Raw genomic sequence first — 72,089 nt, 5'->3', positions numbered from 1 at the left:
CCTCGTTCAATGCACAACTTAAAGAAATGACCAACATGCGGCAGAACAATCAGAATAATATTGTGATCAAACTATTTGAACTATTTTTGTTTTTGCTGAATTAGGTTGATTTAATATTGCCACGACATGGTGGTTTTAAATGAGTATTAACTACTATATGAATCCCCTCTGCTCGCATTTGATTTGAAGATTAATAATTGTTTCATAAGACTTTCTTTTTATTTCTTTATCAGTGTATAATATTGATTTATATCAATATTATAAACGATAAGTTGCCTATTCTTTGAGTCAACAAACATACAGTAAATCATTTCAAACACAACATATCACTTTCGTTACAGCAGGAATATGAAATTTAAATAGAGTGTTTTGAGCGGTACCTGAACTATAAAGCAAAAGTTACTTTTGAACGACAAAAATGAAAGGCGAAACTATCTGTTGAAGTTTAAACGCATTGAACAAAATCCCTATAATCAAGACACAACTCCTAGCCTCGTACGTAGACCTTTTTGTTTGAGGTATTGACCTTTATCTAGTGTTTAGCTCTTTCCTCAGTTTCGTTGCGTTCATTATGTCTACCTTTCACATGTATATAGTGGGTGGTATTTGGAAAAGAGAAACCATTTGTTCCAGTTTGATAAACATTTAATGAAAGAAGAGCTGCTTTCAGGCAGAGCTTGACATTAGAATGCATGCGATGATTTTATTCCAAAATGGCAAAGGCAAAAATAAAGAAAATATGCCCATAAAATGTCAGTCTTACTTTTAATCTATCACAAGCGCACCTGAAACATTCACTTACCAAACCATGGCGTCTAAGAGGCTGCAGTTCTTGGATTTAAACTTGCACTTCAACAACGATCACGCATGCTGGAAGTACCAGCCACGCTGGAAGAAAGGGCTTTTGACTTTTTCGTCTGCCCATTCCAAATTAGTGAAACGAGGCGCTGTGTCGTCGTTGATGAAAGCTTTAATAGATAAGTCGTGCAAGCAAACTATGGCCGATGGCTTCTTTGATTCGGTGGGTCGCCTTAATTTCGCGGACTATCCAAAACGTTTTTTGGAACAAGTTGCCGACATCTTTGTTTCAAAATATGAAGAAAGAAACGGAGAAGAAACAGCCGCCCAGAGGAAAAATACCAGATCGGTGGTAAACCCATACGCCCATAGGCTGTCCTGCAGCTTCAAGAGAGTTGCCGCACACTTTGAAGCGCCTATAGTGTTCTCTGCCCCGTCAAAATTCTCTCGCCTGTGCTCAAAAGTAAAAAAAAAAAAAGCATGAAAAAACAACTCCGAGGCATGTGCTAACAAATACGGAGCGCAGTACGTTCATTGTACAACGTCAGTTGTCTACGAAATACCCATGACTTGCGGTAGGGTGTACCTAGGGCAAACGGGGAGGTGTATAAACGACAGGGCACGTGAGCATACCCTATCTGTCAGAAGCTCCCCATCGGGCAATCTCGCCAAAGGTGCGCCTAATCTCGAAGATACTAAAATGGTATAGATACAAAATGGTATAAAAACTTACAAATAAAACAGAGAGAGAATTGAGGCCTATTGCATAAGAGTGAAAAGCGATGATAGGTGAGTAAGCGCACCGTCGGTGCACATAACTGAGGAAGAGTTTTTTTGTTTTTGTTTTGGGAGCCTGAATGCGTGTACAAACAGTGAGTGTTTTCAATAAAGGTTAAATTGTAAGTAGTGCTTGGTCCTGTCCCTTCTTTCTCCTGACTACGTATGTTTGAGGCGCTCTTCCAAACTCATCGGAGTAGAACGCACAACCTCGCAGCGCCCCACTCCTACGTGGTTGAACCTTCAAGCACAACCTAAGCCTGGAAGCAGAGCCGGTAGTGGGCTCGAAGCTCCGTCATTGCTCGCGTTTCATTCGAACCCAATGGTACCAAGTAGTCCACTTGGCCATTTTACGGAAATTTCCTATAAGCCCTTTTCTTAGGCGGTGCTTCAGCCTTTGACATTCCAGCGAACTTCCGGTTCATCAAAACAATGAACAAAGGCCACCTTAACGCCGCTGCCTGAAACGTTGATTAAACATTTAACCATCAATTCTCTAAGTAAAAGCTAAAAAAAACAAAAAAAAAAAAAACAAGAAGCGCGAGATTTGTTTAAATTTTTTGAATATTCTTGTAAACCAACTTGTCTCCTCCAAGACGTAAAAATCGCACAGCCAAGGCCCTCGCTATGTTTCCCGTGTAGCATTTATGCTTTCTAGCACTTGTGACATAAGCAGGATTGTCAGGCTTCCAAAGACAAAGCGACCGAAAGTCGCTTGGGACGCAAGCAGCGGTTCATGTTTGCAAACAGTAAGCGGGTCTATAGCTTCCATACCTTTGTCACACCTTCCAGATACCCCAATCAAAACCAAGTCAGTAGACGCTTAACTCGACGTGAGGTAAGGCAGCTTCTTCCAGGATTCGGGCATCTTGAGTCCCGCGAGACGCAGCTTATCCTCCAACTTGTCTCGTATCCTCTTAATCTTCTGGTCATCGAGCGTCTCCGCAGACTTTCCGACGGCTCCTCGGCGCACCAGGCTCAGCGAGTCGGCATCGCCTTCGGCGAAGCCCTCCCGTATGTTCTTGATGCTCTTCACCCATGTGGGATGGTTGAGGACGTCCTCGCGCTTCATCTTAAAGAACTCCCGCATCGTGTCGTTGGTGTGAACCTTCATGTACTCGATGCTGGAGCAGCGCAGGATCTCTTGGAAGACCTTCTCGTCTTCGCGCAGCATGTCGGCGTACTCTTCGCCCATGAACTCCGCGACGCGTAAGATGGACGATCGGACATCAGCGTGCATCTCTTCGTAAGATATCGCGAAGATGTTCTGGTCGTTTCTTCGAGCGTACCATCCTACTAGATGGTCGAAGTAGTCACCGTCCTCGCAATGGCCTTCCATGAACGCCTCGAAGAGGTCGTCCAAGGTACCTTGGAAGCGGTACAGCGGGATCGTCTTTACGTGGTGGTAGTAAGAAACGACGCAGTCCCACGGGTTACGATAGACGTAGATATACTTTGCCTTGGCGTCGTAGGGAACTCTGTCGACCGGGAGGTGGGTCTTGATGGCGCGTGGTCCCGGAAGGCTGCCGACGACGTCGGAGCCCAGGAGTTCGATGTAAGTGCTTGACCGGAAGAAGTCGTGGACCGAGCTAGGGGGCTCGCCTCTGTGCTGAAGGAGGAAGACGATGTGTTGCATCCAGGTGGTTCCGCACTTGGCGTAGGTAGCTACGAAGACGTCGTCCTCGCGTGGTTTGTACGCCATGCCCGACCGCGCCGTGTCAGGGTCGAAGAAGAGAGGCAGAAGGATGCCTTCGACCATCTGGAGTGCAGGCGTTGGACGTTTGGAATGGCTGCTTGCGCCTTGATCACTTGTATCTGCGGAAAAGAGAATTGTTCCGCTATCTGTAGTCTTCACCTGATATGCACGTTTTGAGAAAATACAGAAAGTGATAAAAACTAAGTTTCTATGTGGAAATTTACAGGGCTTCGATTCAGCCAAAAATACGTGGAATAGACATAATAACTTGTGAATGTAGTTTTTTTTAGTTTTTTTTTCAATTTATATTCATTGTGCACCCAATTGGATAGATTACAGGAGTGGAGCATTATTAAGTACAAACATAAGCCATAAAGTACAACCGCACAGGCTCACATCATGCCACACAAACAACAAATGATGTTTTTTTTTATAACAGTTACATCAACAGAACCAAAAATGTAATACAATTTCATTAGACATTATTCAAAAGATTTTATTCTATTACAATTGGCAACATTTTCAAAAAGGCTGCTCCAAGTTTCTAACGATCAAACAAAAACAGAGTACTTCTAGGTGTCAGTACTAACTTGCGAAGCAAACGAATGTAGCACTTTGGAAATCTTTCACAATACACAGCATCACACGCTAAATAAATTCTTAAATTTTTTTCACATTTGCACGCAGAGGTTACATTGCTGTTTAAAAATTACGACCAAATCAAATATAAGAACTAATGTCTTACCTGTCTCATTTTCTTTGACGGGTGCCATTGAAAATTGTCGGGAGACCTGAGCTGAAGATGTGAAAATAGAGATGCTGTTAAGAAAGAAAGTGGAAAACAGGCAAGAATAACGATAAAAAAATGAAATAATACAAAAAGTGAATTATGTAGACATTTAGTTAGTCACTTATACTCTTAGGCGGTACAGGCAACTGAATAAGCCGCCTCACAACTCCCAAGTCACATTGTTTTGCAGAACATATTATTTTATCCCTGAAATGTCCGACTGTGCGTGTGTTGTGCTAGAGGAAGCAATTCGGTTATAGTATTTCCCGATTAGTTTAGCGCATTCAATAAATCGCAAATTTTGCATGCAAATTGCCACTCACAAGCGGCGGCGCTTTCGAAACAGATATTTGAACGACCACGCTCCTAGAAATAACAAAGTACTCCCAACGCTGTTTTAGTGCAATTGTTTTGGGCTTGCACTGTAAAAAGGATTTGGTCGTAAGATAACTCCTTGGGTTTCTTCGTCTTTTACATATCTTACACTCTAAAAATAAATCCTTTTAACACCCATGGTTCTTCGTGAAAAACCTATAAGGAGTCCTTTAAGCTCCTTTTTTTTATGCGAAAGAGTTCTTCATCGCCCAGTTGCCTTTCTAGTACGCGGAGGTGATAGTGCGTCGAAGAACCTTTCAAGAAAGTATTTTTTGTTAGAGTGTGGCTGTTCTGAAGAAAGTGAAAGGCACCCAGGGATTTGGTTGTACACAAACTGAAGAACATACAAAACTACGTTAAGTATTGCGGAATGTGAGAACATTAACTGGCGCGAATAACTCCGGGAGTAAAGCAATCTAGCGGAAACGAGGCAATCAGATTTCTTAGTACACTCTAAAATTGCAAAGAAGCACCTGGTCCTACTTCACTGACTGCCCTCTAAACCTTGTGAGATCAGACTTCGATCGTTGACAACTGAGACAAGCACTCTGCATAGCGATAAAGTACGCATTATCGGCACTCGTTTTTCCTTTGTATACTTTTTAATAAAAATGTGCGAGCTATGTAATTTTCGAATGAAAAATACATTTGCACTCTAAAATGTAAACTGCTGCGTCTGCGAGCTAATCACTGTGACCTAAAAAAACCCAAAAAACTCGGCAAACGAAAAAAAAAAGTATAACAAAATTAAATCTGCCGAGTGACTCTAAAAATAATGTTTTGCATGCTCACATTGTGAGCATGTAATCGCAATCACTGCGCTCCTTACTCTATTAGTAACTATAATATACTACCTGGGGCTGACACAGGGCCAAGAACTCACCCACGGAACTCAGACGAGGGTCTTATTCGCTGTAGCGTTCAGAACAGTCTGCACGTTCACCGTGACAGCCGAAACTAAGGAACGCGCAAACGAAAGAGATATCTGCGGTGAAAGGTTGAACTTTTATAAGTCCATCGACCGCATGATTATGAGCCATGTCGTTGCCTCACTGATATACGTTATCTGAATGAGTCGGTATCACCAGCTCGGCCCATGGTAACCGATCGAAATGCCCTAGCTGCGCTCTTCCGATAACCTCTTGCGTGTAAATACTGGAGAGGAATGCGAAAGATAGGCAAACAAATAATCATATGCGCGCTTAATCTTCTTCTTATTTTTTCTTGCGTTAAAGAGAGGTTTTATTCTAGTGCGGTTTTATCCCATTGCGGGAAAGTACAGGTGCGCATTAAGTGCGTTTACTTTCCCCCCGACGCACTTGAAATATCTAATCGCTGAGATCTACACAGGTAGTTCGATGAATGACGAGGCACTCTCTCAAATGGGACGACGACGAGCTCTGGTGAGACTGATCTTTGAAAGCTCTAGCTATCTTTCCAGTTTTTTTTCGCGTTGCTTAATATACTCGGCGACATCTGTATTATCCTGCAACGCGACTTAAAAATATTGCATGTCCCGGCCTCCCGGCAGGGTGGGTCGCTGGCACTGTGCTTCGAGAATACACTAAGCATGCAACGTAGCCGATGATAGAAGCCATGGACATTCCAATCCATCCCAATCCATATAACGAGCTTTCGGATGCCACCGACCAAGAACTCGCGACATGTGGCCAAAAAGATCAACTACAACCCAGGCCTCCGGGATCCTGTTAACGGAACGCCTGTCAACCAATGAACGACCAACTGGCACTGAGTCAGAGGACACGGACATGCAACATGAAGAAGACATAAAAGAAGTTACCATCATTTCAAATGACAAGTCCTTCAGCACAGTGAGGTCCCGGGAAGCCAACGACCAGGCACGAATTCTTCGAGTAACAACACTGTTATCTCGTCCACATCCGCTCTAACCTGCATTGGACATACTGTAATATTTACACCACAAGATGCCTCAAAGCAGCTAAGAACCATGAACAGCATTCGCTTGACATCTTTCTTCGAAAACATCGCCCCTTCCTGCATCCTAGAGATCAAGATAAACAAGAAACTGAACCTGATCGCAGTGGATACACGAAATCTGCACACCACGTCAACACTACTGACACTGACAGAGCTTCTTGGAATACCGGTCTACGTATATGAGCCACAAAACAAGAACCCTTCAGTCGGAGTCGTTCATGACATTGACCCAGACATCACGATACCACAGCTTCGAGAGCAACTCAATTGCAACGCAACAGTTGCACAAATACGACGTCTGGGAACGTCACACACTGTGTGTATAACATTGGTTCTCCCGTGCTACCAAGTCATGTACTTGTCGGGTGCGTTAGGCACAAAGTAGACGCCTGTGTACACAGACACGCGCAGCGCAAAAAATCTGCAAAGCTAGGTCATGTCCTTGCTGCTTGCAAGCGCAAAGAGGCCTGCACCTGATGCTCTGGGGATCACACACTAGACAAATGCAGCGCGAGAATCCCACTTTGCATTAACTGCGGAGGGGAACATGATGCTTTCTTTTCGAAATGCCCAAAACAAAAGTTTGGCGATGCCGAAGAAGTGCGTTCAAGGCCTGAAAATGTAAAAACTGCAGCTGTGCGCCACACAGATTCACTACCTCAAAACCACCCACAAAAAGTACCGCATCAACGTGAGAACCTTGCTACTACAGCAACAGCGAACAAACAAAAAGAGCCCCCAAAAGCAGACCTTGCGAAAGATCACTACGGCAAAGAGAGAGAAACTCTCAAACCGCAACCAGATGAAACAGTGAACAATATAAAATCCAAACACCGCTCGGGGCCATCGGTCCTAGTAGATGGTGAAAACGCGTCACCTGAGACAAGCAAGTATAACTACGTAGATGCCCTGAAGGCAACATACCAAAAAATTACAAACCCGCATACAGAACCTTCCCCCACTAAGCCCGAAAGAAGGTATCAAAGCCACGAGCGAAATGAAACTTCAAAGCCAGACGATTCAGCTGCACTTGATTGGAAAATGATATTTAGAACAGTAATCAAGGCTATCACAAACTTTCTTAGTCAGTTCACTTCACCAGTAATGCAAGGCATCGTACAGATACTTAAAATTACGGAGAAGATGCGAGCGAGCTGGTGAACTTTCAACATTGTAAAACCCGGATTTGTCAATGTCAAATACTTAACTTGGTATTTCCCACACTCTTAGATATCTTTTAATCAGCAACTGTTTCTGTTTTACAATGGAATGCACGAGGCCTTCAGTCAAAAGCCTCAGACCTTCGCCAATACCTTAGAACTAATTCTTGTCCCGTATTAGCTATATCAGAACATGGCGTTCGAGACCACTTCAGGATCTCAGGATACCAAATATTTCACTAAAAAAAACATACTGGAAACAGCTGAACTTTATTATCCATCAGAAATGATTTAACTTACGTTGCAGAGGATATTTACCCACATGACGAAAACGAACATGTATCTGCAACTGTCAAAAATGGAACGAACTCAATAACTTTCATCTCTGCCTTTTAACATTTGATGTTAAAAGGTTAAAAAATATTCTTCTAGCAGTACCAAAGCCATGCTGCTTCTTAGGGGATTTTAATGCTCATCATGAACTTTGGGGTAGCCTACAAAACACTCGTAGGGGACGCGAACTTCTTGAGGTTGCCATTAAGTTCGATATCGTCAACATCAATGATGGAAGACCCACATTTTTCAAGGGAACAAGGGTAAGCAGTTGTTTGGATTTGACCTTTGTGTCGAAAGACTTTATACAAAAATGCACCTGGAAGCCAGCCCTCGACACATGGGGAAGCGATCATTTACCGATTATGATATCTATAACTGGTTTCAGAGCACGTAAATCGCGGAGTAAAATAAGAAAAACGAGCTGGGAAGCATTTCAGTTTGTTACAATAAGTGCCATAACAGCTGCAACGGAGGATGAAGCTATCGGTCCAACTATTGCTTCTGCTTTAAACAAATCTACTAGATTGTTTAGTATGCCCGCTGGAAAAACAGAACTCGATGCGGAATATGATAGGTAGAAGAGCGGAACGACGGCTAAGACGAACTCACAGTACCAACGACCTCCGTGAGGCACGTAAAACACAACGTCACGTAAGACGTCATTTGAACGTGTTGGCTAAACGCAGATGGATGAGCTACTGTGAAAGATTAGACCCTCGAAGTCCCATATCACAAGTATATCGAGTTGTACGGGGACTGAGAAAAACACCGGAGCAATTACATCCCTTTCGAGCATTGGAATGCGGCCTGCATTCCACATTTTGGCAAGAAATGCAAAAGTTGCATAAAGAAATTTCTTCGGTGACAAAGCACAGCGGATAAACTCCGCCACCGTATTGGATTTTGCCCTCTATGAGAATTAATACCGAGATACCTGGAATGGGGGCAATCAAGGACACAGCGATACCCGTTCGATTTCAACAAACTATGCTTCACGTATCTATATAAATATACTGTCACCGCTTTTATCTCGCATGATTCTTTCTTTATATTGGCTTATATTTACCCTCCCTGGCCGTAACTTTACCTGCCGCTCCTACAGTATAAAGGGGTGATCAATTGGACTCCAGTGGAAAGTCCCTGCAGTCAGTTTCTGCGGGCGAAATTAGGCTTTTGTGCTTGAAGCGATACGGATTTCTCCGCCATTAGGCAGGGACGCTAGGTACTTCCTTGTCCCCATGGAGCTGGTCACGTGACAGAAAAATCCCTCTTGGTCGCAGCCGCAGCCGCGTCCGCAAGATGAGCAAACCGGCCCAGCTAGGGGCCTCTCCATTTCCAATGGAGCGCTTTACCGACTGGAGGAGTTAGACATCAGTAGAGCAAACGGGCTTTAACAGCTGCCACCAGTCTAACATCAACAAGGGTGAACGGCCTGAATTTCAGGGCTATGATTTTAATGCAATTAATGCAAAGGTGCAGCATCCATCTGTCCAGCTCGCTGCACCTTTGGATTAATTACATTAACGCACTAACGGTTGGTCGTCTGTCTTTTTTCATGACGAGAAAATAATTAACGCAACACATTCGCGAGTGAAAAGAAAACGGTCACAGAATTGCCCCGTTAGTAGTGTAATATTCCCCACATCTTCAACCCACCCCCTACCCCCCAAAACGAACAAACAAACAAACTTATTGGTGAAATTTGCTGAAAAAGACAACAGGTTCCCTCCCGCAAAACAACCAAGCATGCAGAAAAAGAACCTATAAAATCGATCATAATATGATTCCGATGGTCGCTTAATATTCTCAATAAACAAAAGAAAAAGGAGATGCAAAGGTCAGAAACCTATTAATCTCATTTGATAATAAGGTCATATTTTACTAACTGCGTACTGTTTCGTTAGGCAACAGAAAAGTAGCATGCGGGGTTAGGAAGTCATAAACGTATATTTTGTCATGAAATTAAAAAAAAAAAAGTAACAACGCCATATTTCTTTAGTTTTATCCTTATCGAAGCGTTCGCCCTTTCTACCCTTACGGATCCGACGCAGTTTCCAAACACGTCAGCCCAATTAATATAAAGTACTTTAGGGGTCGTAAAAAATGGGCCTGCACTGTTGTTTTTCATTTTAAACATTTTGACGAGTCATATTTGAGCTCATTCTGACTCACAGAAAGCAACAATAATGCCATGTTTTGTGATAACGGTTTGAACACGTGCGGCTCTACTGAGTAAGACCACCTGCTCCGGCTTGCACTGGATACGTATTCACACTTGTCTTTCTTTTTTTTCTTTTTTTTTTTCTAATAGATATAAACAGTAGATTGTAAAAGTCTCAAAGGAATGTCGTGCCGAAAAGAAAAGAAAGAAATGCTTTAGTGACAGAGAAGACGTTCAGACTAGGGGTTGGAGTGGAAATAAAAAAAAAATAGTCATTGATCCACTGCCTAAGGGGGCAACGTTGTTGAGCGTTCGCTAGATTTACCGTTTTGTCCCGTTCAGCCTCAATTTGAGCAGATCCACGGAACCTCTTCGCTCAGGAGCTCTAAGAAATGCCAAACCAGGAGCGTAAGCTGTGGTAAACACTAATGCCCCATAACATTCAAAAAAAAAAAAAAATGTTGACAATTTGCTTTTTTGTGCGAGCTAAGAAAAATAACGACTCTCTCTTCCTTTTTTTTTTTAGGCATTTTTTTTTGACCGAATTAGTTCGGTGAGTGAGATACGAAAGCCTGCTTAGATATTAGCGAGGTGTAGATCGTGCCGATGACTCCGATAACGATACCTGACACTCAGCCGCCGCCTTTGCGCGTGCATAGTATCGTTGTCGGTGGTATCGGGACGATCTACTAAAACTTTCTATTATAAACATGAATGATTGAACAATATTTTTGCGCAATACAAAAAAAAAAAAAGAAGAAAAGTTTCGTTTTTTTTTCTGTGAAAAACAGCTTGCGACTTTGTACGCAGGTATTATCATCTTCCCTTTTTTCTTTCAGTGACAATAACGATGATGCCTGTGCCATTATCACGCGTGCGTTTTTGAGCGAAATTGCTTCGGAACAAACGGCCTCCAGTCTCTCAAGCTGAAAAAAGACATGTGAGAGTTTTACCTGACATTTTACCTGCCGGCTAATTTGTGTCAAAGAGGGAGTTTGTTAAACGGGGACATCTGCTACGCTTTGTTTCATCATTGAGGTCAGAGTGGAGCCGACGCCACGGTGCCGATTCCAGCAAAGTCGAAAGCTCACCGCCACGGAATTTCGTCGTCTTCCGGTGCGTATATCTCCACCGCCGGATAACCTATTCATGGAGCGCACCGTGATGTCGTGATTTTATTGCTTGCATATTCTGTTTCTTACCTTTTGGTTGCACTCATACACACGATGAAGCACCCCTTGAATCATCGTACACCGCGCAGAATCAGAATATTATACGAAATAAGAGGGTCTGTGGCAACCTGGAAGAAGAATAAGAACTTGTAGAGAGCGGTGGAACCAATTGACAGTGCCATCAACCCGTCGAAGAAATGAGTGAATAACGGGGGCGGACTTATGAATCGGGCTTGGGGAGGGCGCTGCGCATTTCAATGGCCCAGGGAGGGGGGCTGGGGGGGGGGGGGGGGGGGCTGCAGAGAGATGACGTCGCGGACGAAGCGTTACCCACATCTATTTTGTTTACCTAATATTTGTAACGTCACATTAAACTAAATATTTCTTTCTAAAAACGACTGGTCGTTTTTTCTATTAAAAAAGTGACCTTGGAAGGGGGAGGGGGAAAGCGAGCCCCCCCCCCCCCCCCCCCCAATCCCCCGTTTTCCCCCTTCTCGAATTCGCTCATGGGGAATAGAGCAAAACATGTTCCAGAATATATCCGTTTTAGAGATCCTTCTAGAAAAGCGGATCAATTAAAAAAAAAAAAAGAAACATTAATTAAGCAATGCGTTACGTTACTTACGTTACTCGCCTCGGCCAGGATAAGTGATAATGACATCGCCTACTTCTGTGGCAGAAAACTACACCCTAGTGACCGACCGCTTCAGAAACGCAGGGCGTAGCTTCTTTTCTTCACGCTTTCTGCTTTGTAATTGGTTCTTCGGAGTGTTTTTATGCCGCAGCCTGATGAGTCACGGAGCGATAACGATATGATACTATGCTAAGTCACGCCCCGCGTTTCTTGAAGGCCGACAAGCAACCAGAAATTATTGTGGTTGCTTGTGTTCTTTCTTTCTGCATGGACTATAATAGTTCAGAGCATCTTTCAGAGACGCGCTCTTGTGGGGAGAGGAGGAGAGAAGGATATTGAGAACATTTTTTTGCCCCGCAGGAGACGATTTTGTAGGTCGGCCTTTAAGCTGTCTGTGACAACAGTAGGATGTGACTGGGTAACTTTATATTTCATACCCAAAAAAAAAAAATCAAGTTATTTCTTTTTGGGAGCACCTGGCAGCGTGATGAATATTTTTGGCCCATGCCGTCGTTCTTTATCAGAGCCAATCGGTCGGGTCGATACAACCTAAAATAACCAAAGCCTCTGAACAGCCTCCTAGGCATAACCTAAACACGCTTTCTTTTTGTCTCAAAATGCCCCGTCTGATTTTTTTTTTTCGATTTAGCTTGTTTTATTCCTGCACCGATCTTACACCTCCGAGCACCTTTGATAACATATATTTATTAATTTTTTTGGCTCATCTCAGCCATTCTGGCAAATTGTGCCAATTTCCATTGTCAGCTGTCTTTTACAAAATAACTATACATTACCCTTCTATACACAAAAAGACTGCACTTCCTGGCCACACTTTTTATATAAATGACATTAGTAAGTTGGCAGCAGCCACTTCACATTCTCTTTAATCCAGGTCAACAAGAAAGATAAACACAAATGAATGAAAATATTTCTTTTTTCTTTTTGCAGAAGCTGACCAGATGTGAACTACGCACACGACATTCGTATTGAAGTTTGTGACTTAGTTCTTGCAGCGTATTCATAAAAATTGCCACGATGCGCCCAAAGCTCCGAGCTGTGTGAACCATTCGGAACAACTTTCCAACTGAGGTGTTAAGAAATCCTCTCGAGGTTACCTTCTTTCTCACTCTAAGGCTTAGATGCCGAGGAAGGGCGATGAAGTGGTCATTCGACAAAAGCCTGCTACTGCTCAAGATTCATTACTTCTTTTGTGGCGGTGAGTGACTGCGCGTTCCAAACTTTCGAGTGTTTAGAAAGCGTGGAAAATGTGAATCTGCCTTTCTCGTGATAGCGCGTGGTGGCGCTATCACTCCCTTCCCGAAGTAACGTGAGTTTTTGCGTACGGACGCCGTCGAATTTCGTACGAAAGGGGTATCAACAGCTACCACAAAATATGTTGGAATTAAAACCAAGCACGCTTTATGTTAAGTATGGATGATGACTTTCCCCGTAGTTTTGAAGTCTAGCGTAGGCAGTTAGTTATATCTTTCAATATTTTGTCTGATAGAGATATGCTGAAGCACGGAATCATAAAAGAAAACCAATAATCTTATCAAAGTGTTTATACGGACCACAGAACGTTCTACTATTCTAGAAATATACTTAAATGACTGTTTTTGCATCCTTTACAGCCCACATCTACGTACGTGTTTACTACACATCTGTCGGTCGTCGGATCGGAATCTCGGAAGAAGCCATAGCCTACATCTTTGGGATTCTTCCCATAGTCGTTATTCTCGTTAAATTCGTGATTGCCTATATCGTTGACAAAACCGAGAGGGCCAGCGCAATGCTGATTGTCCTGCAGGCGACCTTACTCGTTTCAAACGGAGTGACGTTTTTCAGCCACTGTTTTCAAAATAAAGTAAAGCAAACCAACGTGTCAGTAAAATGCCTCGAAGGCACACCATTCTCGCCTATTGAATTATCCAGCAGTCTCATTTTTCAAAACCTGAGTGAATCATTTCTATGCAATGCGTCCTGTCGTGCGAACCAATCACACACGGAACCAATAGCGACTATCATCAACTTTCGTCCAAGAAATAGTTCTATTTTTTGCAGACTTAAGTCCTGGAAAGAGACGCCTAGCGACAAAAGTAGGTGCGAACTGAGCTGCATGAACAAAGTAGTTGCCGTGAACGCATTTAGCCTGTGGTTGTACGTCGTGTTCGTTGTAACAGCGACGGCCGTCAGCATGGCCACTATGGTTGTGACAGACTCTGCAACTTGTGAAGTGCTGGCCGAGAAAGGAAGTTTCGTGGGAAAGCTGAGGCTGTGGGCTTTCATTAGCATTGGAATGAGCAGTCTACTGATCGGAGCTTTGATTGGCGTAGATAACAGCGGGATAGAGAACAACGTTGGCTTTACTCCGTGCTTCTACGTTGTCGCCGTCTTTGCGCTGCTGGATATACTGTTCCTCTTCCGCGCACCACGGCTGAAGATGTCCAATCGGTCCACCAGCTTCTTCAAAGACACGTGGACCGTCCTCAAGAGTATAGACATGATGGTCTTTTCTTTGTTTTCTTGCTTCATCGGTGCCTTTGGTGCCTTCCACGTTTCCTACAACGTCTGGTTTCTAGAGGACATCGGTTCATCCCAACTCACAATCGGGCTTGCCAGCGCAGTCCAAAATCTGGCCGTGCAAGCTCCTCTGCTTTTTGTCTCCGGGCATATCTTCAAAGGGCTCGGGTATTTCTTAACGTGTTCCCTGATTTTCCTAGCGTTCGCTTTGAAATTCGTAGGTTTTTCGTTGATTTACAATCCGTGGTACGCGGTGGTTGTCGATGTAACATACGGTGCGGCCCACTCGCTGATGACGGGCGCAATGCCAGCGTTCGCTCAGGATCGTGCCCCTGGAGGCACTGTGACAACCCTCTTGTCTGTTCTCATCGCCTGTACAGAGGGCATCGGTGAGTATTTTCCCCAACTTATAACACCGGATATATCGGGCATTACGACATATATGACATTATCCGCCGTATGAAGAGACATATGCGACGACTTTCATCAATATATAACATATATATAAATATACTATATGTATTGTTAGGTTGACAGTTTCATAAAAAAACACAACTATTTTATAGTATTATATAGCAACATTTCCCCATGGAAGTAATTGAGAATTACCATTTGAAGTCTACACTCTAAAAAATACCTGCGCGTATACTTACCCGCAAAAAAACTCAAAGAACCAATATCTGAAATCTACGAAATCAGCTCAGCGAATGATGAGGCGGAACATCCGTTTGGACCTAAAGATAAAGTGTGCGCTGTGGCATTGCGCAATGCAAAGCGTCATGCTTGCATTGCGTAATGCCAGAGCGCAGACCGAAGCAGATGTTAAGCCTCATCATTTGCCGAGCTGATTTATGAGATCGCAGAGATTGGTTCTTCGAGTGTTTTTAGGGTGACCACTTTCCTGCTATCGAAATGCGGGACACGCGGGGCAGGGCGGGGGGGGGGGGGGGGGGGGGGGGGGGGGGGGTAGAGGAAATTTTTGAACACGCGCACCACGAACCGAGGCTCTGTTAACACATTTAATATCCTGCTGTTTATACACTTGCAAATTTTATAGAATCAATTAAGTTTAAGTAATGTTCACTCCCAGTGATATTTGTTTTTTTAATGCTAAATATGTTATTAAATGTGTCGAAGTTGATATCATGAAAATCGACTGCAGAAGAACTCAATGCCTCAAAAGGAAATAAGAGAGAGTAAATCAATTTCGGGTTATTGTTCCCAGTCAGCGCAACTTTTATCAACATTATCCTACACAAATATTTAACACTTTGTTCCTTTTCGACTGATGTGAGTTGCAGGATTTTTGCCTCCTATGACTGTATTCACTTAAAATAATTACCACAGCAACCCTTTCAGCAATTTGAAAATAATTACAATAATTAATATTTAAACTTCTGGCGAGAAATTATCTCTCACAATATTTTGTCACCAAGGGGCACAACGGCGCACGCGTGTCGGTTCTCCTGCAAGAATGACGGTCGATTCCCGCATTGCTTGTATAGAAAATGGCGTACCATAGCGATTCACACGATTATCAACAACCTCCGCGCTTCCCCGTGCCCCGTTGTTCGGCACCACCATCATGCAGTTGCAGAGTGAATTTTACGACAGTGTGAAATGCGGGACATTTTGAAGATTCGGGATTTCTCGCGGGACGCGGGACACGAGCCCTCAATGCGGGACAGTCCCGCGAGTCGCGGGACGGGTGGTCACCGTAAAGGCCCGTTCACACTCTTGCGACCGAGTACGACTGAGAGAGGCGAGATCTCTTACAACTTCTTAAATGTTTCTAGAATGAGGGAACACACTGACATTGTGGCGCCATCTATGCGGTGACCCTAGAACTGCATTTCACAAAAGCGAAGGTTTTGCGGGATTTCCGAGGTCAAATGTGCGTAATACCCATAGAAAGGCTCGTTTATAACATTGACAAGTTTTTCGAGCCAAAAAAGAAAGGATATTGCGCGAGAAATAAAAAAAAATATGCCGGACCGCCGAGTTTACACTGCTTCCCAATAGATGGCGCCAGTGTGTTCTCTGGTTTAAGAAGTTTTAAGGAACCCAGGTTTAAGAGGTCACAAGCAGTCGCAAGAGTGTGAACGGGCCTTAAGTGTTTTGCGGGCAAGTAAGTAGACGCACAGTCATTTTTAAGACAGTAGCTATTTGCGACGTGAGCGACCAGAAGTGTCGCTGTGGTCGCAATTCGCTATTCATAGCACAAGTTCGTCTGCTTCTTTTGCAGGGGTTGTGGTGACGTCAGAACGCCGAACTCTGACGTCACCTTACTTTGAGGTCTATCCACTGTCCTTCGATCAGAGCCAATCAGAGCGCGGCGTCTTTGTGACGTCACCGCCACTCCTGCGCAAGAAGCGGACGACTTGCTCTCCGTATTGTCCAAACGCTCACTGTGACGTGTTTATTGCATTAATTTTGATTTTATCGCTGGAAATCGGCGCAATGTCAGAGTGTCAGCTCTTTCCAATGTTATTTTTTAAAGACACCGAACTTGTAGTTTTCAACTGATGATATGTAGTCAGGATTATACAACTCATGACGTCACGGCGAGGCAGATTCTCATCGTGACGTCACGAACGGAAACCACAAGAGGGCGCCACCGAACCATCTCGGCGCTAATAATTACTTTTTCACGGAGTATGTTGTTGTTAAAGTCATTGGGATGCTTAAGAAACGCAGACTGTGGCCTATTATGACCATGCTTCTTGATTCGTAATTCTTTTTTTTTTTTTTTTTTTTTGCGTTGGTATACGTTGATTTTGCAATGAAAAATGCGGACAATAAAAATGCCCTGGGCCGTGCATTTCTCAAGCTGTCAGACAGCAAGTCAACTAACGCATCTAAGGCGCTTTAAACGACCCGCACAAAGCGATTGCTCAACGTATCACGCTGTACTTTAATAGAGGAGCAACCCGATGTTGGAAGCGTGGGGAGGAAATATGCACGAATAAGCTTACCTTGTGCGAAAAAGAAAACAAAAGCCTGTCTTGGGCTATCCACCGCGGTATTCGCAGACGACGCCATTAGAGCGTGCTTGCCTAGTTAAATCTGCCGCACCGTTCCAAGTTGGGCTTCCTGGGCGGCGCCATTTTAACGAGTGTAGCGCCGTCTACCCTCATCCGGGCATTTGGAAGAATCTGAACCCGTCCGAATGACCGACCGCGGTTACTGAACTGCTAAACTGATCACCGAGTCACACCGATCGCATGCAGCCGCTTCTGCCGGCTCGGCTGCCGTATTTGGCGCCCTCGACTCATCGTCTTCGTCCATGGAGGAAAGCACTATCCTAATCGGTATGTCAGGTGTGGGGAAAGTGCATCCTGCTTTCCTGGCATCTTTTTGTGGGTAATTTTTAGCGCGGTTCTGGGGCAGTCGTCGCTCCCAAACCGAACTCGGCGTTTCGATCGCAGCGAAATTGGGGATCGCTAGGGAAATTGAGGATCGCCAGTTAATTTGAGGATTGAACGAAGCAAGGAATTACGGCGTGTGAATTCGCGCTGAACTCGAGTTGTCACAGCTTGGGGGCGCCGGGAACATCAGACCTGCGCTTTGAACATGAATCGAAATATAAATACCGAGTACAAATAGCAAGTGTGACGGATCCCTGTTTTTTTTTTTTTTCTGATTTGGAATTTACTGTCACAATACTGGCACATTGATGTGCCTCTCTGTAATCGCCTCGCGTGAAAATTATTTGTGCGCAAACTGTGTTGCGGCTTATTTTTCGCGCGCTCGATATTTCGCGATTTAGGTTAAAGCTGAAGTTTTGGAATAATTCGCGGGTTCTAATTTTCGCGACGCGGTAGGATTTCAATATAGATTCCAATGTGTTTACATATTACCGGAATAGTTATATATATATATATATATATATATATATATATATATTGTCACGGGTGGTGGCCAATAAACAATAAATAAACAGAAAGAAATAAACGTTTAATGTGGCGAACTTGTGCCAAAAAACAAAAGGGTACAAAAGATAATAACGGAGCGTCGCGAGCGTCGAAATCGGCGTAGCAGCAGAGTCGAACGCTGGGCGAAAACTGACTGCAGATCAGCACGCGGAGTCCCTTATGGACGCGCGTTGGGTTCTGGAACAATCCGTCTAGATTGTTCGGCGACTGGAACATTCAGAACTCGATCTGACGAGAATGTTCTCGAACTCACGAGAACGCAATGGAAGAACAAATAAAAGAGCATTCCACTGACTGGAATCGAACCCAGACTCTTTGCACGACAGTCAAGCACGGTAACCACTCGGCCACGCGCGCGGTCGCTCGCTGACGAGCGTGGCATTACTCCCCCCCTTTAAAAAGGCATCGTCTCGATGCCACGTAAAAGGCAACAAAACAGAGCGAAACAAACAAAAAAATGGGAACCCACGGAGGCTCGCAAAACACAATCCTATCAAGCGGTGCACAAGATCACAGTTCGCAGTCTTATCGCGCGTAGTACGGCTTGAGGCGCACGACGTGGACGACTTCCGGTCGAGGAGCGCGGCGTGATGAAGTCCGTGTTCCGTCGGGCATCACCTCGTAGTTCAGATCCCCGAGTCGACGAAGTATTTTGTAGGGTCCGAAGTAGCGCTTTAGGAGTTTCTCACTGAGACCACGGCGGCGGATCGGTATCCACACCCACACCCTGTCTCCGGGCTGGAAGTGGACGTCCCGATGACGAAGGTTGTAGCGGCCAGTGTCGACACGTTGTTGGGCTTGAATACGGTGTCTGGCGAGCTGGCGGACTTCCTCTGCCCGTTGGGCAACCACCTGGGCGTCGTCGCTTCCGTCGAGAGCCGGTTCGTGGGGTAACATCGCGTCCAGCATTGTCGTTACTTTACGACCATGAACCAGTTGGAAGGGTGTCACCCCGGTGGTCTCTTGCACGGCCGTGTTGTATGCAAATGTGACGTACGGCAACACCTCGTCCCATGTCTTGTGCTCCACGTCGACGTACATGGAGATCATGTCGGCGATGGTCTTGTTGAGTCTCTCCGTCAGCCCGTTGGTCTGCGGGTGGTACGCCGTTGTGCGCCGATGGCTGGTGTGGCTGAGACGAAAGATTTCTTGCGTCAGCTGGGCCATGAACGATGATCCACGGTCAGAGATCAAAACTTCGGGAGCGCCGTGCCGGAGGACGATGGATTCGATAAAGAACTTGGCGACTTCCACAGCAGTCCCTACAGGAAGGGCTTTCGTTTCGGCATACCGTGTGAGATAATCTGTGGCGACAATAATCCATCTGTTTCCTTGCGTCGATGGTGGAAAAGGATTAAGTAGATCCATTCCGATCTGCTGGAACGGTACGGTCGGGGGGAGCGATCGGATGCAGGAGACCTGCCGGCTTCGTCGGCGGTTTCTTGCGTCGCTGGCACTCGTGGCAGGACCGTGTGTAGAAGTGAACGGTCTTCGGCAGCTTGGGCCAGTAATACCTTTCACGAATTCGGGCCAGCGTACGGCTGTAACCAAGGTGTCCGGACGTCGGGTCGTCGTGACAGGCTTGGAAGATCTCCGCTCTAAGGTCGGTGGGGATTACCAGCAGCCATGGTGTGCTGTTGTCTCCGAAGTTCTCCTTGTAAAGTACACCTTGTCGGAGGACGAAAGTCGGCAGGGCTCTCGAGAAGACACGGGGGACAGTACCCCCTCGTCCTTCGAGGTGCTCGATTAGCGCGCGCAACTCAGGATCGTCTCTTTGACGTCGTGACATGTCGTCGGTGTTCACTGCACCTAGGAAGCACTCGTCGTCTTCGTCGTTGCTGCTGCCCGAAGGTGTTTCGATGGGGGCTCTGGACAGGCAGTCGGCGTCGCTGTGCTTGCGGCCTGACTTGTAGACCACAGTCATGTTGAACTCTTGTAGTCGTAGACTCCATCGAGCGAGGCGTCCTGACGGCTCCTTTAGGTTCGCAAGCCAGCAGAGCGAGTGGTGGTCCGTGACTACACGGAACGGGCTTCCGTACAGATACGGACGAAACTTCGTGATTGCCCAGACGACAGCAAGGCATTCTTTCTCAGTCGTGGAGTAATTTTTCTCTGCCTTGGACAGTGTCCGACTTGCGTAGGCGATAACTCGCTCGGTGCCGTCTTGCACTTGAACCAGTACCGCGCCAAGTCCAGCCTTACTTGCGTCCGTGTGAATTACGGTTTCCGCATCTTGATCGAAATGTCCTAGAACAGGAGGAGTCTGCAGTCGTCGCTTCAGCTCGTCGAATGCCTGCTGCTGCTTCTCGGCCCATTCGAACTTCTCGGCGTCTTTCGTGAGATTCGTAAGTGGTGCGGAAATCCTTGCAAAGTCCCGGATGAAGGGCGCATGTAAATTCATTTCCCAAACTCCCCCTTTCAAAACATATGGCTTTACCCAAACACACGTTTGACAAACTGGACGTTACATTTTTACAATCCAATTTCAAAAGCAACCGTGATCGCGAGCAGAGAGAATCGTATCTTATTTACAAATTTAATTCAATCCGGGCCGGTATTAATGAAGATCCAGGTATAATGTCATCTATGCATGCAATCTACCTTGATCCCCTTGTAGCGGAGTGACTGTAGCTAATTCAATCCCATTCGTTCAACCCTTTAATTTTTTCGTGTACCTTTCTGTATAACCTGTCGATGAGTCAACGGGTCATGACCTTCAACAGGCATCTTCCACCTGTTGCTCCTTGTTGAATGTTCTGGGACTTTGGTTAACACTGTTATATTTACTTTTTTTTTTTTTTGTTTTTTTTTTAGTGCAGGGGATTTGTCTATGCGCGTTGGCATTGATTTACTCTGTGTGCTTATTTCACCTTATATTTCTCTATGTAGGGGTTTGTTCTATGCGTTTGGCGTTATTTACTGTGTGCGCTTATTACATTCCTCCCCCCCCCCTTTTTTTTGTTTTTGTTTTTTTTTGTTTTTTTGTTTGACTTTGCGTCTTTCCGCGGCGTGCGTTGCTGGCCATCTGGGCCGATCCAACTATGTGAACGTTACTGCGCCTTCCGCACGTGACGTTCCTGGGGTCACGAAGTCTGACGTGGCCTTTGGTTTGCTCCGATGGCTGGCGGCGTCTGCTGCGGCCGTGCGTGGAGTGGGGGGAGTACAGCAGCGTTTTTTCACTTGGGCTCTTTTACTTGGGCATTTTTACACGTGATCTGACAGGTGACGTGGCCGGGGTGGGGAAAGCGAAAACAACCATGTAACCGACTCTGGCAACCAGTCTTGAAGAAGGCCTGTCTCAGGCCGAAACGTCGACTCACTAAATGCTTTAAAACTCCAACAACGTTTCGAAGTGCGACTTTATTACTTTATAGTCTTCGGCGTCCTACGCTATATTTTCTTTGTCTATATATATATATATATATATATATTCGTGATGGAGAGCCTACCACAAAGTCTGAGCTCTGTGCCCAGTCTTGCTGTTCACAGTGGAGTCAGAACGCTTGCTGCCAAAAGATGTCGATGCTGCGTGGACGTCGCGGGTGTTGCTGTTGCTTTCCAATGTCTGCAGGTAATTGAAGCGTTCGGCCATTCGAACTAACGTATTCATGGTAAATTGACAATTTCAGAGACTCCTTAAAACGATTGAGTTACGCATACCTGACGCTTCAATTTCGGCGGCTCATTTTCGTTCTGCACCAGTCGTCGCCTGCCAATTACCACCTGAAGAAAAGTAAAGTCATTAAATGAGTGAACCAGTAGTCACGCAACTGTTTTCTTTTTTCAATGTCTAAGCCGCCCTCCACTTACCTTTCGGTCGTAGCCCAGGCGAAGGAACGCACGGGATTCTCCGCAGTTCACCGGCCGTCCAAGAAATGGTCGGAGCACACACGAGTGCTCTTCGATGGCAAGAAGTCTTTCCTGTTTAAATTCGCCAGCCACTGGCGTTGTAGGTCCGGAGCAGCGGGGAACCGGTGCAGCATAAACATGCCGCACCCACATTCATCCTGCTTGACAGCAGGATGGATGTGGTAATCGCACACTGAATCAGCGTCTATTTTACTTTTTGTTTTTTGGTTATTTGTACAACCAATTACAGCACAGTGCTGCCCGGTCGATTCTTTTCTTGCATAGGCCATGTCACGCGCAAAAACTTGCTATAATATCGAAGCGGCGCCTAACATTTTTGAAACAACTTGTACGCGTACACTGCGCATATGCTTTCTCCACCCTCTGGTAACAGTTCACAACGTGAAGCAGACGAGCTTTCCAGGGGAGGGTAAGCGGAGCGTTGGCGCAGCGCTCTGGTTCGAGTGTTTTTCTTTTTCTGCATCGTTTGGGTCAATGGGAGGAACAGGCGGTATCCCGGGTGGAGCGGCGTAAGCGTCGCCGCCGCCAGCGCCGGATATTTCCCCCGTGATGATCCTTCGAAGTAAAATGAAGCCGAGATGACCTTGAAGGAACTGCGCACCGCGGTGCAAGTATTCTTTGTTTCTGGATGCGGCCGAAAGTACATGAAAGGGTAATTGTAAAAAATTGGTGGAAACAGGGAGTTTGAAGGCTCTGAGTGCGTTTACTGAGCCAGGAAAGGTAACATTGACGAGAAACTTTTTCTGAAACATAATGCGAGACTGCGAACATGAGGTGCGAGTTGCACGCAATCGCTTTGAGTAACTGATAGTAGCACACGAAGTATTGTGAAAGTGTAGATGTAGGGCCGAGATTCAGCTCCGCCGTTTTAGGCTCATGTTCCACATGCTTCTCTTTTGCGCGAGAAGATAGCGGACCACTTGGAGAATGAAATGTGAACGCTTGGAGAGCAGGAGTTACTGCGACGATGGCGTTCCCGGTTTTTCACAGTGAGTAGAAGCAGGGTTATACAGCGCCCCACATCCGTGTTTAGGTAAATACAATGTAGCGTCTGTGTGGCCTCCGCGCCACTCAACTTGTAAATATGTAAATAAACTTTTATTTCTGCAATCAAAAGTGAGATAGAGTGCATTTTGAATGTCGCTGTGACTTAAACGTCACGTGAGTTACCCCTTCAGTTACAAAGAGTAACAAATTTCAACTCTAGCGTGCTGAAATGAAATATTTGAAAACATCCTTACCTAGAAATTGGGAGTGGAGGGTATTTGTTAAGCTCATAGCCTCCCCTAAGGGGATATTTGTGGCTAGTGGTTGGTCACAAGAGCTGTCAATCATCGTCCCCAAGAATATCAGCCATTGACGCTCCCTTAATTTCGCCCTGTTCTTACGAATTAATGACCAAACTGTCTACATATACGGCTCTGGCGCGCCGGCGCCGAGCCTAGGAGTCGATCTTCGGAAACATTTCACTATGCCGGCGTACGCCTCTCTAACGTTAAATTCTAATTGTGCGATAATTTATTATTTGAAAAACAAAATAACCAAATAATAAACAGTGATTTAAATAGCACATGGCTCCCTATATTTCGTACGAAGATGATCGGTCGAGGCGCTGCATTACGGCATTAATCTTGCGACTGACGTCACGCCATCTTTCGGCCGCACATACAACTAGACGAGCACGACCATGACGTCGTCTGCAAATGCCGTGGCAGATAGCATAATACAGGTTTTATCTTGTTTCTTTTTTTAACAAGGTAAGCTCATTCGTTGATATTTTCACTCCATGCTTCCACCACCTAGTCGCACCTCTGTAGTAAATCGCAACCCTATACGGCGAGAAACCGTTTTTTTTTTTTTTTCGGACTGTCTACAGTGCGTTAGAAGCGTTGGTTTACATGCTGTAGCAAATCTACAGAAAGTTTCAGAGAAAAGAGAGCCGTGTTTTACGGCCCGGATAATTCGGCTACGCATTGCAAAAAGCTCAACCTACGTGCGAATGTGACGCTACGGTCGGAATAAAACGAGAAATTTTGAGAACATGACGCTGCCTGGAGAAAAAAAGTAACTGAGAAAAACTAAATTTATTTATGAGGAAATGTCCACCTAGCCTATTGTCGTAAAAACAAGAGATGACAACGTGGATGCCTGTAGCACCTATTTCAACGAAAACGACTTGTCAGCAAGGAACAAAAACAACATTTCTTTTCATGTTGACAAGTGTTTTTCATTGATATAAATCCCACAAGCGTCCAATATGTCATTTCTTGTTTTGGCGATATTAGGCTTAGCAGGTGGACATCGGCTCATAGGCAAAGACATTTCGTGTTTCTCGATTATTTTTTGATACAGGTAACGTCATGTTCTCCTAAACGTCGCGCTCTATCCCAATGCCTATAGCGTTACATTCTCACGGAGTTCGAACTTTCTGTGATGCATTGCTCATTACCCGGACCGAAAAACACGGTTTTCTTTTCTCAAAACTCACTGTAATTTGAAAAACAAAAAAAACAAAACATGCCCCGTGACATTTTCCGTGATCTACTGGATGACAAAACATTCAAATCGAGTGCGGGGCGTACTATACTTTGTTTCACCTTATGTTGTACCGCAGCGAAGGCTAAAAGCGCGAGCTCTTATAGCGTTGGCAGCTGCCCTTTATGCACGGGAGCTTGTGCCGCCGGGATGTGCCCTGGAGCAAGGAGCTCGCGCTTGTAGCCTTTCCTGCGGTACATGATAAAGTGAAATAGGATATAAAAGGGAATATTTTGAAACGCAATCTTAGGCGCCGAGAATAAGAGGGAGAGGAGGAGATAAAAGCGCGCGGGGACGACAGAACGCCGAGCTCTGGTTGATATGATTAGTTGATATATGATTAGACATAAAGCTGCCTTTGTCTCCACTGCACTCGTCGAACACGTTGGAACGCGGAAGGCCGCAGTTCCGCGTTTTGCTTTCGCGTACGCACGCGTTCGAGGAGAGCAGTGGAGAAAAAGGCAGCTAGCTTTAGGCCTACCCCCTAATCAGTCCAACCAGAGCTCGGCATTCTGACGCCCCCCGCACGCTCTCATCGCCTCTTTCTTGGCGTATACGTTTGTGACAGAAGTAACTTTGAAGTTAAGGTGAAAACGTTTATACTCGTAGATAAAAAAAAAATAAAAAAAAAGTACCGGCATTTTTTAGGGGAGTATTAATTTGGGTTATCCTTGTATGAAGACGCCGGAATCTAGGTTCAAACACGATATGGCCATTGTTTTATTTCAGGTGTTTTATTGGGGAATCTCGTCGGTGGCCTGGGCTTCGGCAAATTCGGAGGGCGCCTCATGTTTCGCTACGTCGGGATCGCTGCTGCTACTTGCATGCTGCTCAGCGCCCTCTTCGCCGCTACCCAGCTGAAAAAGAGTTGCACCTTTTCTCCGAACCGCGAAGCGAAGAAAGGGGAAGGACAGCCAGGTACGTTGAGACCATAGGCCGTTTTCGTGTATATATATATATATCCAGGGTGTTTCAGAGAGCGCAGGCAAATCGCTCCTGCAAAAACTACTCATTGCAACGAAAAAAGGCTTGTAGCGTTTTGGTCCAGGGCCAGGAGCCCATATAGGAAAATTATTAAAGTCATGTATAATTAAGTTGTTAATTATTTTTGCGTAATTAACTTTTTCAATATTGTGTTTAAGGGCATGATTTAAATTAGAAAATTGCTCAGCATCATCGAAAAACACCAAATCAACAAATTGCAGAACAAGAAAAGGCCCGCGAAGCATTTTACGGCTTTCTGAAAAGCCGCACAAAATCGACGAGTTTTTAAGTTTTGATTTGCTATTGGAGCGCATCTCAGCCCCGGTGGTACCGCGCCCCGTGGAGAGATAGTGCAACCAGCCTCTGCTGCATGGCGCGATGACATCTGACACTAGACTGTCGCAGAAAGAACTCGTTATGAAACCATTTGCTAAGAATCAATAATTATGTAATCAAGTGGAAATAAATACATTTGATGCACTAACCGAATAAACATATTTCCGCTTGCCCTTACGCCTTCAGACAGAGTCTATACACCAAAAGTTGTGTTCACTGCACGCGCTGGACCTTTTGAGGACACTCGCATCTCTGACCCATCAATAGTAATTAATGTCACATACCAGAGTGGCAGACTTGTTGCATTGGGCTGCACTCGCTCCACCTCTCCTGAACGTGTGGTTCATCCGAAAACAAACTCCATTGATGTGAACATGTTATTTATTAATTTATTCCCTCGATGGGCCTTTGTAGGCCTTGCAGAGAGGATATTGTAAACTACACACATGATAATAACATCAAAGCACACTGACATTATTGAGCACCAAACGGGCCCAGCTACCAAAAGTAAGTACTAAACTCGTAAGAAATAATTATGGCTGTAACTTGTTAATTGCAAAAATAAACACACCTCTGAGCATCTAGTTTAATAGTATGTGTTGATGCACTGTTATATAACAGGACACTTCCTATACGTATGACACAATAGACCCTTTGCGAAACCCCATCAAGCCACACAACTGTCACCATTCTTTTTTCGACGTAAAGCACAACGAATGTGCCTTAGTTCACGTCGAACGTTAATGCAGCATTCGAGTCCAATAGACGCCGAGCCGAGTTCACAGTGATGGCCGACATAACATTCTTGTCGAACAAATGGCCACAGCATGAAGGCCTTGGGTAATGAGAGTAGTAGCTACTGTAATTCGTTTCATCACAATTTGGCAAACGGCGAAGGCTGCAGTCTCGGTGAGTCAATATGCACGTTGGAGAGAGGCACACGACAACATATCATCAGAGTGCTCATCTGCACAGATTTGTCACACACTTTCACTCCGTCTCTGCGACTGACTCGAGGGGGCTGTGGCAGTTGCCCTTTTCCAAGTCACAATGAAACGAAATATATATAAGGCAGCCAACACTTTTCAAAATGTCCACTGAAGAGACTGAAAGGAATGGTAGTCAACATTTTTCAACAAGACTGCTTTTCGGGCAAGGGATGAACATAAATACGAATCATCTTGTCCAGGTAATTAGAACAAGTAAATAATTGACTGGCTAATACAATGCACTCTTGATGAAAAAAAGTATTGCTGCAATAAATCCCACGAAAGAGAAAAATGTGCAGTTAATCTTCTATTTCCGAGTTGCATTACATTTAAAGGGGCGATGCAACGATTTTTGTATTTCGCGCAAATACCGCTTAGAAGGGATCCCTGACGTTAATGACCAGTGAAATACCCGCTCGTTTTTCAGCACACGCAATCGAAGTCGCAGAAAAAAATAAAGAAAAACGAGCAGAGTTCACCCACTCAACTCGTAGCCAGAACAAGCAGCCACGTGATCTGGAGCCGATTATATGCCGCCAATGTTGATCATAGCCACGCGCTGGGGTTGGCAAAGCACAGGACGCGAGCTGAGTTCCAGACATTGTTATGGTTCGGTTGTTGCCGTCATTGCAGCGATTGGACACAAGACACTACCTGAATGCTTCTCGAGCTATCGATTATCCCGAGCCCAAATCGAGTGTCCACGCCATGCTCGGGTCCAATCTATGAGCCGCATTCGAATATCGTCACTGGGCGGTACTGCTACCGCCCAGCTACGTCATCAGGTTTTGCGAAGGAGAGATTGAATGAACAATCTCGGTTTTGTCCTCGAAATTACAGCGCAACAAAGGAGTTTCTTGGTCAGTGGCGTTGCGTGAGAGTATCCTTGAGTCCCACTAGCGCCAGTAAGCTCGTGTAAAGTGAAAAACATTCCAATTGAATATCGTTGCACCGCCCCTTTAACGAATTGCTGATATACGTGGTTCTATCTCTGGACCTCTAAAGACTGAAGTTGCATTTTTTTTAAAGTTCTAGATGTTAGAATGATGGATTAGACAACCATCTAAGAGGAGTATGATCATACACATAGAGGTTACCGTAAACTATTGATACCGATCGGCAAGGTAAAGAGCCTTCTAATACTAATTTCTAAGGGACATGGGATGCAACATTTTGTGCACTGATCAATCAAGAATGTAAATACTTGCTGTGTTCTGAGTTACAAGAGGACAAATAAACTGTTTTATAAACGTAAGTAATGAAATTTGTTTCGAATGATTGGTTCGAATGCTTTGTAAGAGTTCGTGACAAACGCCAGCTTTTCACTTAAAGAAAGTATTGGGATCGAATGTAGAATCGTCTATTAGCACAAAAGGCTAAAGATCGCAGGAGCTTTCTCGCTAAAAGTTGTTGTGGTTATTCGGTGACGCAGGGCTGAAACCAATTCCCCTAGGACCTACGTCCGACACATACATTTCGCGTCGATTCTCAGACATTCCAACGTTGAAACAAAGCTAAGAAAATGCGAGAATTTTATGCTAAAACCACTCAAAGGTCTATCGGCCCTCGAACGCATCCGGGAATCCGAGCACCGGTACGGTGATTCGGCTGATGCTGTCTCACAAGCCAGATGATCCAGAGCGGTTTTGCGCAAAAAGGATATAAAGTCTCATTCCTTCATACTTTCACATTATACCTGCGTCAGCGAGCACGAGGACGTCCGAAGTGGTCAGAAAGCAGCTGCACATCACGGCAACCGCGCACCGAACAAACTCGCATCCGCCAGCTCTGGGCGCTGCCATCCTACCGATGACGTCACGGCTCTTGTGAGGTCACGTGACGAGTGGTCACTTTTGCGTACAACATGGCGGCGAGGGAGGGGGGGGGGGGGCAGAGCCGTGTATAGAGAGCGTTTGGTTAATGGGAGGCGCGGGCACAGACAGGGCGTGCACCAGACTCGGAAAGAGGGCTTGGCATGCTCTCTTGACCAACCAGAAGCCGAAAAGAATCCCCTAGCGGTGGTAGCGAGAAACAGTTCTGATCAAAGGCCTATGTTCATATATGGTTTTAATAAGCGCGTAAGAGTGAGGTGTAGCAACTCTTTGTGGTTGAAAATAGGGTGTATGTGATGTTTTGATCATGATCATGCAGAAAGGCGTAAGAAACAAATGCGCCGCTCAACTCTGTTTTGCTCGAACAGAGTGTGACCGCTCGGGCGGCAGATACCCGGCCCTCGGCGCTTGGCGTAAGAATTATATCGATCGTTCCGCTAGCCGCGAGCGTGACCATATTTTCAGTCACCGAGAGTTGCTCCGATCCACTTAGCAGGTTTGCTTCTCGCGACTACCGCCAGAGTATTATTTCCGGCTTCTGGTTGGTCACATTCGAATTTCTGAAGACGCCCTGGAACATGCCCAGTCCGCTTTCGGCCAATGGCGCCTCCTGATTTGTCTCCTATACTTCCCAACCAATGACCAAACTCTCTACATATACGGCTCTGGGGGGGGGGGGGGGGGGGGGGGGGGGGGAGTGTGTGCCGCTTCCGAACTTCCGGTTTATCACTCTAAGCCCCTCTACCTCGTTGAAGCCTATTTGCGACTCCAGCGAACTACATGGGGCATGCTGGTCAGACAAAATGGCGGACGAAAGGAGGTCGTTTTCGTCGTTCAGCACGCGGACCACTATAAATTTTTTGCCCTGCAGCGTGAAATCTAAATTACATATGAAAACAAAGCGATTTTTCGACATTTGCAACTTTCTTCTAGGCAGTGCGTATGACTGACACTCAAATAATTCCTGGAAACGGTGTTTGTTTCTATGCTGCCTACGAGAACCAAGCGGCGATGGCAGACGACAGAGTCGAAACAACCTACTCTCTGAACTTCTCGGCGTTGCCGCTACGCGGCGTCGATTTCGCTGGAGTCGCCAATACACGTTTGCAAGTCCGGCTTCAGGGCGCCGCCAGTTTGCTCGGTTGGGGTGCGCTTGGACGCGTGAGAGTCCGATTACGAGGCTTTGCTAAGGCCAGGGGTTTCCCCAGGATTCTAATCAAGGGGGGGGGGGGGGGGGGGGGGAGGCGATGCTAGATAAAATATAAAACTGTTTCTTTTTTAGTCCACTAGCTAAATTACAGACGCCTATTAACCAAATGCTCATACCCGTAACGTATGTTTCCCTTTCTCTAATATACACCTGAGAGGTTGTGTTTTCTACTTAATCTGAAAAAAATAATTTTATTTTATTTTTTCCTTTTTTTTTTTAGATTTAAGGGGGGGTGTCCAGGAAAATTAGGGGGTGTCTAGGGAAATCCCTGGCTAAGGCGTCGTAATCGGATTTAGGCCGTGCCCAAGCGCACCCCGCCTGAGCAAGATGGCGGCGCTCTGAGACCGGACTTGCAAACGTGTAAGTGACTGCCGTGACACGGCGTTGGACAGCGTCCGTCTTCCGAAATTTACCCCATCTTACTCCAGGGTAAAGGTTTCATACCTTGGCGTTCTAAACCTAGCCCCATCCAGCGTTTTTCAATCTGTGTTGTCACGTGACACGACCCGCCGGAGTAACTCGGATCCATTTGGGTGAGATTTGGAACACAGCCAGCGCCTGCTAGTCGTGAGAGCGGACGCGCGGCAGCCTTCGTCCGTCTTCTATTCCGCCCCCATCTAAAAACGTCTGCAACGCTCGCAAGACACAACCATGAAAGTGGCGTTTTAGTGTTCCATCATGCATGAGCCACGGTTCAATATAAGCGTCTGTCAGCGTCTGTCGATGTGCGGTAAAATACGACCGAGAGGACTAAAAAAAATCAATGTAATAAGTTTGCAGTCCTTTCAACTTTCCTGTTCTTTGTGGTTTTTTGTGGGTTTTTTTCGTGTGGTATTCACGAGCAGGGTGGATGAGTGTTCGCAGTGCCGAGGTGATGGCTTAGAGTCCCGTACGCAGTCTGACTTAAGAAATAAAATTTTTAAATAATTAATCTAATATTTTGGGCATGTTTTGAACTATCGTGACATGTTTTTAATTTCTGAAATGGCTAGATGATACCAGCAAACCATCCTGTCCTCCAAGCTGAATGATGGCCCTGTTCAGCTAGTTCATCGGTGGCAAAGGTGACGACATGTCGCCACCGAGACACCTCCCGAAGCGTTCGAAGTTAAAAACATATTTAGGTAACAATAATAATGGTTATAAAACTTATCTTTTCGTGTTTTCTTACTGAAGCATGGTGTGCTGAAAATGCAGCTTCCTGAGAACCAGGAATCAGCAGCCGCCATTTTGGTAAAAGACTTGGTTTCATGAGTGCATGTTTTTTCAGGCGAAAAGTCGGCTGCCATATTTAGGTTCTAGGTGGGCCCTTGGGGTCCGTTCCGAGGTCTACGCAAGAATAAATTTACTTCCATATGACGCCCTGTAAGCGACAACATGGTGGCCGCTGACAAAATCCGCCTGGTCCGTTTCACTCCCGTGACCTCTTCATGACACACGGAGCCTTCTACCGACTGAGTTAACGAGGAGCTAGCCGTCAGTAAAGCAACCAAGCGTCAACAGTTGCCCCCAAGACTGGCAGAAACTGGTAACATTGATTTGCTCAAAAGGTTTTCTTACTTGGTTTTCTTACTTTCAATAGGTTTCTTTCTTACGCTTGAAGACCAATAGATCTTCAAGCGTAGAACATCTAACGGAAGGGATACAAGTCGGAAACAATCGCACGACAAACGGTGCAGGCAAATTGGTCGTCGTCGTAGTCTGTTTCAAACGCCAAAAAAGCGGAGAAAAAAAAATGGTCGGATGCAGTCACGTGATTTCCGGCCATGAGCTTCCGTGCTCGTGTTTCGGATAATGGGAGCTTTCTCTATTATAATAACGTTTTATAATAGGGAGTTTTCGTAGATTTTTTTTCCGTACCGCAACGCTCTCCGCCATTCGCGGCGAGATCCGGGACTCTGGAGTCAAAGCCATGGCTGCGCGCATGCGTACCATCGGCGTCTTCATTGGGGAGGGCGTAGCGGAGTAGGGAAAACGATCCGCGAAAACTTTCTAATAACAGCCTGCCCAGATCACCAGCGGATTCTGTGCGAGTGTAGTAAATACAAAGAATGGAGCCACAACAAAGTTATGCTAAGTAAAAAAAAAAAAAAGTAAAAACGAAGTTTTTTGTTTGCGTTATTAGATTTCAAACTAACCCAATCTGCTCTAAAATAAGAGCGAGCTAACGAACAGTAGGAGCAAGAGAACGCATCTTCGCTAAAGGCCGCGCGCATTTGCGAAGACTCTGAGCGTATAATCCCGCGGCGCAGAAGCAACGTTGGTCCTGCTAGGCCCATAAATTACGCGAAGAAACCTATCTACAGCTCAAGAAAATGGGGAGCGCGCTTCTTCCTTCGACGCCGCCGTTCTAAATGCGCGGACACCCAACAGAAGCCGAAGAATGCTGGCGACGACAGAGGCAACGGCCGCAAAGACGATCAACAATTTTTGGAAGCCGCAGAGAGTCGCGTCGAAAATCCCGAAAAGATGATCACGTTTGTGGGACGACTAACGCGGATCATTAATCACTCGACCCGGAGCTGTTTCGAACTCGCGGTCACGGACGCTCCTTAAGCCCAGTTTCATCCTTAGCGGGGTGGCTCCTTTTGCTGGGGTCAGCGCAATTGCGTTTACAGCAGTTGTGGCTGAGCTACGCCTCTGGTGCCGCTGAAGCTGGTGAGACCTTTTAGATTAGGTGTGCTGAAAGTCAGAGAGGAGCAGGAACGTTGCGCGATAATATCTCCAAGTTGTTTGTGAAGTATAAGTTTCGTGGTCGTGTATTTACTCGTCTCAGTAAAAAGAAACTTCGAGTGTAACTCTAGTCTAAAACCGACAACTGGAAAAAAAAATATTATTTTTAATATCGACATTAACAATAAAAATTTTATATTTATTTCGATAAGAGTCGACGTGTGAAAAGGGACCCTTTATTTTCTTCAGAAAACGTCCGAATAGAATATAGTTTAAACCTTTTATGAAGGGGCTACAAAAAAAGAAAGTCAAAATATACGGAAACCTTTGCGAAATGGGTGAAATATGTACCCCTAATATCCGTAAACGTCAATCGCACGTTCGTATTTCGAGCAGATGGTTGTAGTTTTCGTTTCAAGCGTCCGATTCTAGAGAGCGGTTCGAAATCGGCCATCGAAACGTGCGATGTGTCGTGGGAACTCCGTCGCAATCGTATACCGTCAGGCTCCTCAGCACAGCCAAAGGCTGGATGACTGGATGGATGAATCCGGCTGCGCCCCTTTGATCGGGCGATAGCTTGCGCCACCTAGCCATTTTGTTTTACCATTTGAGCTTAGGTTGACGTGATTATGAGCGCCGACACGCGGTTGTCTCTCGCGTGTTACAACCTCGCGTTTCGGAGTGGCGAAGGACTGCACAGCCGCACGACGACCGTCGTGACGTGTTCATTTCGGCCCTTAAAGGGGTACTCCGGCGATTTTTGAGCAACCTCAACTAACTATATTTTCTGACTCCCCGGCCTTTACCCTTTCCCGTATGCTATTTAGTTTCGCGAAATTCAGAATAGTTATTGCGAAATCGTCAAATGAAAATCATGCGAAAACCAACATTCAAATATACCCGCACTTTTCAGTGCCGTGACGTCAGTGGCAGGCAAGCTTGCCAGTCGAGCGAGCAGTCTAAAAAATAGAATATGCCAATCATTTGTTCCGTGCTGGAGCGCGGGGACTGGAGCGAGCTTCCAAAGCATTTACTTGACACCATGAAACTGCTTCAAATCAGTTGGGAACAAATTCTACAGTCCAAAGAGTGAACCCTGCACTTCCACTGACGTCACTTTTTCGTTGTAGCCAGTAGAGACATTCAGTTTGAAAAACACGGTGAGGACCAAAATTGTAAATTCAATAACTTGGTGAAAAAAAAAATATTTTGACCTAATATTTCGTATACTATTTTGGCGATGTTGTTTGGCGAGTTTAGCAAAATTTCAAGCAAATCGGGGACCGTGAAGAAATTGCCGGAGTACCCCTTTAAAGTCCGCGGTGCGTTCCGCCATGTTATATAAACTTGAGAGGACGAGGATTTCCACTACCAAATGAACTCAGGAGATGCCAGCGAGGACTAGTATACTCTCTCTCGCATGTGGTGACGGACAGGCGATTAGGGCTAGAACCGTACGAACCATCCGACAGGCAGACCGTCCGCACGGCAAAATCTGAAGGGGGTCGGGGTCGCCAAGAAATGCCTTCCATTTAATAATGATAAACCAACTTGAAGTTATGCGGTATCAGGAGTTTTATTAACAGCGTGCTCACTTACCAGTTTGCTTCGCTTTTCATGCGGCTCGCTGAGCTCTTCTGCGTTTCTTCAAAAAAAAAAAAAAAAAGAGTCGGCACAGCTTTTGGTGGCCACCGAATATTCTTGGTATACAAAGTCTCAGACTCCTGAGGACAGTGGGTCGCCTTTCATAGTCCTCGTCGCGATATGATCACCGCCCGAGAGACGACGGACGCGCGAGACGGATCCACAGGTTTCAGAAAAAAATTTCTCATCGTTTGGAAACCCGCGGGTCTGTGTCTCGCAGTTCAGCACGCTGTTGCCGCAGCCCTCTGTCGCGCTATAGCCCGGCATCCTGCACGCAGACGTAATGAATAAACGCAGAAACGCAGAGCGATTGCGTCATTGCGTTCAAGGCTAGTGTATCTGAGTACGGTGCACTGCCGAGGGTGGCGCCACTGCGGGAGGAGCAATACGTCACGATCCCCGAACAAAGCTTCGGCCCGCCAATTACCAGGTGCAACCCATACAAAAATGGTCTATGGACGTCTATGGAAAATCCTATGGTGAGCTATCACCTTCCATGGCCCTCTATGGTCAGCCATTAGAAACCATAAAACACGCTATAGCCACCTATAGAAAAATGTATAAAGCTTTAGAATCTCGACCATTCCGATTTCTATACCTGGCTATAGAATAATTTATGACTACGCAGCTATAGACTCGCGACTATTCAATATTCTTTAGCGAGCTATAGAAATATGTATGTCCTTGATGCTATAGATTAGCGACTATTGAATGTGCTTTAGCCGGCTATAGAGTGGAGTATGTCCCTAAATCTGTAGAATCGCGACCATCGAACCTTCTTTAGCCGTCTCTATAGTGTTTCATGTCACCGAAGCTATAGGCCTCCGGCCATTCAATGTGCTTTAGCTGACTATAGAGTGGTGTATGTCCTTAAATCTATAGAATCGCGACCATTGAATTTTCTTTAGCCGACTCAATAGTGTTCTATGTCACCAAAGCTATAGCCTCCGACCTTACAATGTGCTTTAGCCGGCTATAGAGGGATGTATGTTTCCCGAGCTATAGACTCGCGACCATCCAATTTTTTTAGTCGGCACACTGGTTTGCTTAGGCTATAGGCCCGCGACCCTTTTTTTTTTTTCTTTTATTTACTGCAGATGTACGAAAGTGGAAGAGAGTCAATCATGCGCTCGATCGGGGCGAGAATTTTCTTCAGCCAGGTTAACGGGGCGTACGTCGCCGAGGCTACACGCCCGCGATCACAAAAGCGTCCTTAGCTGCCTATAGGACTATTGCAGTTTTGCCGGCTGCTTTTCCTGGGCATTGCCTTATTTCGGCGTTGACGTCATCTCAATCTTCCGTTTTTTAGCTCTAATTATCTGTCGTTTCCAGTGTATTTTGTAAGTATATGTATTTCGTAGCGCGCCTTCTACTTTATCCGTATCCCTGCCATGTTTGTATTTCTTTTCTGCCTGCTGTGTTAAATATATTTAATGTTTTTTTGTGTATGTTTCGTCGTTCTCGACGCGGCGTCAAGAACGCTGCTTACGCCACTACAGAGGTGAGCTTTACTCTTGTCACGACGCTTTATCGCGCTATAAAGCCGTCTATTGGACTCGCATAAAGTCTCGAGAGGGCGGTTTCGAATGCCGGTGCACATGTCATCGGTGTAGGTAGAGCAACGACGTAGCAATCGCGACGCGAGTGCTGACTGCGCCTCGATCTTGCCGGTCGCGCTCGCTCTGTGGAAATGTAAGCTTGGGACTCTCCAGCCCCGTTAGCTTACTGAAGATGCAAGACACTACATGGTCGTCGCGAATCCTTTGCCCTTCGAATGGCTTCAAAGCCGTTCCAGCGCCCGGCGTATACCCTACGCAGCGTCCTTCAACAACCGTTCGCACAGCATCGGAACCCTCCGTCTGCGAGCGCCGGCGGTTCGCCGTCGCGGGGATTATGTTCGCGGGAGTTCATGTTCGCGGTGTTTCATGTTCACCGCAGGAGTTCATAAAATGCTCCCATTCAAGTCGCAACGATAAATCGTCGGCGCTCGCAGACTACCAGTAGGCTCCAGAAAGGTTGCGATGCTGCGCGCGCGCGCGGTCGCTGACAGGCGCTGCTGTTTAGGGTACGCCGAGCACTGGAACGCTTTCGCCGGCGTTCGCAGGACAAAGAATCTCAACGACAAAGCAGCGCCCTGCATCATCAGCAAGTTAACGCTGCTCGAGAGTCCCACGCGCACATTTTATCAGAGTGAGGCGCAGTCGTCTCTCATTTCGCGATAGCTGCGTCGTTGCTCTGACTAAACAATTGACAGTTCTCTCGAGACTTCATGAGCGTTAAATCGACGCGTCTATAGCGCGATAGAGTGTCGTGACAACAAAAAAGCTTACCCCGGCAGGGGCGTAAGCAGCGGTGCAATGTCCGTCAACGCCCATGTCGAGAACGGCGAAATATACACAAATAACAGCCGAAAAAAAAATTAATATCATTAGGCACGCGCTACCCTAGGTGCGTCCTGTTATCTATCTGTTCTTCGAATTCAACAAATCAGCAAGCGCTGTGGCTAATTTTTTCTTCTTTTTCTTTAAATTATGAGACATTAAACTCATTGGAGATTCTTGGAGCACACATTCCCACCATGAGTCATCATGGTGCTCAGAGATTGTAATCGATGGCAGTGATATAGACTGAACTCACGGATGAAAAACGTATCACGGCACAAATTTTTTAAACCACGCAATCATAGATGGCACAACGATGCAAAGATTCCCAAAATTGACGTTTAAAAATGCGAACCTAACAGTGTACACATAATTCAAAAGTGCTTGGTAAATACATATATATATATATATATATATGAACGAATATGTGCAGATGAATGAACCGTACTTAATTTAATGAATCAAAGAATCGAAGTTTCCAGGAACCCGCCGAAAGCCAAAAATTGGCGGAGCCAGGATTTGAACTCTGGGCCTCCCAATGTCCGGTCGGGTGTGCTAACCACTACACCACTCCACCTTGGCTTTCTGGCGTTTCCTACCTGTCTTATTAATGCACAAGAAACGAAATGTATCCAATCGGAGGTGTTCTGGAAACACACGCCGCCGCGTGGAACGCGGTACGACGCTTAGTGTCACGTGGTACGTGCTCGTTTGTGCTCCAGAAATCCTCCCACTGTTTGTCTCGCCCCGTGTACATGTAGTATTCTTTGTTTATGAGCTTTTAGAGACACGGTATCATCATCATCTGCGAGAATCAAGAGCCACGTTATTGAATATACAACACGGGCACTTCACGTCATCGTACGTGGTCTCCGAGGAGGATATGAACGAATATGTGCAGATGAATGAACCGTACTTAATTTAATGAATCAAAGAATCGAAGTTTCCAGGAACCCGCCGAAAGCCAAAAATTGGCGGAGCCAGGATTTGAACTCTGGGCCTCCCAATGTCCGGTCGGGTGTGCTAACCACTACACCACTCCACCTTGGCTTTCTGGCGTTTCCTACCTGTCTTATTAATGCACAAGAAACGAAATGTATCCAATCGGAGGTGTTCTGGAAACACACGCCGCCGCGTGGAACGCGGTACGACGCTTAGTGTCACGTGGTACGTGCTCGTTTGTGCTCCAGAAATCCTCCCACTGTTTGTCTCGCCCCGTGTACATGTAGTATTCTTTGTTTATGAGCTTTTAGAGACACGGTATCATCATCATCTGCGAGAATCAAGAGCCACGTTATTGAATATACAACACGGGCACTTCACGTCATCGTACGTGGTCTCCGAGGAGGATATGAACGAATATGTGCAGATGAATGAACCGTACTTAATTTAATGAATCAAAGAATCGAAGTTTCCAGGAACCCGCCGAAAGCCAAAAATTGGCGGAGCCAGGATTTGAACTCTGGGCCTCCCAATGTCCGGTCGGGTGTGCTATATATATATATATATATATATTTGTTTGTGGACATCCTGCGCAAAGAAAAAGTATTCGCCATTAATTATTCATTTTAAAGGGGCCCTCCGGAGCGTTCTGCGATGGTCTATTTATGGCGGTAACTCAATCTACAGGCGCTAAGGATCCTAAAAATCATAAAATTACCGTCATGCGCGGCAGATTTTCCTATTAAAATTGCTATCAAAGTCCCCGGCACGCCCCCCTTTCTAAGATGACCCCGGAAAACGGGAGGGGCATCTCTTTACGCGTCAGCCAATAGCAAGCGAAGGATTCCGGCGTCACTGTGCGTCACCAACGCGGCCGACCGCCGACCCGCGGAGGAATCTCTCGAACACGCGCGGACCGTCGACAAGGAGACTGGACTTCGTGCTCGGCAGTCGTCGTTCGTCGCACCGCACCGTTGCGCTGCTACTGCAATACGCAGTTGCATTCCGCAGATGACAAGGAAAGGTTTGACTCGTTGACAGGGAAGGATCGCAAAGCTGGCATCTGAGTCGGGATCCACGGGAAGAGGGAACAGGTGTCCCGCAAACGCACGCCTGCAGACGCCCGGGGAAACAGACGAGCCGACGCGCCGACGCATCACCCCCTAGCAACAAGCTTGCGGGGAGAAAACATAGTTCGCTGGTTTTGGAGCGATAATTGCGGACTATGTTTCCCGCACCACAATCAGTTTACGTTTTTCTCAAACTTCAATTTACAACAAGCTTAAAAAGTGTTGCAATAATAACGTTCGCATTCACCGCGAGATGCAGCATTTCCATTGGTCAAGTTTTAGCGATGGGCAGGGAATGGGGATTGTCTTCCAAGAGAAAATAATCCCGATATATTTCTACTGCAATCTGCTTAATAAACGGCTTTGTAATCTAAAACTTTGTATACATATTAACATGCATCTACTACGCAATATAACAACATAAACAGACGATCGCAGAAAGCTCCGGAGGGCCCCCTTAAATTATAATGTGGGCTACACGGCGTAAAATATGATATCTTCAAACCTGCCTCGTTTTGGGTCACTTTTGGGAAGTGCAGCTTTAAGGCGCGTTCACACTCTTGCAACATGGTACGACCGAGAAAGACTTCTTGGGACCGGATGCACTGAGCGGAGCTGGTCCTAAGAGATCGCAAGATGCTTAAAAACCGGTTTGGTCTCTCTCGGTCGCACTCGGTTGCAAGAGTGTAAAGGCCCGTTCACACTCTTGCAACCGATTACGACTGAGAGAGACAGGACCGGTTTTTAATCCTCTTGCGACTTCTTAGGACCAGCTCCGCAGCAGCGCGCCTGGTCCTAAGAAGTCGCAAGAGGATTAAAAACCGGTCTGGTCTATCTCGGTCGAAGTCAGTCGCAAGAGTGTGAACGGGCCTTTAAGGTCCGTTCACACTCTTGCAACCGAGTACGACTGAGAGAGACCAGACCGGTTTTTAAGCCTCTTGCGACTTCTTAGGACGGGATGCGGTGCAGCGGAGCTGGTCCTAAGAGATCGCAAGAGGCTTAAAAACCGGCCTGGTCTCTCTCGGTCGTACTCGGTTGTAAGAGAGTGAACGGGCCTTGAACGGGCCTTTAGAAAGAAGTCCAAAAGCTGGGGGGCCTTCATGGAGCTGTCCTGTTCACTCGGTAGTGACAGCAGAGTAGACGCTATGCGTGTTTGAGGCCAATCATGTCTCCGGTTAGGGTCCCGTGACAACTGTCTCGAAGCTGGTGATAACGCTGGACACGGCACCTGCCTTAAGCCCAAGGCCACACATAGCATCCACTGCACTATCAACTTTGGCTCGAGCTCTCTCGCTGTGTTCATTGTTGGTATGCCCCTGAAGATTAGTCTTTGTGATCGCACCCCCGTTCTGGCCTTGAAGGAGCTCTGCTTTTCAATTTTTCTGTTTTCACTCTCTCCCTAAGCTAAAAGCATTGTAGAAGGTGCGGACTCGGCGGACCAATCAACCGTAGGCTTTCTATCGCTTCACTCCGCTCTCTGTGCGCATGAAACGGAAGGAGCATGATCACGTGGTTTGACGGATGACGTAATAGCCGCTGCCAATCCCGGAATGAGGCTGCTTGCGGACCTAGTTTCGCGTGTCGTGCGGCCCGCGGGGCTGCTGTGGATTTCGCTTCTATGGTAAAAGGTATCCCGATCGAAAAGTCCTACCCCTATGTCGGCAACAAGCGATTTCTTCAAAGAAGCCCAAGACATCCTTGTGATGCGTTCAGTGTTCGGTTCGGCAAATGACAGCTTGTGCTACATCGTGGTGAATCTTCACGGATCCCCTGCTTCTCGGTTTTGTGCTTGAGTGGTTGGTCTGCAGTGCCCGTGTCGACGTATATTTCGGATTACATCTTTCAAGTCCGGTATTTTGAACGTAAGTGCGCTGCAACCTACTCGGCGACAATTGACCGTTCTGTAGTGTCTATCTCCTGGCAGTGCCTATCTTCTGACAGCTGGGAGAATAATTTCCCCGTAATTCTACCGCAGTCGCCTGCCATTAACTCTCTGAAATCATGTGAAAATTGTAGTTAGAATACTGACATTCTTATTCTCTCTGCGTTTTGTGAAAAGACGTTTCATGGACACCTTTTCGTGGATAGACGCTTCATGGACACACGTTTAGTCGGCACTCGTTACGCGAATTGCACGCTGCAGGGACATTTCGTCGCGCCTGTATTCCTGAGGCGCGTGCTCACCGACTCAGCCCACCCGTTCACGCCACTTCTTGGCAAATCATTACAAAAAAACAAACAAAAAAAATAATATTTTGAGTTGTTTATAAACGTCACGTGTTGATGAAACGATCTCGATGAAACGTCTTTTGATAAACTGATTGCAGCGCCAATGAGTGGCGACTAGTTGGCATTAGAATTTCGGGGGGAAGGGGGGGGGGGGGGGGATTCGGCCGGCTGCCGGGGGACTAGACACTACCCAGGAATTGCCTTTGGTTCTTGTTTGCTTTACAATATTCTCAGTTGTATAACAGCTCAGTAGTACCTCTTCACATAGTAGAGATTGCTTAGTGTGTGCTTGTCTACAGAATGGGCTGTGTGTAATAAACTTCTAGGAGATTTGAAAACAATACCTTGTGTCTGTTTACCTGCGCTTTTGCAAACACCTGAGTGAGTGCATTTGTTTTTTGTTGTTGTTTTGTTGAAATGTTAGCTCTTTGTTTTAAATGGGGCTATGAAGTTCGGCACGTCTCACAAGGTTTTTTTTAAAGATGTCCAGTGACAACAAATGATTTGTTTCACATTTCATACGATTGCGGTAAAAAGAAAAACTACAGGCAGCTATGGCACGATGGTAAAGAGACTCATAAGACGAGCTATAAAATGAGCTATAGCGGACCATGCAAAAAGCCATAAGCGGCTAAAGAAACCATAGAAGAAGCCATAAGCAGCTATAGCACGGTGTCTAAAAAAATCCATAAAGTAAGCCATAGAGATCTCTACAGCAGACCATACAAAGAGCAATAGGCGGCTAAAGAAACCACAGGAAAAGCCATAGGCAGCTATAGGACGGTGTCTAAAGAGATCCATAAAGTAAGCCATGGAGATCTCTATAGAAGACCATACAAGAAGCTATAGACGGCCAAAGGAACCAAAAGAAAAGCCATAGGCGGCTATAGCATCTTTTCTAAAGAGACCCATAGATTAAACCATACAAAATTCGATAGACAAATTTCCATTGAAAAAGCTATAGACAACCATAGGGCAGACCATAGGAAAAGCTATAGACAGCCATAGAAACGGCTATAGCTAATTGGGCAAATTTTCTATAGCCGGCCATACAAAGGATTTTTTATAGCCGACCATAGACCATTTTTGTATGGGAAGTGAGAACTCGTTTATTTGTTTTAAAATTACTTCTTGCGTTTACAAACAAAAGACTCATGTTTCTCAGGTGCTAATGAGACGTGGTATTCACATTAAAGTTAGCCCTATAGGGTTTCGTTTCCATACCCCTATAAAACGCAGACAAAATACTGATAATTTATTATAACTATCATTATCATTATCACAATCATTATTAGCGCAAGAATAATACTAATAATCATTAGTTTATGTTATGTGCTCATGATTGCCTCGATTGTGATACTCAGAAAAAGAATTGCACATTCCGGGAGGTTAATGGTCGCTCAACGATGTCATTATACAGTATTATATGTGGGTTATCATTTATAAAATTAGCTGATATGACCTAATAACATAGGTAGTAGCAATAAAACTCTATAACAAAAAAATGTAAATGAAAAATAACGAACATTAAGCTCACAGCAGACATTTTGTTTAGGATACACAGTAAACATGCATTAATACCACAACATGTAAACATTCGAATATATGGATTGAAGATGTCGATACTGGTTCTGCTGAAGGTGTTATAAAGCAGTTTATATTAAAAAAAATGACACTGGTGCAGTTTCTGAAACCTTCGAGTTTCCCGGGCATGCGGCTCATATAAACAGATCAAACCCTCGCGTAACAAAAAATTTGCACCTTGAGCGTAACGGGTGCAGGATGATTAATTAAAAAGAGAAGGCTACATTGAAGCTATAGCTCTTTTATAGCAATTAATTATCGCGATAAATTCTATAATTTATAACTTCATTGACAACTTCACTAACATCGATCGCAGTTCGCTAGTGGGTAGTCACGTGGAATATTTTTCCCGCGAGCTTTTTTTAAAGTCCCGGAAAATTATACACTTAAAAATCATTTTTCTATGGGACTGCCGCTTCAAACGTCTCCGAGTTGTAGTTTCTCGTCCGTTTCGAGCCGGACGCGATCAGAGCAATTTGTGTCGCAGCGCCAGGGTTTAGGGAAAGCTAGGAAACGTCTCGCGATGGAACCGCCACGATTGGACAGTTTCTGGACACCCTCTAGAACCTTTGCATTGGAGAGTTGGCGCACAAGTTGATACTTAAAAAGTTAGCAAATTAACGCGTGTTAATTAGCCCGTGGTTTGAACTTGAGACACTGTGCGAGCATCAGACGACGCTCTTGTTCGCTCTGATAGGAGGAAGACAGTGGGTAGAGAGGAAGGCAACTTGCCTTCAGGGGTGGATCCAGAACTCCGTTTATTTTTTTTTTTTTTTTTGAGGGGGGGGGGGGGGGGGCGGAAAATTTGTAGGGATACCCTACGCCCGCACTCGGGGCTGCGTGTAACGGCGACGTGTCGATTGACACACAGCAGACCCCCCTTCCGCTATGCACGCTTAGCTGCGAGCTGGCTCGCGCTTCTCTCACCTAGAAGAAGAAGTTACCGAACAGCCGAGTCGCTGTCCTCTGTGGCTCTCAGATTTTCTTGCTAACGAATTGATTCCGAAGTATTTGCGACTCTGCAAAGAGGTGTAGGGGATGCTCGAGCCCCGAAAGCACCCAGAAGTTCAACAACATGGAATGTGAAGCAACCCTACATCTCGACAAAGTAGACCTCACCCTGGCAGAGCCAGCGAAGCAATACTCGAATGACGACGGCGGCAATCCAAACCCCTGGATCACCGTGCTACCGCGCCACTTCAAGAACCGAAGCTACGACACCGTAATCATCAAAATCACGGACGGCCTCAACCTCAAGGAAACATCACATCAGAAGATTGGACAAGCGATCACGCTTGCCGCCCAATTCACACCGGGTGAAAGGCTCGAGACCTTTTTTAAAGTACGAGAAGGCCCTAACCTGATAGCAGCCGACACCTACCGCCCCTCGGCGAAAAGTAAACTGCTACGACTAACCTCGATTAACATTGAAGGCGTCAGCAGACCCACATCGACCTACCTCGCCATGGGCAGAGACCAGGTCGGAGGGGTTGTTCACGGTCTGGACAATCTAGACGATGGCAGCCTACAAAACAGTATCCAAAGTCATGATCGCACCATACTATCAGCACACAGGATGGGAAGGAGCAACACCGTGCTCATCACCTTCGCAGGTCTTCACCTTCCAAGGTATATAACGGTAGATAGAGTGGTCACCAAAATCTACCCCTACCGACCAAGAAGCATTCTTTGCCTATGCTGCCAGAAAATCGGGCACAAAGCAGAAGTTTGCCCTAAGAAAAAAACCAGCATCACTTGCCAACAATGCAGCCAGGAATTTCCCCTGGGCTCTGAGCTCGCAGAGGATCATCAATGCATCCCTTACTGCCACAACTGTGGAGACGAACATTCTCCTGCAGACCCTCAATGCCCGGCCAGGCTCAAGGCAGACATAGACCTGAATCACAGCATGGAGATGAGAAGACAGATGCAATTTACTCTAAGGAAGAACAACGGACCACCACAAAGAACCACGCCAAAAAGTAGCTCATCCTGTGGCCCAAACACCTCCAATCCGTACCAACTGCTTCAAGACAATGAGTTTCCACTCCTGCCTGACAAATCCAACCAAAGGAAAGACACGGAAATGCACCTGACTTCACGTGCGCCACGAGAACCGAGGACATCCAGCAACACTAAAAAAAGCAAGATAGCTGCAGCCAAACCGAGGCCACGTGCTAGAAGTCTTAGCGTGGACCCAGCCAGAAGCGTGAGTAGGCCTTTACACTACCTCACAGCTCCAAATAACACACCAGCACGCATAGCACGCATATCACAAATGTATAAAGAAGCGTTAACGCAAGCTAGACGCCGCCAATTGACCGAGAATTTAGACAAAGCAAGGGTTGACAACCTTCAAGCTAAAACTTTGCAGGCCACAATTATGGACATGGAGGAGAACGAGAGTGTCGCGCCGTCGACGCCCTATCTACCTCCCTCGAGTACAATAACCTGCTCGAGTAGAGAAATCATACCTGGCTTGAACCCCCAAGCCAGCGCAATCATAATGCAACTTGTGAGACAGACGGAAATCATGCAAAACCAGATGACTCTCCTAGAGGAACACATAAAAGGTTTAGACGCCAAGATCAACATGCCATTGAACAGAAAAAGAAGTATCCTTGCAGAACCAACCGGCACCACTAAAGTAACACGCTCAGAAACCCCTGAGCCCCAACATGAATAAAAAGAGCAAAGAAAAGCAAGCAGCAGACACAGTAATATGGCAATGGAATTGTAAAGGCTTTAGAAGAAAAAAGGCTCAACTGCTTTTCTATACCAACACGCGGCACGTAAACCAGATATAATAATATTACAAGAAACAAATGGAGACTTCAGTCTCTCTGGATATCAAAAATTCACAGAACCAAGAATTACACGCCCGCAAAAACGGTCGAGTAAGAAGCAAAACTCAAATGGACCTCAAACACCAACCATGACTATAACATAGGTGGCAAATAGTATCCCCACAATACAGCTAGAAACAGAACAGTACAACTCAGACAAACAAGAAATGGTAGCAATAGAATGCTAGCTCCAAGGCAGCGACACCAAACTGGTAGTGATCAACGCATTATGGATCGCGGGATACCATCATAGCAAAACAAACTGGATCAAAGACTTCAAAGACAAGCACAAGGGAAAGGACCTGATAATAGGGGGCGACTTCAACAGTCATCACACGGCATGGGGCTATTCTAACACCACTCCAAATGGCAGAAAGTTAGAAGCAGCCACGGGCAACAACAAGCTGTCTCTACTAAACGACATCCATACCCCAACGCGGACTGGGAATAGCGTAGAGAAAGACACAAATCCAGATCTCACGTGGCACATCGGTCCCAACCTAACTTGGTGGGAAAACACACTAGAAAACCTGGGCAGCGATCACTACATTCTAATAACAGAACTCATAAGCCAAAGCAAAAGAAAGAAAGTACGAGGATCGCGAATAGGAATTACCAAATGGGAAAAACTTCGAGAAGACTTAGAAAGGGAAAACAACTCGGAAGACCCCTCCACCTGGGCTGAAGAAATCAAAACGGCATACCAGAAGCACACAAAGCACATTACGAAAACCGAAGAAGCACCGCTTATCGACCGGCACCTCCTCGAGCTATGGGACAAGAGAAGGAAAGTGGGCAAAAGGTTAAGAAAGAACAAGATAAACAAGTACTTAAAGAAAATATTAAGAAGCATTACAGAAGAAGCAGAGGGCTACGCCAGCAAGCTAGCAAACGAAAACTGGCTACAACTGTGCGACGGTTTGAACGGACTCCTACATACACCTAGAGTATGGCAAATCCTCCGATCCCTGCTGGGAGAATCCAAACCCAAGCACAGCCTACAAAAGTTACAGCTCAAACTGGACAAAAACCCACATGACCTGGCAGAAGACGTTAGAAGACATTTTTATCCGCCACAACCGGTAACTGACACCCTTCCCGACTACCCCCCAGACGAAGAAGAGAACAAAAAAGACGGCATTAATAGCCCTTTTAGCTTAAACGAAATGCTCTCGGCTCTACAGAACATCAAATGAAGCACAACTCCAGGAATAGATGGCATCACCTACACGCTCTTAAGAAACCTTCCGAACAACTATCTGGAGGCCCTACTCAAGCAAATCAACACAGCCTGGGAAACAGGTCACCTACCATTGGAACGGCAAGAAGCTGTAATCGTACCCATACCCAAACCGGGTAAACCGTCTGACAAAATAACCAACCTGAGGCCAATCTCCTTAACGTCATGCGTGGGGAAACTGGCTCAAAAAATGGTACTGCAGAGGCTTGAATGGCATCTCGAAACCAAAGAAGTACTACACCACACAATGAGAGGCTTCAGAAGACACGTGTCCACGCAGGACACCATGCTGAGACTCAAAAACGACCTTTTTGACCACAAAAGCACGGCGCAAACCAGGTTACTGGCTGCTGTGGACATCCACAAAGCATTCGATAATGTGGCCCATTCTGCCATACTAACGAAGCTAGCAGAAACAAAACCGGGGCAACGAATGTTCAATTACGTGAAAGACTTCCTCTCAAACCGGACAATTACAATCAAGGTGGGTGACTACATGAGCCCAAAATACACACTACAGGCCGGGGTTCCCCAAGGTGCCATTCTTTCACCGACTCTCTTCAATCTTGCCCTCAAAGACCTTCCGGGTCAACTCCAGAAGATATCGGATCTAAAGTCTGCGTTATATGCGGATGATATTACTCTTTGGTGCAACCGGGCTTTCTAGCACAAGAAGAAGAAACAACGCAGAAGGGACTCGACGTCATACAGGAATACGTAACATCTATCGGACTGCGGTGTGCACCAGACAAATCCGAGTACATCGTTGTGATAGACAGTAACACCAAACATGCTGAGCAGACCCGCAACCTAATTACCCTTGAGCTAGACAATCACGTGATACCCAGACAGCAATCCATACGGGTCTTGGGGTTCTACCTGGAACAAAGCGGGAAAGCGGACAAACGGACCCAAAAAATAATAGCACAAATAGATCAGATCACACACATGATAGATCGGGTGACGCGGAAAAGAGCAGGAGTGAAAGAACACGAGTTAAGAAAGATAATCAATGCACTTATCAACTCACGACTCATGTACGGGCTCCCATACATGAGTATTACGAAAACCCAAAGAAACAAAATTGAGACGCATCTCAGAAAGGCCACCCGCCTTGCACTGGGGGTACCAAGATTCACCCCTTTGATCAAGATAGAAGAGACAGGAATCTTTAACACCTTAGGGGAGCTAACAGATCTACACAATACAGCGCAATATCAAAGACTCCAGACGTCTAAACAAGGCAGGAAACTCCTCCAAGAAATAGGACGCGAAACTCGTGACCTTCCAGCTATACCAGATCTGGCCTCACCATGGGATCGGATACCCCGAATTAACACCAAGCCCATACCGAAAAACATGAACCCCGAAAAAGACAACGAACAAAGAGCCCGAATCGCACAGCGCATTCTCATTGAACAAGATGACATAACGTACTATTACACGGACGCCAGCTATGACCCCCAAAGCAAGACGGGCACGACTGCTATAGTGGGCCAAGAAACGCAAACCACATACACACACAAAGACGCTCCATCTCCCACCAGTTTGGAAACCTTAGCCATAGCGGAGGCCATCAGGGACCACGCGACCAAGGGAGATATCACAATCAGAACCGACAGCCAAGGGGCCATACGCAACTTCAGAGACAACGCCCTTCCCCCACACATTACAACTATGCTAACAGACACCATGATAAACCATCCTCATACCACGGTGACCATAGAGTGGGTACCGGGGCATCAGGACATAAAGGGGAACGAGCTTGCCCATGAGCTCGCCCGCGGAAACCTCAATCCGGGCGTCCCCATTCCATGACCCCATTCCTATGACCCCTACATTCATAGGGCATCTATGCATAAACAGAGAAAGAGGACACTTAAAGAGCTCCGAGAAAACAAAACATTACTAAACAGCCCCTCTTACCTACTAAACAGAGAAGACTCAACTATAGTGCGGAGAGCGCAGACTACAAGCCTCATGACTGAACACATTTGACACTACATCAGCGGCGCACAAGGCACACCACAGTGCAGCACCTGCGGACGGTACCCCAGCAATGCTCACCAACTATGGGACTGCCCCAACGTAGCTGTCACAACTAAAACGGCATTACAAACACTTCCAGCCAGACTTAAGCCCGGGAGCTGGGAGGAGTGGGCCAATCCCCCTGCCGGGACCGAACTCCTCCTCTGTTTATCCGTGGACCCGAGTGTCCTGGTGGCTATAACTGCTGGCGCTGTTTGCCGTTCCCGGGTGCTGGCCTTTTCCATTCGTCACCGAATCCTGCCACTGGATGTCCTGATATTGTTCGGTGGTTGCCAGCCCTCGCCTGGCCATGGGATGAGGATATGCAAGATCCTACGCACCGAGTGCCAGCGGCAGATACGGCTGTATCGTGAGTGCCTACACCTACGTCTTCGTGCGGGTGACCGTTCGTCCAGCGGTGGATCGCGGTGGCGGGAGCTCTCACGTACCATCGACAGAACGGCTGACTTCCTCTGGCAGCAAACACTGCCTCTTCTTCGAGCGAGCATCCCTGGGAGGCGTCCTGCGGCTACGGGGAACAAGGTCCACAAGTTGGGTGACGTCCGCCTTTCAAAACAAGTGGAACAAGTGCTGAGCCACGGCCCCAAGTTCGCCGTCGAGCCGAGAAAGTCGCCCCCAGAGTTGTTGTCTCTGGTAAGGCAAGTGTCGGGACGAGCTGCGGAGTCTGAGGCGGACAGGTGCATTGCGGATGGTGTAGATGTATTGCTGCAGTGCAGGCCGTCTGGCAGCAGGGTCCCTGTGCGGTCCACAGTCGCTTACCTAAAGGATAACGCCCTGTCCTTGTTACCTGCTGATAAGGAGGGGGGCTTTGTAGTACTACCCAAAGGCATGCTCAACTCGAAAGCTTTAGACGCTATAGAAGCCACTTTTGTACGCAGGAATGACGTGTCCCTAGCAAAAGTAGAAATTGAAGCACGTAAACTTTGCAAACGGCTGAGTTTAGATAAACTAGCCCTAGCGGTCGATAAGGGCAGAGGCCTGAATCTGGATCTGTTTTTTTCAGCTAAAACGCACAAAGTCAACTGTCCGCTACGCGTTATAGTATCGGAATTTGGAACGTGGCAGAAGTCGGTGGCCATGTTTTTACAAACGAAATTGAACATTTTAGTTATTGACGACCCCTTTCAGGTAAAAAACTCGGAGCAGATAATAGATTTCCTTAAACAATGCCCTGACCAATGCCTCTCAGCATGTTCCGTAGACATTAAGGACCTATACTACTCGATTCCACACACGAAGCTTTTAATGTGCGTCGAAGAGTGTATTGACAACCACGGGTGTGTAGCGTTTCAAAATGAATGTGGTCTGGGGGTAAGAGACTTCTTGGAGCTTTTAACCTTTTATCTAAAGTCGACGTTTACAACTTGGAATGGAGAGACTTTCATTCAGAAAAACGGCATATGCATCGGTTCCTGTTTAGCTCCCGTGTTGAGCAACATTTATCATGCATTTTATGACAGAATTTTATCTAATAGACTTGAAGGCTCTAGGGTAAAAAAGGTTTTTAGGTTTGTAGATGACTACTTAGTGCTTGTTGACTGTGACTCGGACCACTTTGCTGGCGAAATTCCTGAGGTTTTGGCCACTTTTAGTAAATGCTTGGAACCACTGGTTATCACGCACGAATTACCAGTAAACGGTTCCATAAGATTTTTAGACCTTAGGCTGCAGTGTCTCCCCACACACACCTGCTGGCTTTATGAACCAAGGAGTAATAAACCCCTCCTGTCGTTTTCGTCTGCCCACTCTAAACTGGCAAAAAGGGGAATCATCAACATTTGCTTTAAGAACGCCCTTAATAAATCATGCTTTCACTTAGTCAAGGATAGCTTTAAGAATCAAGTAGCGAGGCTCACGGCCGCGGGCTACCCGTTGCGCCTCTTAACGGTAGTCGCAGAAACTCTTCTAAAGAGAAGACGGATTGAGAATGCTGAACAAGTTAACAGGAAAAACAAACATCGCAGTACTACCGTACCTACACAAAATATCCCATAATCTGAAAAAAGTGGGACGCCGAGCTGGTGTTCACGTGGTCTTTTCGGCTCCAGACAAGCTATCTATGATGTGCAAAAGAGTGAACTCTCATGTAATAGAGAGACAGGTGTGCGCCAAGAAACACCAAAGCCAGTTTGTTACATGCGTTGCGGGTGTTGTCTACTCTATTCCCCTGTCCTGTGGCCGGAGATACATAGGGCAGACAGGACGTTGTCTTAATGAGCGTTTAAGAGAGCATCGTTATAATGTGTCTCAGGTTGTGTCGGGGCACCTTGGGGTGCATTGCCGCGACTGCGGATGCACTCCGTTTTTTGAACGATGCACGGTCATCAGAAAACAAAAAGATAAACTGACACGTGAGATTATAGAAGCCCGCGCCATTGGACAATCGGGCTCTGAGTGTGTTAGTGCCCCGTCACTTGCCTTGACGGAAAAGGAGTGTATTTTTCTACTCAGATCGGAGAGCAACGGCGCCTGCAGATGACTCTAGGAACACGTGTAGTCCTCCTCTTGTGTTTCTTTTCTTGGCTTTTGGGCCGGGCAAATTGTGTATTTGTACAGATTGTCAGTGCCAATAAAGCTCAGTTGTAAGTCAGCGCTGTGTGTGTCTACCGCCTTCTACTCCGTCCTTGTCCTTGCGCTGTTTGTTTTCTCCTCCTCTGGCCGCTCTTAGTTCAGCACGTTAAGAACGTGCTGGGCGATGAGTGGTAAAGAAAATGACCCAGGACGAATTGTTGGGTGCGAATAAATGTTTACTCTCTCTCTCACCCACTATCCTCCCTCTCTACCTCCCCGACGCCCCCCGTCGAGCTTCAGGAGGCGAAGTCGAGTCAGAAAACGTTTTGTTGAAAGTCGAAAGCTTGTCTTGTCTGTTTGTCTTAAATGTTCCTCTTTCCTTATCGTAAAATACTATTCTCCCATTCTTTCGTGTGCACCGGGGGGTCCAGCCATGTAAAATTGTCCTCCGAGAAGGGGGAGGGGGGGGGGTCGACTCTGTTTAGGGGAGGGGGGCGCCCCCGTCGCCTCCCCCCCCCCCCCCCCCCCCCCCTTCGATCTGCCCCTGCTTGCCTTTGCGTCTACCCGCTAACCCTTTCAATCAGAGTTGGACGCTCTGACGTCCACTCACTCTAATCTGAGATAACCTCCCTCAAGTTGTCTTCGTATACGCCAGTGTCCTAAATCCTAGCCCCTAGCGATATAAACGGGAAATAATAACCTCTAACGCTGGCTCTTGTGAAGGAGGAACTGAACATAAAACAAGATGTTTGCTTTTTTTAGAGCAGTCTCGGCATCGGTGTTGATCTTGGAGCTTCATAACTACGGATTTCTGGCGTTCTTAAATCACACTTGTGCTAAATTCAAATAAAAAAAATCTTGCAAAAAAAAAAAAAAAAACGCAGTTTTTTATTGTGTCACGGCGTCAGCATAAAGAAACATGGCGGCGCTCATAGAGCAGATCAGACACTGGTCTATAGTACTGTGAACAATTTTTACGTTCGTTCGGAACCCCTATCGTGCACCAGCCTTCTTTAAAGGGGCCCTGCAAGGACTTTTTTTGCTGCTTTTTTAATTTGCTCCGCACCTGAGCGCACGGAACGTAGTAACTTAATGATACTTTTTTTTTTCTCGAATTTCGCTTTATTTTAAGAGGTATAGGCTAATTAATATTACAAAAACAAGCAAAAAGAAACCTCCTTCATGACGTCCTTGGTTGTTTGAGTGGCCGTGAACTAGAGGAGGGGTAGTGAGCTAAGCGAGCGGTCACGGCTGCCGCACTCCGTGCCGACGGCTCGAGAGGGCGCCACTAAAGCATGTTCTGGCTAGGCTGTATGAAGTGGGCAACCAAGGCGGCTTGCATTGCATTTGCTGCGCGATTAAACACTAATTCGGCATGACACTTCATTGGCCACAAACGACAGCAAACACAGAATAAAGATCAGTTCAGAACGGTAGCCAGTTCGTGCTGCCATACCGCCAAAAGGACAAATCGCAAGCCAAAGCTTCTCACCGAAGGCCTTGGGAACGCTCGGAACCGGTCAGATCCTCCAGTCCATACAACCGCAGCGCTGCCGCGTGCATCCGGGACCTTTCTACGCTCGCCGCTCGTTGCTGCCTGATCCCACTACACCTTTTTAGTATGCGCCGCCTTTTTCACCGCTTGGTGCCGGGTATGTCGGCGGGTCAATTCTTGTTTCCGTACTTTCTAAACTGCATTTGTTTCTTTTCTGATTTAAAATAGTGGACAAAAACTACTCCCAGAAATAGTTGAAACGGTTCGCGCCACTTATATTTTGTATTTCGACTAAAAAGAAGCTTTTAGCGGCTCTGACCAGTAGTAAGCCCAGGACCAACGTTACTAAAACACTCAGTTGGGAAACTCGCCGTCGAAACCTGGGCCGCTGGCGTCCACCGAGACCGAGCTAAATGCGACAACAGCGCCACTCTTTTTCGTTTGTCTGTACTATGGTCACCTCGAGCTTTTTGAAAGCCTGTTTTTTGCGTAAAAACAAACGGAAAAGACTCTTTTTGTATGAAATTTATTGGAGTTTAGTACCAAATGATGGGCGCGTGATGTTTTTATCATCTTTAGTTCGCAAGGTTTTGCGGAACAATTGATATTGTTTTTATAAAACCATGCCTCAGCGGGCCTTTCAGGTAGCGCGTCCCGACCTAGGTGCATTTTAACTTCAGTGGTTCGACGCGGCGCGTCCGCCGGGGAGACGGGGGGATCACCCCTGTCAAAGCCAAAAATAGAAGTCACGTGCAGTTTCTCGAGTGGCCGCTGCGGGAGAAATGGTGGCGTTGTGTTCGTCATTAGCTCGGTGCTCGGAGACAGATTGGGGCCATACTTTTAGGGCTGTCTCTATGGGAGTTTCCCAACTGAGTGTTTTAGTAACGTTGCCCAGGACCAAAGACGTCACAATCGCGCGCTTTCGGCACCGTGGGTCGCCCCCGTAGGTGGAGGAGCTTTCCACGTCGTCCGGTTAAAATATGACGCACTTATACTTAGTTACTCTCTCCGTGCCCGCTGGCTTGCCCGTACTCTAAGAGACATGGAAACCGCAAAAAAAAAAAAAAAGGTAGACGCCTAAATATTATTGCAGGGCCCCTTTAAGTTTTGGCACAAGTCAACCAAAACAGTTTGTGTAGGCGAATTGAAAACGTCTCTGTGGTACTCTTGCATCATCAGTGGCGGGTTAACGTAACACGGCATCTGAAAGCGGGGCCGCTGGCCCTCTATGTCCGCCTTGACGAAGTTGTTGAGCTCCTGCCACAGGAGGCCTTCACGTCCTGGGAAAAAATCAAATCCTCATAATGACCTGGAAGACATAAAAAAAAAAAACAAGAAAAAAAAAAAATAACACGAACGAGGAAGAGACATGTCTCTTCCTCGTTCGGAACTGGAACTCGTTCGGAACGGACTGGCGCTAGATGTATGTCTCTCCCTCATCCGTGTTTTTTGCGCTTCTTTAAGTCCTCTAGATCACAATGAACCAACTATAGCGTAATCCTAAGTTTTAATTAAACCCCTCATAGCTTTCGGTGGGCAGTTAGTCCTGCGGTATCTCCAAAGGCCTCGTTGCCCCGCTTGGGAGTGCCGTGGACACTCCCATGCTTGTGGTCACCGGCACGGCTCGACTTCTGTACACCGCCGTTCACAATCAAGTCCGCGTTTATCCACCAGATGTGGGGCGAGTGCGCAGAAGTCAGATTCGCGTAATATAAAGCGTCTGCAGGTGCACAGTACCGAGAGCAGCGCCGCCGCGGAAACGTGGCGTCAGAGATTTGAAGATGTATAGTTAGGAACGACGAAGGCAGCTCCTCTGCAAGCTAGCTTTAACGGGCCTTGTCGTCCCCGCCACCTTGTCTGCCTTAATCTCAGAAGGATCCAAAGGCGGCATACAGCTATTCTAAATACCATCACAATCACGCGTTCATAATCTCAATGGACTCTTTAGAGGCATAAACGCTGATAAGTGGTGGAAAATTTGCTTCTGTTGCGACAACAAAGAGCCTGTGGTTTGCTGGAGGTTAAGCAAGATGTAGAGAGCATAGTATCTTCAAACACCGTTATCTCACCTAGCCGCACGCGACGTTTTATTGTCGATTGTCGTCTGGTTCTGGGTAAGAACAATGGCCCAATGTTGATCCGGGTTATCGAGGGTTCGAAGGCTCAACCGTCCTCGAGTGCTGCGTGCACATGTTTAAACATAACAGACCGCTCGATTCCAATTGCCATCGATGTGGCGAGTTTACCGCACGTCATGCATCGAGTGCATACGGATAGGAACAAGCTGTAACGTAGTTGGAGTGGAGATTACTACTTGGCATAGCTGCCAGTTAAAAACGCATATCCCACGTTTTTTTTTCTCCCAAGTTTAGTTTTATTAGGGTTTTATAAGTAGAGATGCGTAAATATAGGTTCAAATTAAATAGCGCTTCATCGCTTATATCCTTCGCAGCAGAAAGGAAAGCCGCGGTACACCTGCTCGGTTACAGCGTTGAAGCTGTCGGGATGACGAGGCGCTATTGATTCGAAGCGATATTTGCACACCCCTTGAACTTATGATTGAACCTACGCGTAACGTACCTTCATTACACTGTAGCCGCTTTTTTGACGCGACATCCAGTGCAGCTTTTATTCCCGGTTCGCCCCTAGTCATAATCTACGGTCAGATACGAGTTGAGAATGCGCCAGAAGTTCTGCCCGCACCTTAATTATATTTCTTTAGCCGCCGGCAGCTTAAGAAACGCAGGGCGTGGCGAGTCTCACGCATCTGATTATCCCTCCGCAGCCAGTCAGATTGCGGCATTAAAAGCTAATGGAATAGACCATTCAGGTCTATTCCTGCGCAAGGAGCAGATGCGTCCTGCTCTCTGCATTGTTTTTCCATGGTTGATCCGCGGGGCCATTCTATGCCGGATTCGGTATGTAGCGGTGTTTGTTTTGAAGCGCAGTTAACTTGTATCGTACCACAGACTCGTCCGTCTACAGCAGTCTCGCACGGGGAAGCTGCGCAAGCAGTTGCAGTTTTAGCGGTAATCTGCGGTCACGCTGCTTATCAGGGTTGTAAAAGTTACTTAAAAAATGTACCTAAGATACAGTTACAGTTACTCATACGAAAATGTACTTAGGTACGCACCTAGGTACTTGCTTAAAGATGTACCTAGGTGCAGGTACAGTTACTTTAAAGATACTGCATGTCTTTATTTATTTTCCCCAAATTTGTCAAAATATATTGGAAGTAAAGCTTTTTATACTAAGGGTACATTCAAAAACGAGTTCGATAAATCTGCTTTATTGGTGTCAATGCGATGTTCACATCGGTGTTGAGTCCTTACGTGCCTTGTCCTCACGCTCCAATTGGTTCACCGAGGCCACAGCTTCCACTGTTTACCATGTCACACCAAAACCGCCGAAACTCGCTTATTGAAGTTCTTGCTATCAGAGCGGGTGCTGACGCCGACGGGCCGAGAAGACGTCGGCCGCATGAAGAAATACATGAGTCGATTGCATATGCACCTAACTTCCGCGACGACGAGCGAAAGGCTTCAAGCTTCCTCGTTTTAATTTTTCTTTCGTTAGTCAGAGGAAAAATTAGTTTTTTTTTCTTTCGGAACTTCTTCAGTTTTGATAAGTGCAAAATTTGAGTACGATTTATTGAGTAGAAACTGTATTATATACGCGATGTTACATTGCTCTACGATTGGAATTATAATTTATTTGCAATCATACTTTATATTGTATTTATGGCAGAACAGTGTCACCACCAGGACAAGATGCGGACAACAGAAACGGCGCACATCGTTCAAGTTATCTCCTTCCTTGTATAGCTGTCAGAGGAACTTCAAACACGCAATGAAGTCGATTTTGGTTTGAGATGAAGGTAGCAGGTCGCTATTTTTCCTAAACGGAGTTCCGAAGCGATTAAATAAATTGGTGTCGCTAGAACGGCATCGCTAATCCACCGTTCGCTCAAATGAACACCTACATTCACTAAAGTGTGTCGTTCGATGAAACATCACAGGCGGGGCTTCGTTCGCTAGAACGTCGTTCGATCAAGTCAGTGCCTCCGATGTCGTACCCAACTTAGCGTTAATCACGGCACATGGTAGTGTGTTAATACCTCAAGATTTATAGTTTCTACCATTTTGACGAAGTGAAAAGAAAAGTACCTGTAAAAGGTAGCTTCACCTAGTTACAAGTTACTGGAAAATGTACCTAAGATACAAAAACAGATACCGAGATATGAAAGTACCTAGGTTTGTACCTCAGGTACAACAAAAGTCCTTAGATACCAATTTCCAGTCACTTGTACCTAGGTACTTTACAACCCTGCTGCTAATACATCTTACAAAAGACGATTTATCATACGAAAACTCTCTGCAGACATGTTAGAAGCGTACATTTACATGATGAACACATGCTTGGAACGCGCTCCAGGTGTGCCGGGAGATAACTCTGTGATCATGTCTGCTGCGAACGCCGTGTCTTTTGCATGAGGAGCAGTGTGACCACGGTTTCAGAAGGCAGATGGCCGTGCTCCTCGGAGAACCTTGAGGTCTTCTTCCGAGTACAAGACTGCTCCAGAAAGCCCCCCCCCCCCCCCCCCCCCCCCCCAAAGAAGACGACAACACAACTGGCAACTGAATATCTATTTAGAAAAACAGTGTCTTCAATACACTTCGAAACACCCCACATTATTTTCCATATGCCCGCTCTTTATCTAAAAATAAGTGCTCTTTATCTGTCAGGGTCAAGGAAGGTTCACTGATACACGTATCCGCAGCCTTTGTTTTTATAATATACGCTTCATGTGTTTCCCTGGTAGTCTTTTTGCTGTGACGCCACAGGAGAGCAATATCATTGAACACTGGTGTATACACATACATCGGCTGCAATGCACAGCAAAATGCCCAGACGGTGACTGTTTTAAGGAGGCAGCGTGCCCTCTCGTGCGATCATTCACACAACGGCCTGTAGGAGTCACCGCAGGAAAGCGGTATGTCAAAAATAACACAGGATCAACATTCCACAAACTTGTTCTGATGTTTTTTTCTTGCATTTGTCGCTCTCCCTTTCAGGATCTTTGATGTATTTGCATAACGCAGAGAGCGTATTAGGGGCTGAAAAGACGACCGAAACGTCGTGACGTTCAGGTACTTTTTTTTTAACTTATGAGAGACCGCGTGAATGTAAGCAATGACGGCAGGTGTTTTTTTTTTTTTTTTTGTTGGGGGAGGGGGGTACGAACATTGTTTTGAACACTTTTGAAGTTCCTTTTAAGGACCTCTGCAGCTTCAACAATCGATTTCAGCAGAAAACCTGCATTCATGAGCCGATCGACTTGTATAGAAGGAAGCTCCTTTCTATTTCATCGCAACTACACATGAAGAGCAGTTCAACATGCCTCCGCCCGTCAAAACACATTGACATCGTGCCGCTGTATCGCTGTTTTCAGTGCTTTTAATACCCCCTATCTATCGATGCTAAAAAAAAAAATGAAAGCCGTTTACAACTCCCTGTAACACCGATTTAGAGCGCAGCTCTTGAGGAGGGGGAGGGAAGGGTACTGAGGGGAGGGTATATCCTTCCTCCCTCCTCCTCACCTCCTCATCCTGCCTGCTACTCCTCCCTCCGAGCGGCGTCGGCGTCGCTGTCGGCGTAACCGTGAGGTCACGTGACCCTCGTGACCTCACGGGGGTCACGTAAGGTCACGGGGGTCACGTGACCTCACGGGGGTCACGTGACGTCACCGTGGTCACATGACCTCACGGTTACGCCGACGGCGAAGCCGCTTAAGCCGGAAACGGGCGCCTAAGAGCTGCGCTCTAAAACAAAGCGTCAAAATAGACTAAATACGCGCGAAGATAAATGCTGACAAAGTTGCTGTCGCCATTTTTGCAGGACACCGCGGCGGTGCCCTGAGACAAATTCTGACCGCGGGAGTGTACGCATACGCAGAAGCTTACTGGAAGAAGGTCCATTGCACGGGTTTGTCCGCAAGAGCAAAGACATGGCGGCGGCCAGTCGCCTAGCTTTCTTGCTATCGTCTATAATACGCCACCCGATTCCCTCCTCTGACCGAACTCGCTGGGAAGGTGGGACGGGACGTCAGCGCTATTTCGGAAGCGCTGTTCTGGCTACTTCGCACGCCAATTTTAATATAATTTTGATATTCGCGATCCTGGAGACCAAATTATTAACACAATAAAATCTTCTTTTTTTTTTTTTAAATACAGAACTGCTTTAGTTTTTCTTTAAATGCATAACAATCTTTAAAATTTTTTGTCTGTTTTTTTTCGTTTTACTTTCTTGAATTTGTTGTATTTTATTTACCTTCCCTTATGCTCGGGTGCTTTAAGGGTATAATAAATATAAATTAAATATGATTAGATAAAATTACAAAATTTACCCAGGTGTCATTAAACAACCTAGACATTAAAAAAGTCTTTAATCACAACTGATTAGTCTACGCAAGATTAACTGTCGAACTTTATAGCTTGAACACATCTAAACTCAATTAGGAATATAATGTTTCATTTGTTTTAAAATGGTCGTATGGGCGTCTCATTGATCATTCCGAACTATCTAAATTCGACAAAACAACCTTTGTGCATCAATCGAAACACGAGCGAACTAGGCGAAGCACATTAATCAACTAAACTCCAAGCTAAAAGAAAAAAAAATGCCACAATTAAAGTTGACGACAACTCGTTAACTCCATCGCACTCTACTCTGTATGTTTTTTTTCGACAGCGCTTACCATTCTTTGCCTATAAAGTCGCGTTGTTCAGCTATTCACCTTCCTTCAATTTTTTTTTACTCTCTTTTGATTTCTTTTTTTTTTGTTCTTTTACTCCCCAAATAGTGACGACACGCTATCAGCCACTTTCCCTACCTACGTCTTGAATTGGAATGTCGTAGTTTAGACCCAAAGCACTTCTCCTGGCTGTTTCCACATTTCCAACGCGGTGTTATTTTCTCCTTTTAATTTTTACCTTATTCTCACTTCCCCTCCCCCAAATTTGTGTCAAAAACAAACAAACGAGAAAAAAAAAAAGACACGCACACAGTATAAAAACTAAAGAAAGACGCACGCGCGCGCAGGTCCCTTCCGGTTGTTTAAATCACACTAATCAACGGAACCGAGCTTTGTACTTCGTGTGGCCTCTCCGTTCTCTCGGCTGTTACTTCCACTCTATTACAACTCGGTTACACGACGAGAACGAGCCCGGAGCAATCCAATCTGGTGCCGAAAAAGCATGGTTGCGAATTATAAAGTAAAGCTAATCTAAATGAAATGGGAAAAGGACGGTGAGGTGGAGGGAGTTGGGTAGAAAGAAAGAGAGAGAGAGAAGGAGAGCGTGTTTAACTCCTCTTATTCCTAACCTGGCAGTGCGGTGGAGGCTACGCACTAGCCGGACCAATGAACCACGTACCTTTGATCACGTGACCCCTCTTTGCGCGTGGATAGGGGCGGGAGCCTGATGACGTAGCGAAAGATATGCGTGTGACTGGTCCAAAAGAGCACGTAGCCTCCACCGCAGCTTAGGGGGCGAACGGAGGGTATAGCTCTCTTCGTGACACTCTGGAAACGGGTGAGGTCTTTGATATCAGAACAGAGAGGCGGTGGAGGAAAAGAAGATGAGGAGAGAGGGGAGGCAAAGCTCTGCATCGTCGATCGACGGGAAGCCCTCTGCCGTCCTCATTCTGTATTCATGAGGCTTAGCGAGTGGCGGCGTAATGTTTTAACCTCCGCGTCTAATGTCGTTGTCGAATTTCTTACTCTTTTTTTTATTCTTGTTTTGTTTCGTCCTTACGTATGCTCCTGTTCTTGGTGTAGTCAATACTCTTGCTCGTGGAGTCTGAAAACGAATTCCGAATGTTTCTCGAAAAAGAGAACACAGTGGAAGGCAACGTGCAGTGTTTGAACATATATCTTAACTTTAAGGGATAACACGTGTGTTAGTTTTACTGCCGAAGTAGAAAGGAGTATTGCCCTTTGATTTCAGTCACTCAAAGGTGGTGAAGACAGGTATAATGAGAAGTTGCCTACGGGAAGCGATATGGAAGTCGTGCGAGTATAGCGAGTATAAAAGTGCAAATAACCTTCTTTGAACCAGCTTTTTTTATGTTGGCGACAGTGATGGATCATGTTTATAGGGGTTCATATTATAAATGCTGAAGCACCTTACACCAAACATGTTTTTAATTTTAAATTTAATCGTAAAAAAACAGCAACAAAATCAAAATCTTGCAAAGTATCACAATAAAAGCGATACAATTTAAACGTACTTATACTACCAAGATACAAATACATTTTCTAAACGCATCTCGATACAGAGATACAGATACTCAATAGTATCTCTAAAATACTATCGTGATACATTTGTATCGCGATACTGCCCAGCCCTGTTAGGACAGTGCCTAATAGACGATATGCGAATTGCACAGCGCCATTGAGTGAGGCGCCGAAGAACGTGCTCCGTCTTACCAGTTCTTTCCGGCGCTGGCAAAGGCAAGGGCGCGAAAGCGTTCTGAAGAATCCTTCGCTCGCACAAACACTCGCGCAAAAAAAGCGCTTTCGAAAACCATGTTTCTGCGTCCGCTCCTTTGCCGGCACTCAAAGCCAAATTTCGAGCTGAAGTGTGCGTCCGCCATGGTGGTTACAGCTAAAGCCCCTTGATAAAGGCCTTTTTTACAAGTACCGCCAACCATTGTTGTGGAAACGCGCGAGACACGTGCCGCAAGCGCGTGCTCCGCCGCCATTCGCTTCCAAGGGCCGCTCATTTCAGTGCTGCAGCGCCATTTGCTTCCAAGGGCCGCTCAAGTCATGGGCCTCGTGCGCTCGCGCATTTGACGCTACTTGCAAGACAAACGCAAACACATCGAGGGGCTTTAGTTACAGCGAGAGACCGGCGACCGGCAAGGCGACGAGCATGTACGTGCACGCGCCAAGGAAGAGCGTAGCACAATACTAATCCTAAGACTTAGGATCAGTGTTGTTTTACGCTTTTCCTTACTAACCCTCCCGAATAGACCTATTGCCAAATTGCCCAAGCATCAAAGAGAAGGCAGGGATTGGTGTTCGACGCGCCACACGCGCACGCCTTCCCCGTATAAAATATTCGAAGTAAATAGCCGAAAAAAAGCGCGGACGAACGTTCGTCCAAGATGCCATTTGTTTTAGGCATTTGCTTTGGAAAAATTACTGCTGCTGAGGTCAGTACGTGCTGCGCGTGGAACACCTATCCCTGCATTCTCTTTGATGCTTGGGTAATTTAGGAATAGGTCTATTGTCCGGGAGCCTTCCGCATTTCGGCTACACCTCCCGATTGTGCGGACGCAACCTCGATCTCCTCCACTCCCCTCGCCCCCCCCCCCCCCCCCCCAAAAAAAAAAAAAAAAAAAAAAATTTGCGTGTGTAAGTGCGAGTTACTCGGGAGTAGGTCTAGGTGGTCCAGGTTTCCCCGGCGGGCTGTCACGTGACAACTGAGTAAGATGCCTGTTGGTCGAGTGTTAGTCTATAGGTTACTCCAACGGGTAGATTTCCGTTACTCCGGCGTTGACTTTGACGTTGACGTGGATATTCAAGGTTTTTGTTGGCCAAGATAGGAAACCTCATTCCATGTGATCGTGGGTGCTCCGCAGTGTACTGGTTGCATTAGGCTTAGGCAGCCGAACAAAGCAGGAACGAAGTTTTGAAAAACAAAACACAAAAAAAAAAAAACAGTTAGGGCGGAGGCGAGCTGGTATAGGTTTACCATTTTTTAGACCACCTGAGACTGGTTGGAAGAAACACGACGACGTCTCAAACACAGCTAACCACTTTATTCAGTGCTCCCCACTTTTATACATCCTGAACCCAAAATTGTCACCAGGAAAAAATACACTCCAAACAATGGCACCTTCACAGCCACGCTTGTCCTTAAAATTTTTTTTTTTTTTTAACGTGGAATTGCGAAAACAAGTCGGGGCTTTAACTTTGTGTTTCCGCGTTTCGTTTGAACGATGGCACTTTCTAAAGACGAGAAGAAGTATCTGAAAGTGTTTTTAAAGTAATACACAGGTAAGTTTTCCTGCTTCGTCTCGTCGCGAAAAGGTGACAAGTTCGGTTTTTGTACGACTTGCGGCTGTGATGTGAGCATACCGCACGGTGGGAAGACCGACATTAAGGTTCATATCTCCTCACAAAAGCAATATAACTACATTCGTGCCGCAGAAAAGCAGGGAAGCATCGACAGTTTTTTTTTTTTTAAACAACTGTGAAGACGGTGTAATTAATGCAAGCCGAGTGCAAATGTTTACGGATTTTCTTGTTGAACACAATCTGCCGCTGAGCGTGAGTGATCACGCTGGACCGTTATTTCGGAAGATGTTTCCGAAGTGTGACGACGGAAAGCGCTATGGATGTGGGCCCACAAAAACAACTGCTCTCCTCGGGGAAATGCAACGGGTGCCGGAAGCTTAATGCTGGAGGTTTTGAAACATCGGGCTTTTGCAATCATTGTGGACGGGAGCAACGACAGAGGGTTGCAACTGTATCCCATCGTAGCAACCTACTACGTGGAGGAATTGCGGAGAGCCAAAAGTCGACTGCTCTGTTTGCAAGCGCTCCATGAAGGGGCCGCAGGGGCCAATTGGGCGGAAGATTGGCAACCTTGTTCTGGACGCGCTGAAGTTGCGCGATATGCCAGTGAAGAACTGCATCGCTTTTGGTTCCGACAACGGGAACGTCATGATTGTAAAGAAGAACGGTGTGGCAGCTGTGGTAAAAGAAGTTCAAGATAATTTGATAGTTGTTGGCTGCCCATGTCACCTCATCAATCTTGCAGCCGAGAAAGGAGCTGCATGCCTACCTGCAAAATTTGACGAGGTCCTCATGGGCATGTACTTCCTCGAGAAGAGTGCAAAGAGAAAGGACGGGCTTGTCGAATATTGAGGAGTAATGTATATATATATAAAAAAGCAGAAACAAAAAAATACGTCCGGACTCTTATGCGTGATCTTATCTGAACAGAGCTTATTGCATATTACGTGGACTGATTGAGAAGTAACCGGACTGCTTCTGTTTTTTTTTTTTTCTTTCTTTTCTTTTTATGCAATTAGGTAGACAGGCGGTGTTATGCTGTTTGTGAATGTAATGCATACACACGTCTGAACCTGCAGTTGAAACGTTATTGCACTTAGCATTCTGTCGCAGCGAGCGAAGGCACGTGCGAAGGCACGTGCCTCACACGTGTCGTCATGGCGGATGAGCAAGACGTGATTTTGAGATCATGGATGGGGTCCGTGATTGAATTTCGCGTTAACCTTGGTAACCAATATGGAATGATCTTCATACAGCTTGGACTTATTGCCGGGTGAATAATAGGCATTCTCAACACCGAAAAAAAAGAAGAAAAGACTGAACGGAGGAAAGTTCTCTCTATACGACGAAGGGAACAAAGTCGCGGCTGCAACGATTTATCAATTTATTTACACCTTAAAGAGCCTCTTACACGCCAAAAAAAAATGTTTTTTTTTTCATGCCTCCCTTCTGACCGCCCCGACACCTTGCGGTACACTGTTACGTCACAGTGCACTGGCGGGAAGTTTGAATTGGGCCTCGTATTTCTATTTCTTATAAAAGAAACTACGAACTCTATAGTGAAACAATTTTTTTGTAATGTCCTGACATGAAACTTCAACGCCTAGCATGAAAAAAAGAGATTTTTTTTTTTTTTGGCGTGTCAGAGGTTCTTTAAGGGCCCGTGAAGGGCATTACATTAGGGGGGGGTATTCAAAATTTATACAATTCAAGTGATGTTGCAAACAAAAAGTGAAAGCCGTTTACAACTCCCTGTAACACCGAATTAGAGCGCAGCTCTTGAGGAGGAGGGGGGAAGGGTACTGAGGGGGGTGTCACGTGACCTCGGGGGGGGGGGGGGGGTCACGTGACTTCGGGGATGGGGGTCCCGTGACCTCGGGAGGGGGGGGTCACGTGACCTCGGGAGGGGAGGGGGGTCGCGTGACCTCGGGGAGGGGAGGGGGTCGCGTGACCTCGGGGAGGGGGGGTCACGTGACCGCCCTCCCCGAGGTCCTCCCGAAGGAATCCAAGGTCCTCCCGAGGTCCTCCCGAAGTCCTCCAGAAGGAACCCGAGGTCCTCCCGAGGTTCTTGGAGGGAAGTGGGGGGGGGGGGGGGGGAAGGGGGCTCGCGGTTACGCCGACGGCGATGGCGACGCCGACGCCGCTCAAGCAAGAAATGGGCGCATAAGAGCTGCGCTCTAAAACAATAACATTGTTTTACATTTATTTTAATATTTTAAAACATTCTAACCGGTATATTAAATGTGAAGGATATGCTACTTCAAAGACGGAAAACGACAAGAGCCTGTAGTCAAGCAGTTCTGAATAAAAATATTCAGTCTTACTACTTTTCAATCGACCCTTGTACACTTTACAAAGCTCACGAATGCATAAGACGAACTAAGTTGGAGAGCGTCAACTAGCGGGAAAGGGCCCCATTTTCCCATTGAAACTTTCATAAAACCACTCATGACTTTTGAATAAGATGACGGTTACTTCCGAACTTTTGGCATCTTGTCTGAACCGCTAGCGCCACATTGTACGGAGAAAGCGTTCGGCGATGCATAGTTTGTTTTTGTGACGCAAGTTTGGTTTGCTTCGGTGTTTTGAGGTCCAGTGAAAAGGGGTGCCAGCCGGGAGAGCTATTGGCCTTTTCACGGGGCGAGTCGCTATCCGCCTAGGGAATAGGGCGAAGCTGATAGGTGGCTGATAGAAACAGGGTTGAAATTCAAATGCTAGTTTCTTTAAGGGAGGGGGGGGGGGGGTGGGGGGGGGGGGACACTTTGCTGAAATTGAAAGCAAAACTTTGACATGCGTTTGCGACCAGTGCGTAATTGTTTTGGTTCATGCATCTTGAACAATTTGAGACGAAGAAAATATATCACACGAAATTAACGTAAACTCTTGGAAATTTTGAAAATAAATTACGACAGTCGTGCCTTAAGACTGTTCCAAGTTGCGGGCTAACTATAGCAATATCGTCCGGCTTGATTTCCAAACTTTGAAATCAGAACAAGTTGAAGTTACTGAGGCCCACTTCAGACGGGGCAACTTTTCCAGCAATTTTAAGGTTGCTGGCGGGTTGTTCCCTAGGTTTCCCTAGATCGACGCCAATTGCTGAGATCGGGCCCGGCTCGAACAAGCGAGCAACTCGGAGCAATTCGAAGACGGTTGAAGCGGCTGCAGCCAATCAGGGACGCGATATTTTCACGTGACACCCCTGTGGTGGTGATGATGACAGCTAAAGACTTTGTTCTGGTTTGGAATGGATCGTTTTTGGAAATAAACAGTTTCAGAAAAATTAGTTAGTATTCTCAACGCCGTTCAAAGTTATAAGAACGCGTTTTTAGCGCGTAGCTGGGCGTCTAAATAGTGAAAGAAGAATCAAATTTAATGATGATGATGGCAAGTCCGAGCAATTCGGTTGCTGCGTGTGAACGCGGGCGGCCGGTGTTGCTGGAGTTGCAACGTCAAGTTGCTGGGTGGAATTGCTCCGTCTGAAGCGGGCCTGACGGTCGGATATGTACAGAAACGAAACATTGTGACAGATAACAAAAATAAATGCACGACACCGTTTTGTTTTGTTTTATTTTTAATAACAATCTACAATCTATCGAAATAAAGAAGAAGAAAAGCAAGATACGGTCCCAACACTAAGGACTAGCACGATGAAAGCGACAGCAACAAGGTCTCTAACCTTTGGTGATTTACCGAATTGTTTTGGTCGAAAGTCGCAGTTTGCGGCGAATCGTTACGACGATAAACAGCTCGTGCTTTGCTATCAGTGTCTTGTGAGCTCGCATCCTGTTTATCTCAGGGCTAACGAATGCTTGACTCTTCGTAAACATTTCAAAGGGCCACCACGGCGTGAATGGATTTCGTGGGACTGTCATATTAGCTCAAGATTGAGCTCACATTTGTGTTGCTTAATGTCCATGCATTTGATTGCTCATGTACTTATATTTACATCAGCGACCTCATTAAAGTTATTGTGTGAGTGTATAAGATCGGACTTATATGCTGTTTTTCAAAGCAAATAAAAAAAAAGATGTTTACAAATCTTTGTAATGCGAAATTAGAGCGCAGCTCTAATTTCGCATTACAGAGATATACCGTGCTTTCTGCACCCTTCTCCTCTTCCGTGACCTCCTCCTCCCCTCCTGTTTTTCCGTTCCTTCCCCTCCTCCTTTATAGCCTCCCCTCCTCCTTTGTATACTCCTCTCCTCCTTTTCCGTACCCTCCCCTCCTCATCATGCGTACCCTCCCCTTCTCCTCTGCATACTCCCCTCCTCTTCCTCCTCCGCTGCGCTCTAAAACTTAGTGGTACTGCCGTGAACGGGTATGATGATTGTACACGTCAGCAAAAATGCTCCTTACCCTGATTTGTATAAGGTTTGTTATAAACGCTTCTAAGGAAAGTTTTGTCCCTATAGTCCGTGTTTAGTCTGAAATTGAATTATGTGTGATATGTGTGGTCGACGTGTAATGGTATGAAAGCGACGGCGATGAAATTTTATCCTTGCTTCCGCAACTTGCTGAAAGGCGATCTCGAGGGAACGTTTTTTTTTAGTGCACAAATTACTTTAAAAAAACAACAAAAAAACAACAACAACAACAACAACAACAACAACAATGAATTATTTTACATAAAGGGTAAATTTGATTTTGGGCCTTTTTACCGAGAACGTATTCATCAATATGCCCTCGCGTTTCTGCAATGTTCGCTTTCTTAAACAAAACAGCCAAAACTTGAAGTTCGAACATTAAAATGTCGAGATAATATAGAAAAGATATGTCAACGAAATGGTGCCGTGTCGACAAATTGTCGTTTTGAGAAAGTAGTTATCACTGGCGACAATATTTTACAGCAATTAAGATATTTAACACTGATTAAAAGATGACACTGATTAAGATATTGTTTCATAAAAGAGGAATTAACTTTCGCCAGTGTGACCACGTCCCGTTTTGGCCGGGACAGTCCCGTTTTTGAGGCCCCGTTCTGCCGTTCCGTCTTTTTTTCCCAATAAAAAATTATGTCCCGTTTCCGCAGGAGTCCATAGTTTTGAAATTGGCACCAAGCGAGGTAAAGCAAACCGAAAATATGCCTACTCGTTACAAGTATATTTTACAAAAATAACCGTAGGTACTTAAATATATTTACCCAGAGAGTCCAATTAATAACTGTTCTAGCCCACAAACACTTTTCTCTCGCGAAAACGGGTGTGTAGGAATATTTTTTTGAGTTACTGGACATAGCACGCATGTAGAATCTTGGTTGGCAACACTACAGAATCTCGGTTTACTAATTTCCCCTTTTATGTAGATAATCAAGATATATGTAGGTGCATTTTAAATTAGATATATGTCATCTTATGAAGATGTACACGCATAGCGCCAGAGGTCGTAGCCAGATGCCAAAGTTTCAGCATGAAACCGATATCTTATTCGAAAGTTATAAGTGATTTTCTGAAAAATTCAATGGGGAAATGGGGCTCATTTTCGCCCATTTTCGGTTTCTGGCGCCCGAGTGCTCCAGGTATTCGAGAGGTCCGTTGGCCGTCATTGTCCATTAGCATTTTCAGAAAATCACTCATAATATTTTAATAAGATATTAGTTCGAGCTGAAACTTGGGCATCCGGTTCATTTGTAAGGAGAATGAGCGTTCGGCGATGCGCAGTTTATTTTTGCAATAATGAAAAAAAAATCTGCATATTTGTTTTTTTGGGGGACGCCCTGTTTATTACACCAGTCAAGTAAACACCCATAGTTGTGTAAAATGGTGTATTTTTTAACTTATACCTTTCTAGCACCCTTTTCACAGGATTTTTGAGCACAAGGGTATACATATGATTTGTAAATCACATACACCCGTACACCGTACAGGTACCGGCGGCAAATAAAATCGTGTGAGAGGGTGTTCACGCTCCTATTTACACCTTTCGCACCCTTTTTTTTTAAGTGTTAGAAATCACACTTTTGTTTTCAAGATTGTGCGCAATTACGCCTTCTTCCTAGGGCGTTTTTTTGTACCAATAGGGGTGTTACTTATGGGACAAGCCATTTACGCAAATAAGGGTGTGAACATGTTTAATGCGAAAAAGCGCTAAAAATTTCGCGCAGTGTAGATACAAACAGGGCTGGAACTCTATCGTTAGATACCGATCGAAGGCGACTCAGTAGCATGAACTTTCACCGAAACCTGGGGTTCTGTCTGAAAGAGAGGGAGCAGGGAAAGTTAAGGCTCGGCTTTGTGGGCTTAACTCTGCTCTTCCGGTGGCACGCGTCCCGGCTGGAGGAAGTGGGCGGGAGGGTCTTTCCTCAATCGTACGATCGGAATCCAGGGGAGATTCCTCGCGTCCATAACAAAGGAGAAGGCGCCTTCCAGATTCCAGGGACATCGCGAATCCCGTGGCCACAATCGCCCCCTTTTCATTGCCATCTTGCGTTAGTTCTGTTCTCACGACAAATGAGTAGGACGGGGAGCAGTCAGAAACGCAGATGCGACAAGGTCGTCTATCCTTCCGGTGGTGCTGATACCTAAATAGCGTCGCCTGCCTGCGGTGCGGTAAAACGTATGCGCCGCAGTTACGTGTATGTGGGGTACCATACGCTCGTGTTCATGTCGCTTTGTTTCTTGTGCCCTCGGACACTGAAGAAATTTTGAACCTTGAATCGACTGCACCTCAGTTGTATATCCCTGTTAGCGCGTTCTACGCACATAATGAATCTTTTGTCGTACACTATCGCATCTTGGAAGTTTTAAAATTTTAAGCTACAAATAAGTTGCTGGGAACAGTCAACGTGAATAGGCACTATAACATAGTACGATGACGACATTGCACATAAACAAGCCGTAAGTTTGGAAAGCAAACTCTGGACGTTTTATGTACTATGTTGTCATCCAAGAAAAATCAAAACGTTGAGCGCTTTAAAAAGACACTGAAAGGTCTAAATCATTTTATTTTATTATTATCCGAAACGGGTGAAGACGATGCCTGGACATTAGCCTCAAAATTCGAAGCTTAGGAGCTCAATATTTATAAAATACAAAAAAAAAAAAAAAAAATTTAACAGCCGAATTTGAAGTTCCCGCGCGATGCGCGCCAATGCATTGATGTCAAAGATTCAATCGTCCTGAGTTCCTCTCTCGCCTCCGAACCGACCCAACCGGAAGAGTCATGTTCCCCCGGATAACGGGATCAACCACGCTTTTTCTTGCGTGCCGCCTTTCGCTGTGAGCAGACGGCGCGTACAACCTAAAGTACGCTGCACAGGTTCCTGAAGAACGCGTCAGAGAAGGCAGCCTGGCTGAGGGTTTCGGATCGAAGTTATTTCTTTGTTCTTGATACTCTGTGAACGAGGATTATGAGGTCAGCCCAAGCGTCTCTAGAGCCTTGGACGTTCAAGTGGTACCTCGGTGAAGGCGTCGTGCCTTTCCGACGAACTTTCCGCAGCATGGTGACATCACACGAGGCAAAATGTCCAAGGCTAGAGGTAAGTATACCAAACTTAGAGAACTTCGTCCGATTCCCCGACTCTCCGATCACCATCACTGCTACAGGTGCCGAGCGCCGTCATGTTTTCCGAGGAAGGATAAAAAACCAGGAGGCGACATCACTTCGAGACTCCGATTTTCGATATTTCGAAAGAAGGGGCAGCCCCTTCTTTTGCGTTAAATTGTTCGAACCATCGCGTTAAAAAGATGTTTTACGAATGTCGTTATTACATGTTATAAAATTGTCGCTTATAAAGCTTCTGAATTGTATAATCGATTATGTCACAAACAAAAAGAAGCGAGGAGGTGAGAAAAGAAAAAAAAGCCCCAAAAATAAAAAGAAAATGCACGCGCGCAAAAAAAAAATATTTTTTTTTTGTGTGCTTTTTAGTATTTTTGTGTTTATGACTACAACTTGCATCGTTTTAGACGATAAAGAAAAACGACCCTTGGGGTTTCAGTGCCCCTTTAAGTTAGAAGAAGCCAAGCCCCTGTTCTCCCCACAAGCCACAACCTGACTGCTTTCGTAGTAATCAACAAACGATCATACTACCTTGTACCTTCAACTGCAGAGACAAGAACGTGCATTAACCGCGGTATATCACAAGTGATACCGACCGAGAACCCGCTTTGACCGCGAGACACCGGATCAATTTCTTCTTGTCCATCGGAAATCTGAGACGGAAGACCAGACCCCGCCGGGGAAGAGGGGGGAGGGGGGGGGGGGGGGCATAATAAAGGAGGAAGAAGCAAAAACCCACTGCGAAAAAGGCAAAATGAATGAATTTGTCCAGCATCCGCCCACCGTAGCACGTGACGTCCGTGGCAGCGTTACTAACGCACACCTCGGAATCGAGAGCCTCACACGATCATCAAGATATCCCTCGAACTGACGACGCTCAGAAAGCTACGATCGAAACAAAAGTGACAAGAGAACTCCGAGACGATAAAGAAGAGAATGGAAGGAAGCCGTTGATCTTCTCCCCTCGCCAAGAAGCGGTGGGGGAACCATGGACATTATGCGACGGCATCGAGAGTGCCACGCCGCCGCAGCATCGGTCCCTTCCAGACACGCGTCGCTGACAGTGTCAAGCGTATGTCCGGTCGGTCGCTGGAGTGAACCTTCTTTCTTTTTAAGCTTGGTTTGGTTTTTGCTTTTTGTGTTTTTCTACGGGCATCCATCTTTTCTGGAACACGTTATGTCCTGCTCCTAGATTCGAATTATGAGTCTTCCTCCCCTCCCGCGGCGAGAGAGAGCTTTATACTCCTTTCTTTTTCGGGAAGATCGTCCCTCGGACTTACCAGGACGCTCCTTCTTTTCTTCTTTTTTTTTTTCTCCTCGGAAGTTGTGTTGTGCGGTCGCGTGGGGTGGTAAGCCAGGGAAGGTCTCAGATTTTGGGACCGTGCGTGTTTGTGCGTGTGTGCGCGTGGTTGTGCCGGGTTCCCCGCCGCCGCGGTTCCCCTAGAAACTCTTGAGTCCTGACACTGGGTATTACTCGATGAAAAATGATGGCGTTGGCGGTTGGGGTCACGTTGAACACATTCGGGCATAAAAATAAAATGGCGAGAATTTTTCCAGTTTTGAAACGCTAGACGTCTCAGCTGCTTCCTCCATTTTCTTTTGTTGCGATAATGTTTTCTTTTGTTTCCAAAGCAGATGCTTTTTTTTTTTTGTATTTTGGGTGATAATGAACCTTACGACGGGGCAAATAGGTGGGCATACATCTCAAAATCGAGGACGTTCTAACGACTATATTACGGACGCAGTGACAGCTTAACGATGGTCTTTGGAAATCC

At 46.0% G+C, this 72,089-nt stretch overlaps 2 protein-coding genes across 2 annotated transcripts; one reads left to right on the top strand and one right to left on the bottom strand.

Moving 5' to 3' along the window:
* Positions 1-2,122: 2,122 nt before the first annotated feature.
* LOC8037653 (sulfotransferase ssu-1-like) lies at positions 2,123-5,507 on the bottom strand. Its single transcript, XM_002405436.3, has 3 exons — positions 5,320-5,507; positions 4,017-4,067; positions 2,123-3,390 (listed from the first exon to the last, which is right to left on the bottom strand). Exons 2-3 carry the CDS (start codon positions 4,042-4,044, stop codon positions 2,399-2,401), a joined length of 1,020 nt encoding a protein of 339 aa, XP_002405480.3. The 5' UTR covers positions 4,045-4,067; positions 5,320-5,507; the 3' UTR covers positions 2,123-2,398.
* A 7,788-nt stretch (positions 5,508-13,295) lies between these two features.
* LOC8037675 (major facilitator superfamily domain-containing protein 6-like protein B) lies at positions 13,296-25,653 on the top strand. Its single transcript, XM_040215847.3, has 4 exons — positions 13,296-13,332; positions 13,490-13,739; positions 13,920-14,767; positions 25,448-25,653. The coding sequence occupies exons 1-4, from the start codon at positions 13,296-13,298 to the stop codon at positions 25,651-25,653; spliced, it is 1,341 nt and encodes a 446-aa protein (XP_040071781.3).
* Positions 25,654-72,089: the final 46,436 nt, after the last annotated feature.

This window comes from Ixodes scapularis, unplaced genomic scaffold (assembly GCF_016920785.2).
Source record: "Ixodes scapularis isolate PalLabHiFi unplaced genomic scaffold, ASM1692078v2 PGA_scaffold2__306_contigs__length_199485367, whole genome shotgun sequence".
Taxonomy (NCBI): domain Eukaryota; kingdom Metazoa; phylum Arthropoda; class Arachnida; order Ixodida; family Ixodidae; genus Ixodes; species Ixodes scapularis.
Note: the sequence above shows the minus strand (reverse complement) of the source record. Positions and strands in the feature narration are given on the sequence as shown.

What these genes read in the sequence shown, in the direction of transcription:
- LOC8037675 (XM_040215847.3), top strand. Translation starts at nt 13,296, where the DNA reads ATGACTTTCCCCGTAGTTTTGAAGTCTAGCGTAGGCA. An exon ending in TTTGAAGTCTAGCGTAGGCA is followed by an intron (nt 13,333 to 13,489) that starts GTTAGTTATATC and finishes CATCCTTTACAG; the next exon opens with CCCACATCTACGTACGTGTT. An exon ending in CGCCTGTACAGAGGGCATCG is followed by an intron (nt 14,768 to 25,447) that starts GTGAGTATTTTC and finishes GTTTTATTTCAG; the next exon opens with GTGTTTTATTGGGGAATCTC.
- LOC8037653 (XM_002405436.3), bottom strand. Translation starts at nt 4,044, where the DNA reads ATGGCACCCGTCAAAGAAAATGAGACAG. An exon ending in CGTCAAAGAAAATGAGACAG is followed by an intron (nt 3,391 to 4,016) that starts GTAAGACATTAG and finishes TCTTTTCCGCAG; the next exon opens with ATACAAGTGATCAAGGCGCA.